At 35.6% G+C, this 72089-nt stretch overlaps 3 protein-coding genes, 1 long non-coding RNA gene and 1 other non-coding gene across 6 annotated transcripts in view; 4 read left to right on the forward strand and 1 right to left on the reverse strand.

Annotated features, from left to right (window-relative positions):
* The first annotated feature begins 7563 nt into the window (after positions 1 to 7563).
* On the forward strand, positions 7564 to 10641 carry LOC136230262 (terpene synthase 10-like). The gene is made up of 7 exons (XM_066019283.1): positions 7564 to 7904; positions 8071 to 8344; positions 8470 to 8851; positions 8944 to 9162; positions 9246 to 9384; positions 9461 to 9709; positions 9794 to 10641. The coding sequence occupies exons 1-7, from the start codon at positions 7704 to 7706 to the stop codon at positions 10085 to 10087; spliced, it is 1758 nt and encodes a 585-aa protein (XP_065875355.1). The 5' UTR covers positions 7564 to 7703; the 3' UTR covers positions 10088 to 10641.
* Positions 10642 to 33264: 22623 nt separating this feature from the next.
* LOC136228569 (1-aminocyclopropane-1-carboxylate oxidase homolog 1-like) lies at positions 33265 to 41553 on the forward strand. Its single transcript, XM_066016994.1, has 3 exons — positions 33265 to 33859; positions 36570 to 36891; positions 40931 to 41553. Exons 1-3 carry the CDS (start codon positions 33333 to 33335, stop codon positions 41186 to 41188), a joined length of 1107 nt encoding a protein of 368 aa, XP_065873066.1. The 5' UTR covers positions 33265 to 33332; the 3' UTR covers positions 41189 to 41553.
* A 19404-nt stretch (positions 41554 to 60957) lies between these two features.
* LOC136228876 (uncharacterized) lies at positions 60958 to 67206 on the forward strand. 2 transcript variants are annotated; one of them, XM_066017367.1, is made up of 3 exons: positions 61428 to 61547; positions 61701 to 61822; positions 66145 to 67206. In XM_066017367.1, the coding sequence occupies exon 3, from the start codon at positions 66379 to 66381 to the stop codon at positions 67204 to 67206; it is 828 nt and encodes a 275-aa protein (XP_065873439.1). In that variant the 5' UTR covers positions 61428 to 61547; positions 61701 to 61822; positions 66145 to 66378. The 2 variants fall into 2 exon arrangements, with proteins under 2 accessions (XP_065873438.1, XP_065873439.1); XM_066017366.1 differs by lacking the exon at positions 66145 to 67206 and having other exon boundaries at positions 60958 to 61547; positions 61701 to 66106.
* On the forward strand, positions 61263 to 61421 carry LOC136231730 (U1 spliceosomal RNA). The gene has a single exon (XR_010690097.1). It is a non-coding gene; the product is annotated as a U1 spliceosomal RNA (small nuclear RNA).
* Positions 67207 to 67321: 115 nt separating the features above from the next.
* Positions 67322 to 72089, reverse strand: part of LOC136228878 (uncharacterized) — a 6090-nt gene continuing 1322 nt past the window's right edge. The window contains exons 2-3 of the long non-coding RNA XR_010688879.1: positions 68169 to 68318; positions 67322 to 67912 (exon numbers count right to left, since the gene is read on the reverse strand). This is a non-coding gene — a long non-coding RNA (uncharacterized lncRNA). The remainder of the gene's footprint in view (positions 67913 to 68168; positions 68319 to 72089) is intronic.

Genomic DNA, 72089 nt, shown 5'->3' on the forward strand with positions numbered 1-72089 from the left:
GTCTGTCTGAGGGTGGGCGGTGGTACTAAACTTCAGAGAAGTATCAAAAAGAGCCCACAAGGTCCGCCAGAAGTGACTCAGGAACTTTGTGTCACGGTCTGAGACAATGCTCTTTGGTACACCATGTAATCTGACAACCTCTTTGAAGAATAGCTTGGCAGTCGCTGAGGCGTCGTTAGTCTTACGGCATGGTATGAAGTGTGCCATTTTCGAAAACCGGTCCACAACCACAAAGATGGAATCCATGCCTCTCTGAGTTCTGGGTAACCCTAGGACAAAATCCATGGACAGATCCTCCCATATGGTTTCTGGTACAGGCAAGGGCAGCTGTAAGCCAGCATTTGTAGCGTGTCCCTTGGCGGTCTGGCAGATATAGCATCGTTCTACCAGGTACGCCACATCTCTTCTCATTTTGGGCCAGAAATAACGGGAACTCACTGCTGCATATGTCTTGTCTCGCCCAAAATGCCCCCCTAGGGATCCGCCATGTAGATCTCGGACCACCTTCTCGCGGATAGAAGTGCAGGGTAAACAAAGTTGGTTGCCCCTCATTAGATACTCATCCATTAAGTGATACGCCCCATCCCTAGGTTGGCGCTGGCACTTCTCCCAGATACTTCCAAAGTCAGGATCCGCCAGGTACTCTCCTCTGATGTGTTCGAAACAATCGGTCTCCAGGTTGACTGTTTTTATTAGTGCAATCCTCCGACTCAAAGCGTCCGCCACTATGTTCTGTTTTCCCGCCTTATGGATAAGCTTATAGGGGAACTTATCTATGAAGGCAGACCACCGGGCGTGCATGGCGCTTCGAAGTTGCTTCTGACTTCCCAGGTATTTGAGAGCTTGATGGTCAGTGTAGAGGATGAACTCTTTTCCCACCAAGTAATGTTCCCATACTTTCAATGCCCTCACTACAGCATAAAACTCTTGATCATACGTTGCCCACCTTTGCCGTGCCTCACAGAGCTTCTCACTGAAGTAGGCAATGGGCCTCTTTTCTTGCATCAAGACACCACCAATCCCAATTCCACTGGCATCACACTCAACTTCAAACAATTTGTCAAAATCGGGATACGCCAGCACTGGTGCTGTACTCAGCTTTTCCTTGATCAAGGCGAAGCTCTCTTCTTGGGCGTCCGCCCACTCGAACCCCTTTCCTTTCTTCAAGCATTCTGTTAACGGGGCCACTATGGAACTGAAGTTCTTAATGAACCGGCGATAGAATGTTGCTAGCCCATGAAAACTCCTGATATCCCCCACGTTCCTCGGGGTAGGCCATTCTCGGATGGCTCTTACCTTCTCCCCATCAACTTGGATTCCATTCCCACTGACCACGAATCCAAGGAAAACTAAGCTCTCCATGACAAAGTCACACTTCTTGGTGTTGGCGTATAATTGGTGTTTCCTTAACAGGTCAAACACGGTCTGCAAGTGCTCTTCATGTTCCGCCAAGGTCTGGCTGTGGATCAAAATGTCATCAAAATACACAACTACGAACTTCCCAATTACTGGGCGAAGCACCTGATTCATCAGTCTCATAAAAGTACTAGGGGCGTTGGTCATCCCAAAGGGCATAACTAACCATTCATACAATCCATCTCTTGTCTTGAAGGCAGTCTTTCACTCATCCCCAGATCGGATTCATATCTGATGATACCCACTCCTGAGATCAATCTTGGAGAAGAATTGAGATCCGCCAAGTTGGTCCAACATGTCATCCAACCTTGGAATCGGGAACTTATACTTGATGGTGATCTTGTTAATAGCCCTACTGTCAACACACATCCGCCAAGACCCATCCTTCTTCGGTGTAAGTAAAGCTGGAACAGCGCAAGGACTTATACTCTCCCTAACGTATCCCATCTCGATGAGTTCCTCCACTTTTTGTCTCATGACATCATTCTCCTTTGGGCTCATTCGATAATGTGGGAGGCTTGGTAAACTAGCCCCGGGCACAAGATCGATATGATGTTGGATGTCCCTTAAAGGTGGTAACCCATTCGGCAGTTCGTCGGGGAACAGATCTTGATACTCGCCAAGTAGGCGGGTCACTTCACTCGGCATTTCCCTTTCGTCCCTTTGGGCGGATTCGTGATTCGCCTTAACCATTACCACGTATACCATTTGGCTTTCTTCACATTCGCTGACAAACGATTTGTGTGTAGGACAGACTACCAAGGTAGACTTCTCGTCCGCCTTTAGCTCTCTCACCATTGGTGTAAGGACAAACTTCACCCCATTATTCACAAATCTGTAAGTGTTCTCTCTTCCGGCGTGGGTGGCGTTGTTATCAAACTGCCAGGGTCGGCCCAACAATAGGTGGCATGCGTCCATATCGACCACATCACAACAGACTTCATCATGATAGTTACCAATCTCAATCGGTACCTTGCATCTCTGGGTCACCCTCAACTCGCCAACGTTCTTGATCCATCCCACCCTGTAGGGATCAGGGTGCGCCTCTACCAACAACCCGAACTTCTGAACGGCGCTGCTACTCACAATGTTCTCTTGGCTCCCACTATCTATTATCACATTACATCGCCCACCCTTCACAAGACATCGGGTTCTGAATAGTCGCTGCCTTTGATCGCCCTCTATCCGGCTGGAGACTAACAAACGCCGTACCACATGGATGGCGTACCTCTCTTCACCCGCCACCTCATCATCTTCTCCCAAGGGTTCACAAAATACTTCATCCTCTTCGTCATAGTCATCTTCGTACCTCTCCACCATGTTGGCGCTCTTCCTTCTAGGACACTCATTGGATCTATGTCCTGGCTCATTGCACCGAAAACATTTGAAAGGTGCTGGCCTTGCATACAGATTGTTGCTCTTGGGTGGTATAGGTGCTTCTTTGTATGGTCTAGTATATCCAACGGATCCCTTTCCCAAACTGTTAACCCTGGCCCCACTGGCACTCGCCACCTGCTTGCCTTTATCGTAAGACTTCACGTTATCTCTTCCTCCAGGCGTATACTCAGTAGTGGCGGATCTCCTGGATCTCTCGGTCAGTTGGGACTCAGCCTTGAGGGCTAAATTCCTAGCATCTTGTACTCTAACCACCATCTGCGTGCCAATACGATCCTGGATATTGTATCTCAACCCTTCTAGATACCTAGAGGTCTTTTGGCTTTCAGTTTCAGACAGGTTGGCTCTCGCCGAAAGCCTTAAGAACTCAGAAGTATACTCATGGACACTTCGGGTCCCTTGAGAGCATCCTCTGTAGGAGCTGTAGATATACTGTTCGTAGTCCGTTGGTAAGAACCGCTCCCTCAACATCGCCTTCATCCGTAGCCAAGATCTAATCAGATCTCTGCCCCCTCTTCTTCTTTCTTCCCTCATCTGATCCCACCAAACTGATGCGCCACCCTTCAGGCGATACGCCACCAGCCTTACTTTCCTCTCATCAGGAATCCCAGCATACTCAAAGAAACGTTCAACTTCCGATAACCAATCTAAGAATCCCTCTATATCCAGCTCGCCACCAAAAGATGGTAAATCTATTTTTAGCTTAAAGGCGTCATCTCTATCAAAGTTTCCTACTAGTTCTGCCCTAGCCATACCCACACGCCTGTTATCAATCGGACCAACATCCCTCATATTTCTAAAGGCACCATTATTCCCAAGATCCTCAAAATCATCACTATCGCTATCAGCGTTATGCACAAGGACAAAGTTGGGTCTTCTTACCTCAGGATCCCTAGGACCCATTTGTGGAAGTTGGACATTTGTCAATGGCAGTCGAGGTGGCGTGGGTTGCCTTTGGGGTCGTGGTTCAAGGACTCCTTCCCTCCTCTGGTCGGACTCCCCGGCGGCTGGTCTGACCACTGCACGGATCTCCAATCTGAGGTTTTCCAGGGAAGCGGTTAGCTCCTGGAATCGTTGGTCGTTTTGTTTCTGCCGCTCAAGGCTGGCCTGGATTTATTCCGCGAGGTGCTCTCTCAGCTCCTCATATCTCCGGTCACTGGTTTCCATGGAATCTTGCGGTTGTCGGGGTTGAACCATTGCCAAAAGAAGTTTCGGGTCAGGAAACGATTGGCTCTGATACCAACTGATATAGATTGAAAGCGATAAATGGAGGTTTTAATCGTAAACCAACAAAGATCTTCTTCTCTAGCTAGACTAGAAGGAGTGAATCCCGATAAACAAAGGTATAAACCTTAATCTCAAAGAGAAATGATAGTTGATTGATAAAAGTTGCCATATCCTTACAAAATGAGGGTTTAAATACAACCTCTAAAAGATAAGCAAAGGACAGGGACTACCCCTACTAGGGTTACAATACAGTTAATAATAAGAGGGTAAGATAGGTAATGCGCCCAGACAACAGGTACAGAGGTGCAGGTACGGAGCGTCAGAGGTTGTTGGTGAATTCCTTCGGCAGAAAGTAAACTTGAGATCCGCCCAGTGTAGTTGTTGGTACGCCTCATGGCGTACGCCTAGATCCGCCCCGCTCGCGTGTTAAGGGGATCCGCCCTCCTAGATACAACCTCGGTGGGAACGCCGAGAGGAGATCCGCCAAGGCGCGTGTGATTGTTGATCCCAGTTAGGATGTCCGCATCAGGTAAGTGAAAGGCCATGTTAGGGGAAGGGTCACGTAATTACTATTGAGTTTAGGGTTGTGTGTAATATTAATGACCTGCTTGGCTTTTGCAGATAGCAAAACCTTTGGGATTATAGGCCTAATTATTACTCCAAGATATGGATTGACTTATGGAAGATATGGATTGACGTTAGACACAAATGTATTGATTATTATTTTGGTGTTTTAATTCAGAAATGTATTGGTTATTCAAGATATATGGATTGACGTTAGGCACAAATGTAAACATATTATGAGTATTGGTCTCCAATAAAATTAAAACCATTGATATACATAATTTAATCTTCATATTTTAGAATGTTTCTGTATTCAGGTATAAAAACCAGAAATTCAAACGAAGAAGAAGGCATAAAGTGACATTTTAATTTTTAAAAATGTCATCTAAACATCAATAAAAAGACATTAAAATTAATGTTTCTGTCACATGAAAAAAAATCCTTTGACATGATTGATTAAGACGTGTGTCATCTAAACAGGCTATAACGGCAGAAATTATTATACGAACTGTCATCTCAAATTGAATATGCCAATTTCCCACACGCTAACCTGACGGTTTTAATTGTAAAAATGTCATTTGATGACATTAAAGGTGACGGCAGTAATAAATAAGCTGCATCGTAACAAGGGTAAAATGACAGTAAGAAAATAAGCTAATGTCATGTGTGATGACGAAACATGACAGAACCTGACTGTCGTCTGAAGGTGCAATAGACGGCAGCGAGCCCCGTGACAGATTTATATCTCGCGGGACGACGGTTTTTAACCGTCGTCTGAAGAGGGTTTTGGCGTAGCGTGAGGACTTGTTGGTCCAACTGTTCTCAGGTCTTGTATTCCGGATTGACAGCTCCGGTGGGCAGCTCCTTGGTCGGTGGATTCTCGGTTGCATCAATATGATGTGCCAACCCCTGAGCCTTAATCAAAGGAAAAATTTGCGTTTTCCATAGAAGAAAGTTTGTAGATATGAGTTTTTCACTAATCTGTGGTGTGATATTAGGAAGGTGAAAGGAGGTTGCAGGTGTGGAGGTGGTGGTTGTGGCAGGAATAATGCCATTAGGAGCCATGGAAAACGCAGAGATCGTAACAAAAAAAGAGAGAAAAGAAGAGTTCCAGGGTTGTTAGACCTCTGATGGCTCTGATACCATGAGATAATTACGATCTAAATGATTTTCATTAATGAGAAAATAACTTAAATAGAGATTTACAGAGTATGAGATTACAACAGATAGAGTTGTTATTTGAATTAACAACTATATCTAAACTAAGTCAAGGTTCAGTAAATTGTCAACTGTATATATCTCTATCAAAAGTTCGAGTCACTTCTAAGAAGGGTACAACATTAATAGATATTCTTTTTTACACAAAGCGGCAAGATCGACAAATCGATAATGCAAAACAGTGGCTTTAAATTGGTAGCTTTGTCATCAGAATATGCTAGTGGAAAGGATAGAACATTAGAAGTTGTAACAAAACTCTACCTTGAAGTAATCGAAAAAATAATTGACCTAGATTATATTGATTTCAATATTGCAATGTTCCAATGTAACTAGGTTGATAGTAGTAGGGGTGTCCAACAAGATGAACATGAATTCTTAAGCCTAGTAAACATTAATCGTTTGGGATATCGTGAAGATACAATCGTATTAGCATCTAAAGCAAACCAAGTTTTCTACATGGTTAACCATGTGGATCTTCAATGGTCTGTTCTGATTAAAGGCAAGAGACAAATACTTGACACTGATGATGTAGTTCACGATAAAAAAATATGATGAATGATTTAATAAGGTTCCAACTTCCCTGTTTTTCTATTCCAAATTTTATACGACAAGATCATGATAAAGTATTTCATGTAATAAAATGAAAACAAGAATAATTGATGTTATAATAGCAGATGTTATTAATTGTGTTTGTAAGTTTTTGTGCTGGTTGGCATAAAGAAAATAGGAAAAAAAATTGAACGGCTATGTGTATAGTAACAGAATATAGAAGTTAATTCTACATTTTGATGAAAAAAGGAGGTTTTGTGTTTGTAAGTTTTTATGGTGGTGGGCACAAAGAAAATAAGAATAAAATTGAATGGGTATATGATTATAGTTTAGTTTAAATAGAATACATATGTCAATTCTTTACTTTGACGTGGAACTAATAAAAGAATGAGAAAAACAAGAAGCAGAATACCAGTGGAGGGGTAGAAAGCGACAAGAGAGTTTGAGACATGTTTGCTTTGCTAATTGATGTGTCGGATGACCTTCTTTTGCGATTTAAATGTGCTAGCTTATGTTAATGTATTGCGTTGTGTCAAATCATTATTACTTTAATTTTGTTGATTTCTACTCTAGTCTTGTCCATGTGCCACACATTTATTACAACAGTGTCTGAAACTGATCTAAATTATTAACGTTAGAAGGTAAAATTGCTTCATTATGGATATTTTCATGCCTTAACCCTATATAAAATAATAAAAGAGGGGTTTTGTGTTTGTAAGTTTTTTTGCTGGTTTACATAAAAGAAAAAAAGAAAAAAATTGAATGGCTATGAGTATAGTTGACTCTTAAATAGAATACAGAATATAGAATATAGTTGACTCTTAAATAGGATGTGTTTGCTTGCTAATTGATGTGTGAGAGCAACACTCATTGGACGATATTATACCAATTCTATGAGTATAGTTGACTCTTAAATAGGATGTGTTTGCTTTGCTAATAGATGTGTGAGAGCAACACTCATCGGATGACCAGAAATTCTATTTATTTTGCGATTTAAATGTGCTAGCTTATGTTATGTCAAATCATTATTACTTTAATTATGTCAAATATCAATTAATTCTGCATTTCTTCTAATCCTTGTACAAGGTGGCATCAATATCAATATCATATCATACCAAACATATAACTTACTATCATCATTATATACAAATTCATTTTCGTTTTATCTTCATAGCCAAAACGCATTTTTAAAACGTTTCCCTCTTACAATTGTTTGGAATTGAATGATGTGAATCCATATCTGGGCTCTTAATCATACCTGAGCTCTATTATATAAACAAATCAACACAATCACTTTAGGCATAAGTGCTTATTTCATTTTCAACTACTATCAAATGGCCTTTCTTCTATCTTCCCCAATTCCTAATTTCTCTTTTTCCAAACTGAAACATAAAACTATTGATACTACTAAATCTAAAACACTATGCTCTCTTAATCCAAATATTTCCACTCAAAGTATTGTCAGACGCTCTGCAAATTACAAACCTACCATTTGGGATTCTGATTTTGTGCTTTCCTTGAGGAGTCAATATATGGTATATCTATTTATATTAATTCTCACTTTCTTCTTTCTTTGATATTGTTTAGAAAATATTATTTAAGGCCAAAATTAGTTTCAAAGATTGGAATACAAAACTATCTTAGTTGCATTTTTCTTTCCTTTCTAAAATATACACTTAATCTTTTATATAAATAATGCAGGAAGAAAAGTATACAAATAGTATTAGAAAGCTCAAGGAAAAAATGAAGATGATGCTCACCAAATCCATAACTCCTTTGGGTCAAATTGAGCTGATTGACATCTTACAAAGACTTGGATTAGCATATCATTTTCAAGATCAAATACATGGAATTCTGACTAGTATTTTCAATAAAAAACATAGTGATAATAATGACAAATCAATGAAGAAAGATTTGCACTCCACAGCTGTTGAATTTAGACTCTTGAGACAGCACGGGTTTAACATATCTCAAGGTAATGGCATATATAAATATATTTGATCTTAATTAACTTCTTATTTTGAGAGATTACATGTAAATTATCCCACTCACCAGTTTATCATGTTTGATTCTAATATTAATTATTCAATTAATGTTCAGAGATATTTGGTGATTTTCAAGACGAGGTTGGGAACTTTAAAACACATCTGTATGAGGATTATAAGGGCATGCTATCATTGTATGAGGCCTCATTCCTTTCGGAAGAAGGTGAGGATATGTTAGAAGCAGCAAGAGAATTTGCATACAATAATCTGAGAAAACTTATTCAGCAAAATCAAGTAATTGAGCCATATTATTCAAAGTTAATAAATCATGCTTTGGAGCTCCCACTTCATTGGAGAATGCTAAGGTTGGAAAGCAGGTGGTTCATAGATATGTATGAGGTTAAACAAGGAATGGATTCTCGTATCCTAGAGCTTGCTAAATTAGATTTCAACAATGTACAAGCAACATACCAGACTGATCTCCAATACGCCTCATGGTTCGTAATTAATTAAATTATTCTCATCTAATTATATATTCTTAATGACTTCATGGTAGTTCTAATTAATTTTTAATTTTTTCTCTGTAAAGCTGGTGGAAGAGTACATGTCTTGCTGAAAAGCTAAGCTTCACAAGGGACAGGTTAGTGGAGAACTTCTTATGGGCAGTAGGAGAGAGCTATGAGCCACGATTCGGATATTGCAGAAGAATGTGCACCAAAATCAATGCATTGATAACTACTATTGATGATATTTATGACGTTTATGGGACATTGGAGGAACTTGAATTGTTTACTGATGCTGTTCAAAGGTTAGTTAGCCATTCATGATCTGCATATATTCTCGACTATACAAATATTGAAAAGTTTACATCGTTCCTATATATGATTTCAGATGGGATGTGAATGAAATTGAACAACTTCCGGACTATATGAAGATATGTTTTGTATCTCTCCATAATACAATCAACGAAATAGGTTATGATGTGCTTAAGGAACATGGATTTCACATTATTCCCTACTTGAAGAAAGCTGTAAGTTTCAATATTAATGTTGTTCCTTAAGATGATTATTGGATTCATTAATTAATAATAACATTATATTGTGCAGTGGGTCGATCTATGTCAATCATTCTTGTTAGAGGCTAAATGGTACCATAGCAGATATACACCAACACTCCAAGAATACACAGAAAATGCATGGATTTCTGTTTCTGGTCCAGTTATACTAGTCCATGCATTTTTTCTTACACAGGATAAAATCACAGTTGACAGCTTGAAATGGCTAAAGGATTATCCGGAGATAGTGCGGTTGTCATCTATGGTTTTTCGACTAGCCAATGATCTAGTAACATCTTCTGTAAGCATTGCATCTTCTACATCTTATTATCTATATATATATCCACATGCATAAAATAATTGTGTATGACACACTAATAATCAGGATGAACTAAAGAGAGGTGATGTTCCAAAATCAATACAATGCTACATGAATGAAAGTGGAGCTTCAGAAGAAGAAGCACGCCAACATATTCGATCATTAATTAGAGAGACATGGAAGAAGATGAACAAACAAGGACGTGAGGATTCTCCATTATTCTCCAAAGCCTTTATTGCCACAACAATGGGCCTAACTCGGATGGCACAATGCATGTACCAATATGGAGATGGGCATGGGATTCAGGAACTTGAGACGAAAGGTCGTGACTCACTACTTGTTCAACCTATTCCTATTTAGAATCCCACATTGATCATGCCGAAAATGGACCAATATAGTGAATCCCACATTGTAAGATAGAGAAAGTGATAAAAGGAGCAGACTAAATAAATAGAAAGGCTTAAGCAATATTACAATATACTTACATGGATTGGGTCAATGGGTGACTAGGAAGTCCTATGGATTAGAGTAGTGGCCTCCATTGCACTTAAAAGGAGTACTACTCTATGAACATGAATAACTTTCTTCTATGACTTAGAAGTGAGTTTATTAGTTATCATGTTAATGTTTTTTTTTACAATGTCTAATGCTTGTTCAAAGGTATCATGTGATGGATAATAATATAAAACTTAAAGTTTCTATGTGTCAGAGATTAATATACGATATATGATTGGACCTTACCTATCAGTTCGAGCTTTTAGTTCAATCGGTTTCATAACATGGTATCAGAGCCTCAAGGGTTCGAAGCCTGGCAACCTCATTAATTTGTGGAATTAAAACACATGACAGTACAGTTCATTTTAGCATTTTCTTAGTTTTGACTTTCGTTTAGTGTTTCTACAAGTTTACTCCACGTACCAATTTAATTGGACTGTACAGAGTCTCCCAACTATTCTATTTTCATTATAGTTGATACTTGTTGGAATAGAAATAATTAGTTGATTGTTTAAGATAAAAACTTTGCACCATATGAATCAAAATTAGATCATTAACTTAAGCAGATCAAAATTGATAGTTTGTACGAGGTTTAGATCTACACCATGTGTTAAATGAGTGGTCTAGGGACGTAAGCAGATTCATTCTGTGTATAATTTGTTGGAAGACTAATTTATGTATGGACCACCATCAAAGAAAGGTTCACTATTTGGTGATGATGAGAAAAAGAGCAATAATTTTAATACAGTAGGACCATGATTCAAGTTAATGCTTTATGTGTCAAGTTACAATTGTACAAGTTCTAGTTACAAGGAAGGCAAAGTATGTGAGTGGTCGGCCAGTTTAAAAATGAAACAAATAGTTGTAATCTTATCCATTTCTATTAAGCCACATAATAATAGGAAAAAAGTGAGTGAAAGTGGTACATTTAGATCCTTTATCTTTTCTGATTGCCTGCACATTTTCTACTTATTTGACTAGTAACTAAGCTTCCTCTCATTTCCTTCTTTAGGAACCGCATTACACATATATTTAGAAACTATTCAAAAGCTTACACTACATAAATTCCAACATTTTAATATTTCAAGTGGCAAAAAATATAGTTGAAAAGGGCAGACCTAAAACTTTGGTTTTTTAACAAATAGGTTTTCAAATGAAAATGATATATATATCTGATGAGTAAATAATACTCACAGAAGAATTTCAGAGAGAAGAGAATAAGGCTCAAAAGTTCCCAACTATAAAGAACAGTGTACATAAGAGCATCCACAATGGTTAGTAATAACCATTGTGACTTGTGTGGAGTTAGTAACAAGTAGAGGTGACAATTTCTGACACGAAAACACGAAAACAGAGCCAACCCGACTGACACGACACGATTGACACGAAAGTCATTTTTCTAACATTTATAACATATAAAACCATATGGAACATAAATATGAGATAACACGATTTTGACACGAAACACGACAATTGCCAGGACTGGTAACAAGATATAGTAACATACCACTAGAGTAGATTAAAATTTTAAAATTTTATAGGGTCAAAAAATATATATTAATTAACAGGAGGTACTAGAACTGTAATAATCCATCACTTTTATATATATATAAAAAGCAGAACAGTGGAAGGCAATGCCTAGGCATCACGCGCCAGAACTGGCGCACCTGTGCCCTGCGTGGCCTTCCAGCTTTTTATTTTGGATTTTGAGGGAGTAAAACCAATTTAAGTAACAAACCATTTTATGCAACACCTAAATAACTAGCTCTCTAATGGTTAGTTGTTACTTTTTTCATTTAGTAACAGCTAAGTTATTACCATTAGAGATGGTCTAAGCAAACAAAATAGGAAAACAACCTCACCTATTCTGCATCCTGCACATGTCTAGCATCTAGCATAAGGGAATAATTAACACTACAAAAAAAAGGATAAAGGGAAAGATGTTACTAGAACCACTAAATTATTAATTTGAGCTAGAATGTCCTTCAATAATATCACACTATGCATTTCCAGAAATAAGAGATGATAGCATAGGAAGGTAGCTTCATTGAGAATTTAAAGTTTTCTTTGCATTACAAAACCCAAGTTGGTTACATTCCATTAAAATTTCAAACATTTTCTCAAGTATGTTTAGAATAAACCATATGTTTTCAAATTTACTCATACATCCACTGATATGATTTTTTTAGTGAATTATTCAATACCGCTCCCAAATTCCTAGTTACCTCTCCCATTTGGACTTTTTTGCCTTTCTCATAATTTTGATAAAAAACTAAAAATTCTTTCTCTAAAATCACAAAGTCGAACAATAATAATTAAAATTATGAAAATAATTGATATGCGACAATCCAAATCCCGAAAATGGATGATTATGAGTCAGAAACAATAAAATTTACATTTTTTTCTCAAAAAAATCATGAACATAATGCATATTTTTTGTGACGATTAGCATTTTTCGTCACAAAAAATTGGAGAATTTTGTATTTTCCATCGTTAAAAAGTCTACGATTGTGCCTAGGCCCAATTTTGGTCTAAGTGGGTGCCAGATCCGCCCAGCCACTGGTCTGGGCAGATCCAGCATCCGCCGAGCCAATGGCTTGGGCGGATATACCACCCGCCCAAGCCATTGGCTGGGCGGATCTGGCACCCACCTAGACCAAAATTGACGGTTTTTTTTTTTCAAAAGACATAATTGTCCAATGGAGGCGGTAAGAGGTACTTTGGAGGCGGTAAGTAGCAACACCTTTTTTTATTTCTCTGAACTTGCTCACCTCACTTCACTCATAAATTCTATTTATATGAGTGTAAGTCGGTGCCACATCAAATGCTAACCAAAATTCATATGGGTAGTTTGGAGTTTTCTTGAATGTTAATGAATAATCTAGAGTAATGATTTTTTTTATAAAAGTATGGAACTTATTTTGGTTCACACATTAAGTGGTGGTGCAAAATATCCAATAGCTAAAATCTCTCTTCCTTGTATATAACCAAACTAGCAGTAGTTTAACTTAAACACCAATATCATTTCTACATCCACATCCACATCCAGCTTCATTAATTAGCTTTAGTTTCACAAAGGCAAAAATGGCTTCCTTCCATCCTAGTTCGATAAGCAAACAAAGGCATGAATGAGATGATAAACATTTTGAAAAGATTAGAAGCATTCGAGATATTGATTGTGTGTACAGGAAATTGGGGAAAACAAGAGTTCCCTTTTCAACATTATTCTAAATCATTAGCCCTATAGCATTTTTCATCAAGCTGTTGATCAGCACAAATTTTGTATGTGGAACCAATTTTGTTCTTAAATTAGTTGTATATATCATACACAAAAGAATAGATACTAAATTTTAAAAAAAAAAATCCCTCAATCTGTGTTATTCCCGAGTTACTTTTTTTCTTTTTAATCATTAATCTCTTTGGCTTAGCTTTGAAATAGTTTTAGGTGCTGCACTGAGAAAATTTGCAACGGACATCTTTTTACGGATCTGGCATCGGTATTGTTACATAATAATTCAATGTAAGCATGCTTAAGTCAACTAAAACATGTTTAGGCTGTTATAGGAATATTATAGGCTGATGTGAGCCTACAATGTCTCATTGATTGAATGAGAGCTTGTATATATATTGCTCTTAAGTAAAATATATCAATGTAGTCTCTTAATTCAACATTGTCTATAACATGGATTTCTCTATATTTATTTCACATGGATTTCTCTATATTTCATTGTCTATAACAAGTACGTTTAGAATTCAACATTGTTTTCATGTTTATCAGAATCATGAAGAAATACTTGCATAATACAACCATACTTTATACTTTTCACAATTGAAAGTATACTAAAATGTTACTAAAATCATTAGATAATGAAGTGACTATGAAGAAAACAAAACTCACTATTATATTTTTTCTTCAATTCGGCTAGGAGGTTGGATTAAATTTCTTTTCCCTGAGTTTTAACACCATAATGAAGGTGCAAAAAATAAAAGAAGTTAATTAGTGAATCCCACATCGGAAGCAAGTGGCAGTGAGAAAGAGGAGTGACTTTCTTCCCCTTTCTCCTTAAGTTTCTTAGGAATTTGCAAATCACTTTGTTCAACTTTGTTGGTTTTTTATGGGTAAAAGATAAAAGAATAATGATAAATAATTATAATACACGGATATTTGAGAAGCGTTTGTAATTTCAATATCGAAGGGAAAAGCTACAAATTATTCGTATGAAGTTATTTATGCTGCTAAAATACAACTAATTGAAAGAAAAATCTATCTATACCATAAAATATCTTTCTAAAAATTAGTAACCTTATAATTCAAATAAGTCAACAAACTTTTTTTTTTTTGCTGCCGAGCCCATGCTAAAGTCATGTGGTATTTCCATCCAAAGTAACTTTGCTCAAGTTGAAGGCTGTGTCTTGGCAGCCCCAAAACTGAAAGTAGGTAATGGAGAGGATTTCTTCCCTCGAAATGGTGGCTGGAATTTCAATAACAAGAAACTTGTGGATCCATGCATGGGTTGTTGTGAACTTTTCTGCATGATGTGATATTAGAGGTCTGCAAAAGTGTGGAAACATGAAAGGAATTTCTATAGAAAAACCTCTTGAAATACTTGAAGAGAATCCACAATTTAAGCAAGCCCTACCTACTATTAGAGTTGAAAAAATGTTTGATAAACTGATGTCTAAACTTCGTGTGGTGCCAAAGTTTCTCCTCTATATACTTTCTGAGAAGAAAAACTCTGACAGATATGGACCGTGGAAGAAAAGTAATTGATCGACTGCAAGATACATATGATTCTTTCTGGGAATTTGCTTATGATGGAGAGAAGAGCATGTTCACTATTGGTGCACTTTCTCAGAAGAAACATGAGTTTACTGTTGTACTAGACGAGGTCACTTCTAACAGAAATAATGGAAATGCAAGCCCTAATGGCCATGGTAGTCCGAATGATGCTGATAGAAAGAGAGTGCAAAGTCCCTATCATTGCAGGTGGAGTTAAGTTTCGCAAGAGAAATTCCCATCCAAGCCATTGCAGGTGCTTTACGTGGACAGGAATCAGACAAATCTCAGGAAGCCATAAGGGTGCTGGATGTTATCTTGCATCAGAATGCTGCTAAACAGGGCTGCCTCCTAGTTCGGCAGAATTTCTTCCACAATGATCCAAAAAATTTCACTGATGTTGGAGGTGGTGTTGTCGGATGTTAGGGGATTCCATTCTAGCTTTCTGACCACTCAGGGTGGTCTGTATCTGAATATTCATGTATCCACAACCATGATTGTTCAGCCTGATCCTGTTGTTGATTTTCTTATTGCCAACCAAAAAGTGTCAGACTCCTTTTCAATTGATTGGAATAAGGCAAAGAGGACTTTGAAAAATCTGAGGATTAGGGTTGATCCCGACAACCAAGAGTATAAGATAACCGGTCTCTCAGACTGTTCATCATTATTTTACCAATACACGCATAGAATTGCGCTATTCTGGTGACCTTCCTTACATTAATATTGCGAAACCGAAGCCTCCTGCTTTCATTCCCATTGAGCTTTGTTCCTTGGTATCCTTGCAACGGTACACGAAAGCACTCAACAACTTTCAAAGGGCTTCTTTAGTGGAGAAATTCAGGCAAAAGTAAAAAAAGAATGGCTACTTTAACAAATGGTCTGATACTAATTGGTGGGTTTTTTGAGATAGAAATAAAGAAAGCATCGCACATCTGTTCAGTCGGTCCGCCTTCGTCAATTCCATGGGAAAACTGCCTCCGCCTTTGATCGCCGATCACCAACAGTTTCAGGTGACCCATGGAGTTCTGAATTCATCCGATCAATAAGCGAAAGGCCCACTCATTTGCTTCGGCTTTAAAAGGTAATCTCATTCCTTCGAAAATTGTTCAATCTGATAAATGTGCTATTACTGAGGAAGGGGGTTTCAAAGCTATCAAAATTCAACAATCTGTTTATAACTAGCCTCTGCAAGTCTGTGAATACTCAGTCATAGGTAGAATCTATCTGTCCAAAGGAGAATTCCCTTGGAAACATTCTGATCTAAAATTGAAGTTTAACTCAGTCTGGTTTAGATCGATGGATTAGAAACTGATTTCATTGGGGCGGGGATTTCATTACATCATCATGCCAAATGGTGAGGCATTACAGGCAGTTTGGGGCCTCGGGCATATTGCTCTTTGGTCTGGAATCAAACGTTTTTCTGCTTGGTCCCCTCGATTTGATTTGGATTCACATAAATCAACCTCAGCATAGGTTTGGGTTTGGGTTTGGTTTTACAATTTACCATAGGAATTCTAGGACAAGTATATCCTCGCCGGTATTGCTAAAGCAATGGAAATTCCCATCAGATTTGATTAGGATACTGTAAACAGGGAGTTTGGGCACTATGCACGTGTTCTAATTGACGTCGACTTGGGTCAGGAACTACATTATAGGTTTCGGGTTGATACTGACTCTCGCATGCAATGGTACACATTGAATATGAGAAACTACCTGAAACTCTCTGCTCTTTTTGTTCATCAATTGGACACTCTGTGGGCAACTGTATTCTGCCTGTGAACCAACAATGGATCAGCAACGAAGAGACTGGGGGAAAAGGATCTCAATCAATCTGTATTCTCTCAGAGGGATGGTAAGAAGCAAACGGTAGAAACACGGTGCATGTCTAATTCTCAAGGCAGGTCTACTTCTCGATTCATATGGGTTAGGAAACAGCCGTCTTCAAGCACGAATAGTCTAGGAAACTGTAGTCAGGCCATAGTTCTTCATAAATTTGCTACTGAGCAACCTCAGATTGATGCAATGCAAGATTTGAATTCATTTGGTAATCAGCCTGAGAGTGTTACAAAAAATGATGTCCAGAAAGTTTCGTTTGGTAATTAGACAGACTCGTCTAATCAGGCATCAAAGGGACTTGGTATTTTTCCTTTCCTATCACCATCAGGAAACCGATGCTTTGGTCCTCGCTACAGCAGTTCAATCAACCTCCGCCCATAATGGATCCGGATTTGGCTATGGTTTCGGTCCAACAACAGCAACCTTCTACGGAAACGGAAAATGCAGAAGGTCATTGGACCTATGTCAGGAAAAAGAAACGGTAAGTGGTGAATCTGCCAGTCTCTGAGGCTCGTGCTAGACGGAAGAGAGCAGGCCACCCACACGTTATCAATGATTGTCCTTTTTTAGAATTACAGGGCCTCAATAACTCATGTACTCAGAGGTCCTTAAAACGACTTTGTCAGCTTCATTGGCCTGATGTTCTCGGTATTGCTGAACCAATGACTGTCTTTTCTAACGTTTCATCCCACTTTTGGTCCTCGGTCGGCCTCACATTAGTCGTTTGTAATAAGAAACAGCTCCCCTCCCTTTGGGTCTCGGTATTGCTGAACCAATGAACAGTTGAATCATACCTGGAAGAGGAAACAAGCCTTGCTAAACTGAAATCACTTACACGAGCAACCATATGTCATCCAGAAGAACATTCCTAGGCTTTAAATCACAATGAATGATTGATTTTCGCTGTGAACATCGGGATGAAACCATGTCTCCAAGATCCCATTTCCCATGTATTCAAAGACTAAGGCCTTGAACTCATTACCTTCTTAATCTTTGGTAGAGAAATACGTTAACATCTTAACTAAATTCCAGTGCTTGATATTATGTAACCCTTTGCATTCAGCTATAAAGCTCTTCAGAGCACCCTCTGCTCAAGCAACAACTGATATAAGAGAGCACATTTAATTTTTTGAAGAGAGCACATGAAAAACTACTGCGGTCTTTTTCTTTTCAAGAATAAATCTTGTGACTGATCTGAATGCAAAGGCAGACTCCGAGACTCTGACTGTAGCATATACTATTTCATAAAAGTTTAGCTCTGTTGGAATTTCTTTAGTGCAGCACCAAAAACTATTTCAAAGCTAAGCTAAAGAAATTAATGATTGACAGGTAAAAAGTGACCCAGGAATAACAGCAAATTGAGGGAAATTTTCTGAATATTAGTATCTATTCTTTTGTGTATGATATGTACAGATAGGAACAAAATTGTTTTTATATACAAAATTTGTGCTGATCAACAGCTTGATGGAAGCTATTGAGCTAATGATTTAGAATGTTGAGAAGGGAAACTCTGGTTTTCAACAGTCGCCTGTACACACAATCTACCTCTTCCTCTACCTCTACAAGGCTCCTCTCCAATTCCTCCAATCCGTTCAAAATTTTTGGAATCTCATGGATGTCTTTGTTCGACTTGAAGACCATCAATTCTGCGTCAATCTTTGTCACTTCATTGGCTTCGATTTCCTCTTCACATGATAAATTCTTTGACTGTAATAATTTAGAGATAATGGAGAAGCCAGAGAGCTTTGATTTGGCATTAGGCTGAGAAATGAAAGTTAAGATGGATTCAAAAATTGAAACACCGATTTCCTCAGCATCCTTTAACATGCTAATCTTGTCGTTCAAGGATGCGGTTCTGCAATCCTTGCCCTGTCTCTTCAATTTCCTTAGGTACTTGACAATGGCTTGATTCAGTTTCTTTCTAGCTACCATGTATGCTTTAACTTCATTTAAACTGGATTGTGCATCTGATCTTCTTCTTCTAAGAGATGATTCTAGGCCCTGCACACATTCTTTCAACTGTGAGAGAAAATCTCTAGTGGTGCTGCACATATCCAATACTCTCACTGATCCATTCAGTGCCTGATCTACAGATTGGTTATGCTTCTCATGGGAGAAAGTTTGGAGATAATCATCAAGACAGTCATACAACTCCTTGAGGCCACCCAAATTGTGGCCAATTGATGAAGATTCTGATTTCTTCAATTTGTCAAGTTGTTCTGTAAGACTTACAGTTAGGGGATGAGATGTAGAGGGAAAGCTTATCGAACGAAGATGGAAAGAAGCCATTTTTGCCTTTGGTTAAATGAAAAAGCTAATAAAGATGGATATGAAATTGTGAATGTAGAAATGATATTGGTGTTGAATTGAAGGTATTGAATAATTGGTTATATACAAGGAAGAGAGATGATAGCTTTCATCTGAATTCCTAGTTTGTAAGAGCTGTAATGTTCCTAGTTTCAGTCACAGATCCACCAATTTCTCATCATTGTCTGTTATATGAAACATACATTTTGCAGAGTTGGTTCCATAGCTGCAGACACAGAAATCAGCATAAAATTGCAGAATATTGAATCTGAATCTGTTAAAATTATGAATCTTATATTATATTATAATGTTGATGAACAATAATTGCATCTGTATTTGACAAATAAGTCATTCATAAAAAAATAGGTATTATGAGATGGGTTGTTAGTGTGTCTGGCATCTCTTTCATATTCTATAAGCAGGTATAGTGCTTTGTCTTTCATCCACCTAATTAAATTTATATGATAATAATAATGCACAGGTTAATGCATAGTAATTTGTAATGGCCTGTAGAAATAATGAATAGAAAACCTTGATTGCAATGTCTCTGTCTGGCATATTGATTTATGATCCATCACAAATTAATTCTTAATTAATCACAAAACAAGCATCAGACAGTGCTGAAACTGTTTATGTTTATTTAATATATTCAGATCTAAATCGTGGAACAAAATTATTTATGTTTGTTTGCTCTTCTACATAAATAAGATGTAAACTGAGATGTAATCGTGGCACCTGCCCGTGCTTGAATGCCATCTGTTTGAACAATAACCAAGCCTCGTTTTCGGACAAACCTCTTAATTCATGTATAGAGATTGGCCGACTCATCTCTGCAACTTTTCTGAGTCGTGTAGTAATTATAATCTTACTTCCTCTTGCACCACCGGCTAGCAAGTCTTTGAAGCTGAACCATTTACTCACATCCTCATTCCACATATCATCCAACACAAGTAGGTACTTTCTACCATTTATCTTTTCATGGAAGAGAGTTTTCAATGGATCCATCTGGGTGTTTTGAGGCGCCCCTCTAGTTGCAGATTCTACAACTTTTCCCACCAGCAACTGCACATCAAATTCATCAGACCCACAAGCCCACATCTTCAAATCAAAATGGTTATTGACCTTATGGTCACTATATACCAGTTGAGAAATTGTAGTCTTTCCCAAACCTCCAATACCAGCAATAGGAACAACAGACATATTCTCTCCATGTTCAGTCAGCCTACCATCCTCTTGCAAGAGTGCGAAATCTGGTTCAGTTTTGCAAATTCAGTTCCAAATAATGTTGTACTAAGTAAGGAGGAGATTTCTTCTATTGAGAACAACTTAGAAATATCACTAGGAAGATTCTTGAGTCTTTTGCAGTCTCACTTAATGCACAATTCAATGCAATTAGTCCAGACTTTTGAGTGGTTCTGTGCAGATGAAGGAATATGTGAAGTAACTTGAATTATCTCTTTGTAAAAGAAGAGGAGACTCAAGCTCATACATAACTATAACTATAGTAGCCATTTGGTATGCTGTAATGCAGCATAAGGTAATCAAAATCCTAATATAATCGAAGTTTTAATGTATTAGAATGGAATAATGCTTCTATTACTATATGTTTGGTTGACAAATAGAAAAACTGATGGAATATAATCCCTATTACAATATTTATGTTTTCTTAATTAAATATAATCATAAAATTTTATTTACATAATTAGTTTTTTGATACTTTTTTTTACATTTTTCTGGTTTTTTTATTTCCATTTTCAAACATTTTTCACAGTTTCTATTTTCTTCTTTTTATGGTTTCCCTTTTTTCTTTTTTCTTTTATCTCTTTTTCAATTTTTCATGTTTTTGTACTTTTTGTGTTTTTTACAAGAATGACAGGTTAGATTGAGATGTGAGATTTGACAAACGAGAAGTTAGATAGAGGTTTGAAAGTAGGAATTAGGTTACATGTTTTGGATGTGATAAGAAATCTAAGTCATTTTTCTATGCAGTGGGATTACAAGATTTGTTGAATAAAATCTAACTCATGGTTTTCTTATTCGGTTGCAATAAAATTGTCACAGGCAACCAAACATAGTAATAGACTTTCTATGTAATGGTCATTCTATTACAGAGTTTATTACATCTTACCAAACAGGATAGTATCAACAAATAAGTTGAACAAAGTTATTGGTGACTTCCTCTGGGATTTAAGGAAAAAAGGGAGGAAATTGACAAACAGCTATTAGTCCTGAAATCAAACAAGACATGAAATTTGATTAAGTTTGTTAGGCAGCTGTTTAGTGTAGGTAGGGCAGGATTAGGAATTTAAATAACTCAGTAACTAATTTCATCTATGTTTATGAGAAAAAAGTTGCATTCTTCTTCTATTCATTATTTTCTTTGCTTCTTCTCTCAATTTCATCGAATACGGTATTAGAGAAACTAGGTTGAGAAAATGGTAATCTTACAGATGCAAAGTAAACAATAATTTATTACTATAATGAATAGGACCGCCCAAGTACAATCCCCCGCAACAACAAAAAATGACGCAGGCTCTTCCACTTGGGAGATCTTAGAGCATCTCCAATAGAGGTTGCTTCGAAGAGTGCTAAAAATTAACAAATCATACTAAAATATAATATTTTATTAATTTAGTAATTCACATCATTCTTAACAACTTTTATTTAAAAATGCTCTCATAGCAAAGCAACTTTAAAAGTTGCTACAATGACCCCATAAAATCGTTACTTAATATATAATTATTTAAAGGTAAAGTTCAAATAAAACCCTTGTGGTTTCACTAATTCTCAGATAAAGGACTGTGGTTTACTTTTTGTCAAAACCAGGACTGAGGTTTTCAAATTTAGCAAAATAAGGACTCTTTCGATTGATACTATTAAAATCACCATTGACGACTTCAAAAATGACATATTTTAAAAACTATTAATATTCTAAGCAACTTTAATTCTTCAACTTTTTTATTTTGAGATTATTTAGATGATATTTGGTAAAGAGAGAAAAAGTTAATGTTTAGAGAGAGAAAGTTCCAAAAAATATGATTTTCTAAAATCGAAAATGTAGTTCCATAGAAAATATGGCACTGAACAACTTTAATTTTTGAAAATTTTCATTTTCAGGTCGTTAAAGATAGTTTTAATAGCATTATTAAAAGTGTGAAACTTCAATCCTCGTTTTGACAAAAAGTAAACCATAGTCCTTTATCTGAAAATTAGTGAAACCACAATAATTTTATTTGAACTTTACCCTTTATTTAATTATAAATATTTTTAACCAATAGTGAAATGAGAGAGAAAATCATCAAAAATATGAACAAAAAATATTCAAGTAAATCAATTTTTTTATATTAAAAAATGTTTGGCAACCTTGAAGCTAGGTTGCCAAAAATTGGCAACATTTTGGCAATTTTTTTAGCACCCACCATCACTCCAACAGTAGACACCTTTTAAAAGTTGCCAAACTAAATGTCATATCAGCTGACACTCTTGGACACCCTCTGTTAGAGAAGTACCCCTCCTTTTCCACTACCCTAGGTCATAAGCTTTTTTTATCATCCATTAACCCCATTCAGATAAGTATGTTATAATGTTGTTTATCCGTTTCTATTTATTTACTCATTCCTCTTTATCTCTTCCACTCACTTACAATGTGGGATTCACATCATGTGGTGCTTTTTGTTTTCTTTAAAGTCACTCGATTATCTAATGATTCTAGTCTAATTTGAATTGAAAAAAATTTGAGCATATAACAAGTGTTACTTCATAGTTCTGAGAAAAGTGAAAGGAAGCTAAACTCGATTGCATGAATATCAGATACATAAGAAGTTCAGTTTTCGTGCAATTAGTGTATACTATTGTTGTTTCCGGCTTTTGAAGAATAAATCTTGGTAATCAACTTGATGTTTCAAATGCATTTCTTCATCATAGACTATTTTTATGGAACAACCATAGGGATTCAAAGATCATAACAAGCCGAAACATGTCTTTCTTCTAGTGTCTATGTATTAAAACAGACACCGAGTGAATAGTTCACACGTCTTTGAACGTTCTTACTCTCGGTTTCTAGATGTCACAGGTTGACAACTCTCCATTCATTCGGTTTCAATATATATAAATGAAATGTACTTTTAATTAATGTTATTATTTTATTGGGTATGGAGATTCTCCGTTATCCGTGGGATCCGCATGCAGAGGGGATGGAGATGAAAAAATCGTAGAATCATTTATAGGAATTCCTCGAAACGTCCCTATAAAAATTTTGGACGGAGTGGGAAATGCATCATCGTCTCCGGCCCGTATAGTTGACTCCCTTAATCAAACCCAAGACCCCAACCAAGCACAAAACCGAATTCGTTAAAATATAACATATATATTAAAGTGTAAATATATTAAAGTTTGGATATCAAAAATATAATTTACTTTTAATAAATAAAGAGCAAAATAGATAAAAGGATAACTATTGAATAGAATAAAAGTTAACGAAGTTGTAATAATGTAGGTATTTATAAATTATTTACCATTTATATATCACATAATTTTTTTTAATCATATATCACATAATTAAAAAGTCAGAATAATGATTTAAAAAAAAAGTCAGAATAATTTTTATTATTATTATTATTATCTATCACAAAGTACGCCTAATAATAATAATTATTATTATTATTATTATTATTATTATTATTGCTCTATATGGTAAAGTGCACCTCGTTAACATGATTGTTTCAAAAAAAATTGCTAAATATAATTGAATTAATGTTTGTGGACCTTGGATATGTACCACTAAATTAAATTGCTTTTGAAAAGGTGTATAAACTTAATGAACCTTTTCTTTAAAGGCTTAGGATTGAAGATCACCTATTCTTCAACTTTTCCCTACTGAGGCACCCTTTATTTACAAGAAAAAATTGTCCAATAAAATATTTTTATTATTTTCTTATATTTTTTTTTCTTATCTATACTATATATAATAGCGGAAGCATAGAGAAATGACGAGAAGTGTTTTAGAGGCATTTTTTATGAATTGTCAATGTAGTAAAAAATCAAAATTAAAAAGATTTAATTAATTAAAAATAACAGATTTATATTTATAATATATTAAACAATTTTACCAAAAAAAAATATATATTAAACAATTACTAGCCCATTAATTAAAATAATAAAAGAAAGTAAGAGTTACAGGAATATGAAAAAACACAAAGCAAAGGAAATCCAAAAGCCACAAATAAACTTCTATATAAAGCTTGATAGATAGTATTCCACTATTATATTCATTGATCATGATTAGGGATGGCAACGGGTAGTGTACCCGCGGGTACCCGGTACTATCCGACCCTAATGGGACAACCCGTACCATGTATAAAAGGGTATGGGACGGGTATGGGATCAAAATCATTACCCGTTAGGGTAATGGGACGGGTATGGGAATACCCCGTAAGGTACCCGGTACCCGTTACCCGTCATAAAAAAAATTTATATTAATAAATATCATTGTTTTTTAGATGTAAGACATGAAATTTAAACCACAACCATTTATTTTTCAATAATTGAGTGATACCACTAAGCGACTTTATTCTTATTAATTAAGATTCAATTTATTCAATTTTTAGATTGATGATTTATTAAATTTATAATATTTTTTTATTTATTGATTCTTAACGGGTAAGGGTACCCGCGGGTACCCACGAATTAAATGGGAAAGGTATGGGATGCAAAAAGTATACCCGTTAGGGTAATGAGACGGGTACGGGTAATTAAAAAATAAAAAGGTAAGGGTTTGGGAATGACATTACCCGCGGGTACCCTACCCGTTGCCATCCCTAATCATGATAGATAATATTACATTTCTGAAGGTAATTATTCGATTTTTTTTATATGTTGTAGTTATTTTGTTCTCAATTGTGTTATTGTTATATCTTTTTATTAAACAATAGTTGTTATAGTTTCATCTTTCAGATCCATTTCTGCCGTTACCCAGGTTATATACATCTCGCTACCTTATCCATGTTTTCTTTTTTATTTGTCTTTTTTTTCCAAACTGATATCTCCAATTGAAGAAATCCGATAGAAATAGAAGATTCATGGACAACTAAAATCGGGAAACACAAATGTGGTAAAAATTACAAAAAATTCTTATGTTTCTTGAGGTAATTATTCGATTTTTTTCATATGTTATAGTTATTTTTGTTCTCAATTGTGCTGTTTTTTTATTTTTATTAAACAATAGTTGTTATAGTTTCATATTTCAGAGATGAAATCCCACTTCTGTCGTTACCCAGGTTCCATATCTCCCGCTACCTTATCCATGTTTTCTTTTTATTTGTCTTTTATTTTTCAAATGAATAAACTAAAGATTTTGTATATTTGCATTCTTTTTTAGTATATGTTGCTAGGTGTTATCGTTTCGATTGTTAAGTCTAACTAAAATTTAGATTTTCGGTTTTGTATGAACTCAATTGTTAGCTTTAATTGAAGTTAAATTAATTTTTCTAATCCGAAACCTGTTGAAATCCACTCATCTTTTTTAGTTTGAGTTTATCTAATCGATATGGATTGTATTTTTTATTTTCATGCATTTTGGTAGAAATAGATATAAAGTTTCACACAATAGTTGTTCATTGAAGTTTGAGACATATTGAAGAAAACATTGAAGAGGTATTGAAATATTATACTTACAATGAAGTTTATTTTAAGGGTTAAGGTGCAAAAATACCCCTAACGTTTTGGGTCAGGAGCAATTTTACCCCTAACGTCTAAAATGGTGCAATTTTGCCCCTAACGTTGGAAGTCAATAGCAATTTTACCCCTAACGTTAATAAATTGAGTCAATTTCAGACACTATTATAAAACACAGATATTTTTGTTCCTTATTCAACTTGCATAACAATTTGTTCTGAAAAAAGGATTTCATGTTTTTTATAATTTAATAATAGAATTTCAGATTAATATTTATAAATTTTGTGAATTTTTTAATTTATTTTGTCTAATTCCTACAAAAAGATAGTATATTTTTTTTATTTTTTTATTTTTATTTTTTTCACATCCCAACGTATGTTTATGATTTGTTACTGATAAAATGACACACGTATGAAGTGTAGATGACAAGATTCATGACCGAGAAGACAGTTTGATGAATTATTTCTCAAATTGACCCAATTTATTAATGTTAGGGGTAAAATTGCTCTTGACTTCCAACGTTAGGGGCAAAATTGCACCATTTTAGACGTTAGGGGTAAAATTGCTCCTGGCCCAAAACGTTAGGGGTATTTTTGCACCTTAACCCTTATTTTAATTATAAATCATGTTATATCATTATTATTATTATTATTATCAATGAGTTATTTTTTCTCAGTTCTCTCGATAAAGAGATTGTAAGCGTCTAATACATTTGATAAGATGTTTATTCTCGAAAAATTTGGATTATGCCAGATACGAATTCAAAATGAAGGTAAATAAATAAATTTTGATGCTCAAAATCCAAAAAATGTACATTAATTATGGGATATTGAGATAATTGTTTTTGCAGCATTAGTTATATAGTTTTTAACTATTATATTGTGGTTTGTACAAAATTGTTAGTATTTTAAGAGTTTTTAACAGATGAAAATGAAACATGAGCATAAGACAAGTTGTTGGAAAATATTAATTAAAAAATATTATTATTTGAATCTCTTCAAATTCTCAAATGTTGAGCATAATGATTCTAGTTAATAGAATCAATTTCACATATTAATTATAAAACGTTTTTTTTTGTACTGAGTGGTTACAATTGCGATTTAATTCTATTTAACTAAAATTAATTTATTGACTTAATACTTCATTAATAAAAAAATAAAAAATTTAATTAATGGGCAAAAAAAAAAAATTTTCTACTCTCCTCTTTATATATGTTTATATCTTACATTCTCTCTTATTTTCGAAAAAAAAATGAGAGGAAGATAGTTATCTCCCAATTATCTTTTGTCCCTTCATTTTTGTTTTCTATTCTTTTGTTTGTTTTTCGTATCCCGTGTATCGCACGGGTTTTCGACTAGTTGAAATAATTAAGTGAACAGACAAAAATTTAAGTTAGTTAACAGAAAATTATATGAGAAAAATGTTTTACTTTTTAAATTTACCTAAACTTGGAACTATACTTTTCTTACCTTTTTTTAAAGGATAAATAATTTATTAGTCCTTAATTTTTACCTAACACACTGTTTAGTCTCTTTATTTTGAAAAACACATTTTAAGGTCCATATCTTTTGCCAATACTAACCTTGCGGTCCTTTTATCTATTTTTTTTAGATTTTTAACCGAACATATCTTAGCTTTTAGGACAACCACAGTACAATACAAGTTGACCATGTTACTCTGTTATTTTATATATATCTGTTTATGCTAAAATAACGATTACAAATCTAAAAAAACTAGACAAAAGAACCAAATAGTTAATATTGGCAAAAGATAGGAACCTTAAAATATGTTTTTCTAAATAGGGAGACTAAACAACATATTAGGTAAAAACTATGGGACTAATAAATTATTTATCCTTTTTAAAACAATAGTGACTCAGCACTTTTTCCCATTTTTCATGTTATAGCTAAATATCTAAAAATATTATATTTTCTAATATAAAAATTTTCTTTACCGAATATTTTTGAAAACATAGTATTTTTCGATAAATAAATATATGTAAAAACACAAGAATGAGCAAATTCTACTTACTCATTAAGGTGCATGTGATCAAGACTGTGCAAAAGCAATAGATTGTCTCTAAAATTAATTTTGTATAATGCGAGACCACTATTATTTATGTCAGAATTAGCCACGAAAAGGGATAACAAGGCAGATTTAGGTCTTGTTTGATAAGTCACTTAATGACTTAAATTAAAATATTAAGCACTTATTTAATTTAAATGCGTTTGATAACAATTATTTCTTCACCACTTAAATTAATATATTAAGTTAAAAAACACTTATTTTGGTAAGTCAAAATATTTAACTTAACATTTTAAGTTAAACATTATCAACTAATATTTTTATAATAATTATATCACTCAATATTTTCAGCACTTATAATATTCAGCACTTAAAATTCAGTACTTATTTTTTCTGCACTTAATTTTCAGTTTTATCAAACAGCACCTTACTTTTGACTTCTGCCAATATTTTGCATAGGGATAATAATGCTGAAGGTCAATTAACAATAACATTTATAATGGATTCTTTTTGTTGAGTTGTAAGATTAATGTTAGAGGATTTTGTGTTAAAATCCGATTCAAACAGCTTTTAAAAAAAATAAGAGTTATTTTTCTCCTCAAGCATCTCTTCTTTATTAATTTCATTTTTTACTAATTAGGAAAATATAAAAATAAAATATATCATTTGACTGTCAAAGACAATCATTTGGTTTAGAAGTTTGAAAATTAGTTATACACTTTTTTGCAAATTCAAGCATTCTATATAAAAAAAAAAAAAAAAAACAGTTGTCCTAGCTATTTACCTCTAAAATGAGTGATTAAAAAGACTGTCTTGCAAATTACCCGTATGATAGAGTTTAATTAATTGGTGGATCTCTGGTTATAAAGTTTTTTTTATATACAGTAAAACCTCTATATAGGAATACACTTGGGACCGGACGATTTGTATAACAATTGGGAGGTTATTACTAAATAGAGTTTGGTATAATAAAATTTCTCAACACATTAAATTTTAAATTTTTTATCATAGGCATGAATGATTTATGTATAATGTATAACAATAGATATTAATGAAACAAATTAAGTATTTAGAATTTCAATTTAGAGTTTAGATTTTCAATATATAGATAGTCGGAAGAGTTTTATGAGAAAAATATAAACATCAATGAGAATACTAAATATTTATAATTTCAAGTTGTAGTTTGTGTTTCCAACTCATAGATAATTTCAATAGTTCTTTTTAATATTTTATAATTTAGTTTGAATTCTTAATATATATATAATTATTACTATATAGAGGCATAATTTCTAAAGGTGGGACTCGAAAAGTGTATAACAAATAACGTTTGAGAGGTTATTCCTATTTATAACTGGCCCAAGTTGGGACCGAGTTTTTTTATAACAAAAGAGAGGTTATTCCTATATAGAGTATTCCTATATAGAGGTTTTACTGTATTTAAGCTAGGACGATACAGTAGCAATGATCCTGGAATCCCAGCTATGTTGACACTCCAAGAAGACTTTGATTATAGAGTTTAACAATTTGGAGTTAATAGTTTCATGAAATAAAGTTTATTAAACCAGTCTTATAATGATAATGTATCGTGAATATTGAGTTGTTGTTAAAATAAACCATTGAAAATACTCTAGTGATCATATAGAAAATAGATCTAAAAAATGAATTGAAAAATAAAGTATTAATTGGCTAAACCGTAAAGGAAATATAATTTTATGTCTCCATTTCTATATCGTCATTTATATCTTTCTTAAAAGAAAAAGTCTCCATTTATTTGGGTGAGTTTTTAGCCAACACAATATATTATTTTAAATCATTTAAGTTTTTAATTATTTTTTTATAGAGAGATGGGATAAAAAAAAATGAGAACAAAATATTATCTTCCACTATAATTGATTCATTTTTTTTACCGAACTTTAAATGATTATTATAATATTTTTAAAAAAAAATTATTTTTGATCCCTATACTATTTTAGGGAAATGTACAATAAAGGCCGGAAATAATATTTTTATTCCTGAAATTTTAAACACGCGAATTATTTGAAAAATGCAAGAAATAAAAATTCATAAATTACTATTTCATAAGGGCTATAGACCTGCAGACCAATTAAGCTCGAGAATCTCACATCCAAATTCATCCAAGGAGTAAGCCCAACTAAGATCAAACCCACTTGGCCTAATGCCTAAGGATAGTATTCTATAGTCATTAAACTCATTGTCCAACCCCTATAAATAGGAGGATTTCATTAATGGTAAAGGGTAGTGAATTCTCTCTCTCTCTCTTAAACTCATTGCTCATTAAATATTTATCTTCATATTATCTTCTCTATACTGACTTGATCATCAGAGTGTACACTCAGGGACCAATCCAGTGCAGGAGGAGAACGATAGGGGAATCGTATCCGGAAATCCCACAACTCTATTACTATTTTTCAAATATTCTTAAATGCACTATATTAAAAAAAAAAGACAAAACAATCTTTAATTCTTTTTTATGAATTCAATCTACGGAACAAATTTTAGAAAAAAATGAATAGCGAAAAAAAAAATTCAATTATGATATATCTCCATTGAATTTCAGATCTCTCATACCACAACAATTTGCAAGAACCGATGTTTCCATTAGAAAAACACATATTCAACACAATTTAAAAACAAAAAAACTAATTCAGAAAGCTCAGACACTGAAAAACATAAACAAATATAATAATTTTATTATATCCTTATCAAGGTTAAAAAATATCTTCTACAAATATAGAGTTGTTTAAAATAATATTAACAAATGCCAAATTCAATTCAAAAAAAGAGAAATGAAATATTTAAATTAATCAATCAAATCAATAAAAAGACTGAAGATCGAATTCAAAATAGAGAGGAAGAAAATGAATTGAAGCAGAAGAGCTGCAGAGGAAGAAGAACCATTGGAGGAGAAATTTTACTATGGTCCCGGTCCATTGGACCTTACCAATAGAAACGTGATAGTTGTGAACTTTTTTTCCTTACACCAATAATTTCACAATGAGGTAGCATGATTCTCTTTTTTCATTAGTTGGGTCCATTACAACCGGTCTATTGTAGAAGTTCTTCCATTGGAGTTGAAGGCTTTAGCCTTTGCCTTTAGGTTGTGTATGTGGTGGAGGAGAACAATGGAAATTAGGGTAGAATAAAAAAAATTTAATTGCAGAAGAGTCTTATATAAAAAAAAATGATTTAAATTATTACAAGTGTCTCGTACATAAAATAAATGCTTTTTTTTTAACCAACACATAAAATAAATGCTAACATATCAAATTTAAATATTTTTAATAATTTATCGTGAAACAACACCCTATTAAAGAAGGAAAATTAACTATATTTTTTTTAACAATTGTTAATTGTTTAAATTAGTAACTGCAACAAGTAAGAAAAAAAAACTGCAACAAGTAAGAATCATTTTCATCTAATTGCAACATTTACAAAGGATGGTGAATTTATTCTAAATACTCTTTAATTTATGTGTAAATTTCTCTAAAAAGAAATATAATCAAGAATGAAAAATGAAAATGTTATTAAAAGAAAAAGAGAAGAAAGAATATGGGCAAAAAGAAAAAAGAGAGGCTATTATTTGAATTTAGTAGATTAGTAGGTACAATACTATAAATATATATATTTTTTAGTTTTTCGTCAATCACTCCATATGATTCTTTTCTAATCATAGTTTTTGCTTATGTTGGAATTTGAATTTGAAATCTAGCTTAAATAACTTAAGGTCTTTAACCACTCAAACTAGTCTTTTTTTTTTTTTTTGAGGGAAAGAATCTCGTATATTAAATCATAATAGAATCCTTACACAGGGCATGTCGGATGTGAATCGGGACAGCACCTAAGGTAATTATTGTAGAAGGGATATTCTGTGCCCATTTAGCTAAACAATGAGCTACATTATTTCCCTCCCGACGAATGAAAATGAAATTGCACACAGAAAAAGAGGAAACTAAATCTAGAATATCCAAATAGAGAAAGTGCAGTGAGGATGCCGGTATCGGTCCTTCTGAGAGGGCAGAGATTACTGCTTTAGCATCAGATTCCACAAGAACACATGAGAATTGTCTGGCCCTTGCTAGCCTCAAGCTTTCAAGAATCGCGATGAGTTCTGCGGCTTCCGCTGATATGCACGGCGGTGTAGGAATCCCAGCCGATACCAGAACCCGGCCCTGCACATCACGAGCAATTACCCCGACACTTGCGGAAAGGCCATTATCTCCCCATGCGGCGTCACAATTAATTTTTATGACCCCTTCGGGAGGAGGACACCAAACCTTGTAAGCATCAAGAGGACAATTGCGGGTATCGAGGGTTGTGGCGCGTCCTTGCTGTTCCAATCATTGAGGAAGCTTCGGGCTTTTGTTATCACAGTATTGGCATTGATAAATTTACCCTGATGTACCATCACATTGCGTCTGAACCATATCCACCACAAAATTAAAATTCCCCATCTGCTGTCGTCGACGCCTAAAAGCTCGCAACAATTGGCCAGCCAAAATCGACAGTCTGAAGCTTGGACATTATCCCATCGAACCGGAAGTGCAGCGGCCTCCCAAATTTCTGTAACAGCAGGGCAGGACACAAAAACATGATTTAAATCCTCGGTTCCACTTCGACAGATCAGGCAGTGCGGATCCGCAGGGATTCCACGCCTTCGTAGTGTTTTAGCACACGGTAAGGCCTCAGCGACAAATTTCCACTCAAACTAGTCTTAATTGGTATAAATAATATATATATGGTGCATTCTATGTTTTATTTAATTTTTATATTCAAAACGGCGTACTTTTGAGTGTTCTCGCATAACAAACTATTCGCACCTAAAAAAAGGTTCTCACTTGATCCCTCCCCTAGGGGAAGCTAGATCTCACTTATTTCTCCTATATTTTTCTTGATAGTCATTGGAAACAAAGACACATGTAAAACAATATAACGTTAAACCTAGATCATGCATCAATTTTAAATCATATTAACAGAATATGATTTTTTCACACTGTAATTTCATATTCTTAATTTTTTTTTTTGGTAAGAAAGGAAAGGAAAAAAACAAAACCAACAAAAAACCTACACCGGGATCAGTCTAGGAAGGCTGACTCCAATCCTATCCTCTAGGAGAGAAGGCAAAAGAAAAGAAGGAGGAACAGATAGGGTAGAAACACCTAACATTCTCTCATGCCCAGCAGCTGCTAAGCGATCCGCCACGCGGTTTTGCTCCCTAATTTCATTAAGAATATGGTTTTACTATCCAATATTTTGACCAATTTTATTAATAAAAAAATCACAATAATGAATTTATCTCTCACTGCAACTAATACTGATATTTACTTTATTTTATCAAAAATAAAAAATAAAAAGTAAACAGAAAAAATAAATATTTTTCTTTATAATGGTACGTGACCAAGGCGTCAAGACATGAAATAGCTCCTCCACACTTAAACATTTTATTTTTCCGCCTGTTTCCGGGAAAAGAAAACAATGACTAGTCAAAATTCAAGCACAGTTGGCTCTAGCCACGATCGGAAAAGCCAACTGAAGGCTTTCGATGATACAAAAGCCGGCGTAAAAGGGCTTGTAGATGCCGGAATCTGCAAGATTCCTGACATATTCATCCATAATCAATCTCAGATAATGAAGGAAATCTCAACTTCATCAAACCAGAAATGCAGCATACCAGTAATAAACTTGGAAGAAGTAGGTACAGAACGAGGTGAGATCGTTGCGAAAATCGGAGATGCTTGCCGGAAATGGGGATTTTTCCAGGTAGTGAATCATGGTATAGCAGTAAGCCTTTTGGAAGAGATGATTAATGGGATTCGAAAATTCCATGAGGAAGATAATGAGGTGAAGAAAAATTTATATTCAAGGGATCGTACGAAAAGGAAGGTGTATTACAATTCAAATTTTGATTTGTATAGTGAATCGGCTTGTAATTGGAGGGATACCCTTAATTGCTTCATGGCTCCTACTGTTCCCCGTCCAGAAGAGTTGCCTTCTGTTTGCAGGTACGCACCTCTGTTTAAAATTTTCATTATGATTTATGACCGGGTATGAGAAATTCTGCTATGGTCCCGTTCCATTGAACCTTACCAATAGAAACGTGATGACAATGGTGCACTTTCTTTCCTTACATCAATAATCTTCCAATAAGGTAGCATGCTTCTCTTTTTTCATTGGTTGGGTCCATTGCATCAGGTCCACTGTAGAATCTCTTTGACCGACATATAGACCTGAAATCACTGTAAATAAAAGTATAACTCGCCTCAAAATATACCTCTAAAGTATTAGAATGACTCACATGGAGTTGTATAGCTTTCTATACCAGATGTTTAACATTTAACATTAGATTTATATTTATTAAAATCTTATAACTAGTGGCGGAGCCAGGAGTCAACATTCGGAGGACTGTACTGTAGGAAGAAAAACAATTTCAATAACGACTACAAACTTTAATCCTTATTGAAATTGTGTTTACATAGTAATAAAAAGTAGGACTAAAAATAGAAAATCCTTAAAAAATCGTGTTTTTATAATTAAGATTAATTAATCTAATATAAACAATTGTAACAAAAAAAAGATATACTAACAATGCATAACAGAAAGAAGTAGAAATAATATTAAAAAAAATAACAATAAAGAGTAAAAGATAAAAAAAAAACAACAGTTTTTAAAGCATTTTTGCCCCTTTTAAAAAAAAAGGGGCATCTGTACCAAAACCATTAAAAAATATTAAAAAAATAATATAATATAAAAAAAATAGTTTGACTGTTTATCTTTTTCTTGGCATTTCTCATCTTCTCCTGCGGCAATTCTTCTTTTCTTCACCTCTCGCTCAATCTTCTTCTTTAACAGTCCCACATCTTCTTCTATACAGCTTCATGTCTGCCATGGCTCGGATAGAGGGGCTCCCAGCCATGGCAGACCAGAGGCGGAATAACGTCGGCAAACCTCTACTTGAGGTTTTGTTAGCGGCTGGAGGGTCGGCCGACCCTCTCCGCCTTCTCTGACTCCACCCCTGTCTATAACAGATATTTAAAGCATTTTAAAACCTAAGTTTAATAAATATAAATATAGCCGTGAATAACTAAATTCATTTCTTCATTCAAAATTTTCGTAATTAATTTAAGTGTAATGCTGAATCAAGTCAAAATTCGCTTAATTTAGAACAATGTTGTGAAAATCGGACCGGACCGGTCATTTCGACTGCGAACCGCTCCGGTTAACCATTCATCCATATTTAGTTAAAAAAAATTAAATGTGTAGAACGAGGGATGCGAACCTAGACCATTAGCTATGACAATAAACACTTTACCACTAAGCTAGCTTTCAACCTATGTTTAATAATAACACTATATAGTTATATAATATAGTAATACTAAAAATTTAAAACTTAAAATATTATTTAGTATTTATTTTTTATATATTTTAATAAATATTGTTAAAAATTTAATTGATCTTTACAATATAAACAAAATTTACTTGGTATTTAAATTTTAAATATACATAAAATAAAATTTAAAACTCTTAATAAATTTAATAATTTAAATTAAATTAAAAAATATATTTATTTATTTATTAAGTCATTCGGTTCGACCAATCCGAGCCATCCAATCCGACCAAGTGACCCGTGACCCAGTTACAAATCTGGTTTGATGTCCGATTCGGTTCTGATAACATTAATTTAGAAGTAAAAAATTTGACTTAAGATTCTAACTTAAGATCCGTTTGTTTTATTTACTGTTTGCTGTTGGAAAAAATTGTTTTCCCAAAAAGCAGAAATTCTCTGCTTTTGTAAGGCTACTTTTTAGATATAAAAGACAAATAATAATAACTAAACAAACATTTAAAACTCTCAATTTTAAAATAAAAAGATAAAAAGTGTCTCCTCCTTTCCATTTATCTCTATGTAACATAATGGTGGTGCTAGAGGCAGGCTACTAAGACATATGCATGGAGTCTCTAAAAATTAAAATTAAGGACTCCAATATTTTTAAGATTCATATTAAATTTGTATCTCTATTAATTATTACATAGTATTAATTTAATTTTAAAATTAAAGATTATATTTCTAAATTAAAAAATAATGGAAACTTAATTTGAATATTTGTAAATTAAATATTAGATATTAAATTAATTTCCTATAAAATACAATTGTGCTATTTAACCTGATAATTATACTTTGTGCCCATTTGTTTCAAATTTTTAAAACTACTTTTTGCCTTGTAACTCTAAACAAGATACAAAAAATGTTAGATAAAAATTTAAAACAACTACGTTTAATATAAAAAAATCAGCTAATATCTACTAGCTATCAGTAACACCGAACAACTAATAATAATAACAACATCAAACATAGTGAACCAAACTGATCCTTATCCTTAAGGACACATCAATAAACCTAAACCTCGTCATTAATTTATAGTTTTTATTCTAGGATTTCATAATTTGTAAGGCTTGCCTTAGTGTAATGTTCTATAAAATCAAATTGCTAACCAATTGTTTTATGCTTATTTTCTTATATGATTTTTAGTTTTATTTTAGAATCTGTAAAGTTTGTTAAATTTGTAATGTGTATATTCAATTTGTTGTATTTTTTCTCTAAATTGATTGAATTAATAAAAGGATAAAATTGTTATATTTATAATTTTATAGTTTTCTATATTGTAGATCTAAACGATTCAGTATAAACTAATTATTTAATTGAAACATTGGCAGAGATGTGATGTTGAGTTACTCGAAAGAGATAAGTAGATTAGCGAAGGAAATATTTGAATTGGTATCAGAAGCTTTGGGGCTGAAACCTGAATACCTAAAAGAAATAGGTTGCCATAATGGATTGTTTATGCTGGGTCATTATTATCCGGCATGTCCTGAACCGGAGCTCACACTGGGCGCTTCAAGTCATTCAGATAGTAGTTTTCTAACTCTACTTCTACAAGACCAAATCGGTGGCCTTCAAGTCCTTTACAAAAATCAATGGGTTGATGTTACTCCCATTCTTGGAGCTCTTGTTATAAATGTTGGAGATTTGCTACAGGTCGCCTCGTCCTTCTTTTAATTAATTCCCTCTATGCATTGCCCTTAAAAAATTAGGGGTGTTTTGTTTAACTACTTTTCTTCTCATGTTTGCTTTTTTGTTTTTTCAGAGCTACATTATACCATGGCCACTAAACTTTACCTTTTTTAACGTTATGGCTCTGAACTTCAATTCTTAAGATTATGACCACTCAACTTTATGCTTTTTTTAACATCGGTGACCATTATTATCGTTGACTCGCATTTTTTACCTTGACTCCATTTTGAACACGTTAATTTTTCTTTTTCTTTCTATTATACACTTATATGCTTTCTTTTTTCACATCTTCTTCCCTTTGTCTATGTATATTTTTTTTCTCTCTCTTCTCCAAAAATTCTCCCTAGAATGAGAAATATGTGAAAACCATCAAAATAGTTTAGAGTTTCTTCTAATTAGGGCCAATATTTAGAGTTTCCTCTAATCAGAATCATTGAGCTTGAACCTGCGAAATTATTTTGATGTTGACAGTCTTGCTGAAAGCCAACAATGAGGAACTGTGGCGACATCTTAAGTTCAATTTGTGGAATTTGTAAGCTGGTTCTGCATTTATACTAGGTTCTCACATCCTCTCATCTTCTATGGCCAATGCTTGGCTAAATCCTCTCTTCCTCTCAGATCCTCTCCTCTTCTACAGGCATCAATCCTCCTGGTTATGCCTTCCAATGATCAAAGATGAATTTTTTTATGCCTTACAATGGAACGTGGATCAACTTTCAAGTATGGGGATGAAAATTGAAAATGATCTCACTGCTTTTTTGACTCTAGCTTCCTTACTGGAGTCGTGAGAGACTCTAAGAATTTCAATTTTAAATGAGGACATGAGGCGCGAGATGCAAGGAGCCTCTACATCACAATCAGATATTCTGGTTGTGAATTCTAGAGGAAGAACCGAAGCTAAAGGATCCAAAGACAGAACCAAAAGCATAGGAAAATCCAATAAGAGCAAAGGCAAAGAGGACATGAGAGATGAGAGTACTGATGATGAATGAGCAAATGTTGCTAACAAGTTCAATATTGTCTACGATGTTGATATTACCAATCTTGTAACCCAAGAGACTAGTTGTGTGATTGCTAATGGTGCTACATGCCACACCTCGAAGCGAATTTTTCTCATCTTACACACTAGGAGATTTTGGTGTTGAAAGTATTGGAAATGACAACTTCTCCAAAGTGGTGGGAAAAGGTGGTCTTCACCTAGAATCTGAGAAGGGCATTAAGTTAGTGCTAAAAGATGTCAGATATGCGTATAAATCTTATCTCCGTACACAAGCTTGATCAAGAAGGTTTCTATAATATGTCCCGCAATGGCCAATGAAAGCTCACCAAAGGTTTAATGGTACTCAAGATTGTATCTGATATAGACAAACCTCTCATAGGAAGCAGTCAATGCAGTAAAGAATGAAAATGCAGTCGAATTATGGCATAGACGCCTCGTGCACATGCTTGAGAAAGGTATGACACAATTGGCGAAGAAAAATATTCTAACTAGATTAGATATTGTTCATTTGAATAAAATTCGCAAACTGTCTTGCTAGAAAACAAAACAGAGTTGCTTTCAAGAGTTCCGCTCCTTCTAGAGTGGAAAATGTATTAGATTTGGTACACTCAAATCTATGTGGCCCATTCCTAAAGTCACTTGGTGGTGCTCATTACTTTGTGACTTTTATAGATGACCATTCTAGAAAAACATGGGTATACACTATGAAAACAAAAGATCAATTGCTAAATGTTTTCAACCATTTTGTAGCCTAAGTTGAGAGGTAAACCGATAAGAAGCTAAAGTGCATTCAGACAGACAATGGTGGAGAGTTCACTAGTCTTTATTCAATGTGTACTGGAAGGAATATGGTATTCGACATCAACAAACTCCTCCAAAAACACTACAGTTGAACGGGTTGGCTGAAAGGATGAACATGACTTTAATGGAGAAGTCAGATGCTTACTCTCACATCCGAAGTTGCCTATGGAGTTATTGGGTGAAGCTCTGGTCACAACAACTTATATTCTAAACCTTTCGCCATGTGTGCCATTAGATTATGATGTTCCAGAAAAGGTATGGTATGGAAAAGACATTTCGTATAAACATCTGCGAATGTTTGGTTGCAAAGCTTTTGTCCACATTCCCAATGATGAAAGATCCAAGCTTCATGTAAAAACATGATAGTTTGTATTTATTGGTTATGGCCAAGATGAATTCGGCTATAAGTTCTTTGATCCAATCCAGAAGAAGTTCCTCCATCGACGATGCCAATAAAAGTTAGAGAAGAAATTCAAATTGATCAGCTAGAGATGGCTGATCAAGATGCTCCCATTCAGAATGAAGCAGCTGATGTTGATGAATAAGTACACCATCAACCACCAGTTCCAAAAGGTTCTCCAGTTTGAACATGATTTGGTGGAGTTGTTCAACATTCTACCAGATATTCTCCAAACGATTATATCCTAATGACTGACGGAGGAGAACTAGAAAGCTTTGAAGAAGCCGTGAATGATGAACATAAGCAGAAGTGGGCTGAGGCCATGCAAGATGAGATGAAATCCTTGTATAAGAATAAAACATTTGAGCTCGTGAAGTTTCCTAAAGGCAAGAAAGCCTTGAAAAAGATATGGGTATTCAAAATCAAGCATGAAGAAGCAAACTCACAACCGAGATTCAAAGCTAGAATGGTTGTGAAGGGATATAATTAAAGAAAAGGCATTGATAGTGATGATATTTTCTCATCAGTGGTAAAGATGACATCCATTCATACTGTACTAGGTTTAGCAACAAGTTAGAACTTGAAGCTTGAACAAATGGATGTGAAGACTGCCTTCCTTCACGATGATTTGGCATAAGATATATACATGGAGAAACCTGATGGTTTTGAGAAGAAAAGCAAAAAGGATTATGTCTGCAAGCTAAATAAGAGTCTTTACGGCTTGAAGGAGGCACCGAGATAGTGGTACAAGAAGTTCCAGTTTGTTATGGAAGAGTAAGGCTATAAAAAGACTACTTCTGATCACTGCATTTTTGTTCAAAAAGTTTATGATAATGATTTCACCATTTTATTACTCTATGTGGATTACATGTTGATTATTGGCAAGAATATTTCTAGAGTTAACAATTTGAAGAAACAATTAAGCAAGTCTTTTGCCATGAAAGACTTGGGGCCAACAAAACTGGCATGAGAATCATTCGAGACAGAAGCGTAAAGAAGATATGGTTGTTGTATGAGAAGTACACTGAGAAAGTACTTCAACATTTCAACATGGATAAAGCTAAAATGGTTAGTTGTTCTCATGCTAACCATTTTAAACTCAGTTCCAAACAAAACCCTTCTACTGATAAAGAGAAGCAATAAATGAGAAAAGTTGATTGAGAAGAACAACTATCCCGATGAGAGTCTCCTTCTGCCATTCATCCAGTTCATTGTGTCTTGTTCATCTTTATTTCTCTACTCCATTGTCTTTTTCTCTCATCTCCACCCCAAACAAAACATTTATTAACAGTAACCTTGTTGCTAGAATGTCCCATCTTTGGCACTTTAAAATGCCAAAGAGGGATGGCTCAAATGAATAGAGTGAAGCAGATTATTAATTCTACAAAGTTTGAGAGAGTTTTCTCTTGTTAAGGGGATTTTTGTTTTAAAGATGGTAGTCCAATTATTTTGGGGAGTGACAAAATACTAAGAAAATTATTTTGGCGTATTTCTTGAAAACACTTGAGTGCTACTATTTTATCTTGTATTTTTGTAACTCTAGAAAACTATATAGAGAACGCTCTCTTTATATGTCTACTATTTTATAGTGAAATAATTTACTCTCGAGTTTGGTCGTGGACAATGTCCAAAATTAAAGGTGAATCATGTTAAATTATCAGTGTCATTTTTATTGATTATTTTGCCCGTCTTTATATTTGCCGCATATCTTCTTTTTCATTCCCAACAGTGTCCAATAAGATTTTTTATTTCAACATATTAAATCGTGATTAAGTTAATTATAAAATTAATTTTGCATGCAGTTGGTCTCTAATGACAAGTTGACAAGCTGTCAACATAGAGTAATATCAAAAAATGAAGGTCCAAGAATTTCAGTGACGTGCTTTTTCCGACCGAACAGTCCTCTAGAGGATACATCAAGAATTTATGGGCCAATTAAGGAGTTGGTATCAGAAGAAAATCCTCCAATTTACAGAGAAACAAACGTCAAGGACTATTTGGTACATTACTATGAGAAAGGACATGATGGAATATCTGCTCTGCAATATCTCAAGATATAAAAAAAAAATTTATAATTTTGTCCACAAATAAAAGGCATTTGGATTGGACACCCTAAATAAAGTAGAATACAAGCTTTAAGGTTTTCTTCTGACTTTTAATCTGAAGATAAACCCTTTTTTTTTTTCTTTATCTTGATTTTTCTTTATTGAATAAATTTTTGGATTGATCTACTATAGTAGATTTGAGAGTTTATTCTTTATTTGTAGTTTTTTTTGTTCTTTATTCCTTTATGGATGGTTATCGTCTGTTTGTCATGTTTTCGTTCTGGGTGAAGTGTATTCTTGCTGTTGTGCCAAAAACAGTTTCAAATACTGTATGCTATTGTTCTATCACGATTTATGATATTTAAGATTATTTAAGCTTATCTGATGTACTTCTGCATTGTAATTTGTTAATTACTTATGTTACGATGTATTATTTTTCATATGAATGAAACAATTACTTTTCTCTCTCAAAATAAACTATAGTATTTCTTTGGAATTTTTTTTCTTTCTTCTATAAATTCGCAATTGTGTGAAGACTATATTTGAGAACTTTTCGATCAATCGATGGGTTCATATGCAATGTACCTTTATTGTGAAAAACAAAATGGTGCAAGCATTCTAGTTGAAGCTATTCAACAACTTGTTGAATTCAATGTGCAAATATTGATTCTTGTAAGTAAAACTATTAAGAATCGAAAAAAATCATTTTCTTATCATGTTATTTCATGTGAGATGCCAAACCTGAGTTCTATAACATACCCTCGGGAAACTGGTAAAAAGAGTTCTGAACATGAGATTGAAATGCTCGAGGTGTTGTATCCCAATCAATACAAAGGAGTAGCAAAACTCAATGTCCCTTACGCCTACATGATCATAGCGGGTGCTAACTTCATGTTGATCCCTAGTATATTTGAGCCCAGTCTCATTCAGCTGTATACTATGCAATATGGAAGACTAATGGCGCTAAAGACCTTTTCAACTCCATTTAGCGGATATAATTGTAACAACTTAGAATTACTTGTGAGTTGTTTTAATGGCAATGTGATAACTAACAATTATACCATCATATTTTTGTTGCATTTGTGCCTCGACATGTGGTCTTTTTATATTATGTAGCCCCTTTAAGAATGATGAGCTGGGCTTAAGAGACACCAGAACGATAGAACACTGCTTTTCTTATGAAGTTGGGTTTCACTTTGTGTCGCAACCTCACCTACTCTGGTCCATATTGTTGCCGGTAAATACAACGTTCACTCCCCGTTTTAGTACTTGGTCAACCCTCAGTGCCTCTTCTCCCCTCTTTGGAAAGCCCTTTTGAAGATTAGGGAGGATCTCATCCTCAGTGTCAAGTGGTCGGTTGAGGATGGCAGACGTGTTAGCTTCTGGTCTAACCATGGAGTGGGAGACGTCGGGTCTCTCAAGCTCCTAGCAATGAGCCCCATCAGTGAGCACCTTATCCGGATGAAAGTGTACGACATGGTTGATGAAAATGGTCAATGGAGGTGTGATCTGATTCAGCATCTTCTGCCTCATGATTGCATTAATTTGTTGGTCGCAGCTCTGCCTTGTACCTCTTCGTTGTGCACTGACCATAACGTTGTCAAATTGAGTCAATTTCAGATATTATTATAAAACACGGATATTTTGTTCCTTATTATGAACCAATTGCATATCGGTTTGTTTAAAAATAATTCATATTTTCTGTGATTTAATAATAAAATTGGAGATCAAGATTTATAAATTCGGTGAAATATTTTGAATTCTCTTTTGTCCAACTCGTACAATAGACAATATATTTTTTTAATTTTTTTCACGTCTAATCATATGTTTATAATATGTTACTAATAAATGATAAAATGATACACATATGAAGTATATGACAAAATAATGATCTAAAAGACAGTTTGATGAATTATTTCTTAAATTGGCCCAATTTGATAATGTTAGGGCTAAAATTGCGTTTGTCTACCAATATCTATATATAATATAAAATAGTAACGATGGAGCTGAGGTGTCAATTCATTGTTTTTTTACTGATAAAAAATATAATATATTAATTTTAATTAAATTATTATATTTATCTATAAAAAGATTATTTAAATTAAATTTGAAAATAAAATAATAATATTTAATTTATATAGCACCTTTATATCATTAATTGTAATTATTAAATTATATTTTTGTTAATATTTATATATTAAGATGAATCTGTGCATCGCACGGGTCAAAAACTAGTTAGGAGATAAAATGATACCATTTTATATATTAGAGATAAAATTAAAGGTTCAGTGGTATTTTTTCTCCTTATCTTTTCTAATTATAAGATAAAATATATATGCTGAGCTCAATAGTTTTGACTACTCACTGACTGACTAAGTGAATTTCTTTAGTCAGCTTGTTAAAATCATAAGGTCATGATTAAAACTTGATCAGTCAATAACGAGATGAAAATCACCGATGCTGAGGATCGTTTTCTCTATTGATATTTGAGATGCTATAGAAGGAAAGAGATCGTGGATGATAGATCGTGGGTGCCTATGCATATGATTATGCTTAAATGATGATGAAGTGGAAGGAATAATATTGGGCGAAGAACTTATCCGGAAGAATGAAGTACAACAGAACTTAGTCTTTGTGGTCAACGATGGACATTTAATAAAAAATCTTCACAGCGTTTTCTTTTATGATTATTAGTTATAATCATGGCTTCATTGGTGATCAGCTTCGACTTATACGCGACTTTTGGTTGCACAGAACAGGCAGTGCAGAGAACGTGTTCGACGAATTGCTTAACAAGGACTTGCTCTCCTGGAATTCTCTGATTTCTGGATTTTCACGCACAGGGGTTTTGGGGAAACGCCTGGATACTTTTTCCAGGATGAAATTTGAACAACATATATGCTACTGCATCAAGTCGCACTTTTATCCAAAGAGAAAATGAGACTTCATAGCTGTTTTCATTGATTTTGTGTTTCCAACTTCAACTTCATTTACAATATCGGCGAGCATAAACATTAAGACGCTGTGAGTTTCCTCCCTTTTCTCCTTAAATTTCTTAAGAATTTGCATTCACTCAAAGAATGAGATAGAGACTGATGTGAAATTGGAAATTGAAGATAATCAGTTTAACAATTGGGCTATTGATAAGTAGTAACATATTCTTTTCCATCTGAATATATTATTAGCTGACATGTTTCAGGTTTTGCAACAGTTTCTGATGCTTGTTTTGTGATTAATTAAGGCTCATAATATATGTGGCAGACAGCGACATTGCAATCAAAGTTTTATATTTATTGATTGCATCCATGCATATCATCAAGTTCCTATGCATTAACCTCTGTTTTATTATATTATTATCATATGAATGAATATGAGCAATAATTTATTAGGTGGCTGAAAGACTTGTTTCCTGTTTTAATCACACGAATCGCTATACTTGCCAGACACACAAACAACCACCTCATAATCATTGCTATTTGTTTAATAGCTTCTCTTTACCAAAATGACTCTTATTTGTCAGATACACATGCAGCTCTTGTGGATCAACATTATAATATGAGAATGATAATTTCCACAGATTCAAAAACTCATTATTCTGTTATTTGATGCTGATTTCTCTGTCTGTTACCTATGGAACAGACAGTGATGCGACATTGGTGGATCTATGATTAAAACTAGGAACATTACAGCTATTGCATACAATGAATTGACATGTAAGCTATCATCTCTCTTCCTTGTATATAAGAAACCATTGAATAGCTTAAACACCAATATCATTTCTACATTCACATCAAGCTTTATTAGCTTTATTTTCACCAACATAAAAATGGCTTCTTTCCATCTCCGTTCGATAAGTTTGCCCTCTAAATCTCATCCTCTAACTGCAAATCTTGGGGAGCAACTTCACAAATTGAAGATAGCAGAATCATTATCAATTGGTCAGAGGTTGGGTGGCCTAAAAGAGTTGTATGAATGTGTTGATGATTATGTTCAAACTTTCTCCCACGAGAGGCATAACCAATCTGCAGAAAAGGCACTGAATGGATCAGTGAGGGTATTGGATATGTGCAGCACTGCTAGAGATTTTCTCTCACAGTTGAAAGAATGCGTGCAGGGTCTACAATCATCTCTTAGAAGAAGAAGATCAGATTTAAAGTCAAGTTTAAATGAAGTTGATGCATACATGGTAGCTAGAAAGAAACTTAATCAAGCCACTATCAAGTACCTGAGGAAATTGAAGAAACATGAGAAGAATTGCAAAACTACATGCTCGAACGATAACACTGACTTGAACAACATGATTAGCATGTTGAAGGACGCTGAGGAAATCGGTGTTTCAGTTTTTGAGTCCATCTTATCTTTCATTTCTCAGCCTAATGTCAAATCAAAGCTCTCTAGCTTCTCTATTATCTCAAAACTATTACAGTCAATGAACTTATCATGTGAAGAGGAAATCGAAGCCAATGAAGTGAAGAATATTGATGCAGAATTGATGGTCTTCAAGTCGAGCAAAGACATCAATCAGATGCCAACAATTTTGAACGGATTGGAGGCATTAGAGCAAAGCCTTGTAGAAATAGAAGAAGAGGTAGATTGTGTGTATAGACGACTGGTGAAAACCAGAGTTTCTCTTCTCAACATTCTAAATCATTAGCTCCATAGGTTTGACGAAGCTGTTGATCAGCACAAATTTTGTATAAAACAAGTTTTGTTTCAAGTTGTATATATCAAACACAAAAGATAGATACTAATATGCAGAATATTTCCCTCAATTTGGTGTCTTATTCCTGAGTTACTTTTATTTAGTTTAGCTTTGAAGTAGTTTTTTTTGCTGCACTAAAGAGATCCCAACAAGAGCTAAATTTTTATGAAATATTATATGCTAGTACTAAAGACCACAGTAGTTTTTCATGTCCGATCAGCCGTTTACATTCCACATCTCATCCTTTTAGAGATTATCATATTAACCACATTTCATTATAACTCTTTTCAGAAAAACCAAAGGTGCTGTCAAAGAGACATTCTTGGCTCTTCCTTTACCCTCCTCACAGTCTCATCAAAAACAGTGAGCTCTTATATCAGCTGAGTGAGATTAAGCATAGTTATTAGATTCTATATCACATTTGTCATATTAGTTTCTTTAGCAATGTCTCGTTTTATTGCTGTCTTACTTTTAACTCATCCAAAAACCCTCATTTAATGACTTTTAACAAGAGATTAAGCATAGATATTAAATTAAATATCGAATTTGTCTCAAGCTGTCTGCGACATCCTTTTCGAGTTACAGATCAGTTCTCTTCTGCTAATCTGATTTGATCTGGCAATTTTGGCTCGGTGTACAAGGGATTTCTGGATCATCAAGAAAAATCAGTTGCTGTTAAAGTCCTTAATGGCTAGTTTTTTATGTATCATAAAGAAACTAGCAATTATTAATACTGAAAACCTTTCCTTCATTTTGCTATCATTACAGATTTAGAAACGACTGAACAGTTTGATGCTAATAGACTACAAATGAAAAGAATAAAAAGATCAAATTCAATATATATCAGTACTTAAATTAATTGCATAATGGAATTCGTTTTCTCATTGTCTTTTTGATAGTTTTAAGAGGGACTATATGGATCAAGATTCTTATTTGGTCAATGGGATCTCTCTCATGTAAAAGGTTCTGCAACATTATTAAGTTTATCTCTCATTGTAGCTATGAAGCACAGACTCTTTCCCGGGATCGCCGTGGCTGTGTCGGACTCTGATAACTCCCTAATTTATAGTGTTTTTAGTAGTAATTTAGTCTGTTTTAATTTAGTTTTTGGTTAACTTTGATGTTAATTTGATAGTTTCGAGTAATTCTGTTATTTTACCACTCTCATGGCGTGATTAGTGTTTTCAGGGACCAATGGAGTATTTTCGGACTATCCAGGGTCCTTACAGGCAAAATTCGGACCAATTGGACGTTTTTGGATATGTGTCTCGGCGTGACTCGTCTTGTCTCGCCGAGACAACACCACGTCTCGCCGAGACAAGCATTTGTCTCGGCGAGACGAGACGGCCCTGAAGGGATTTTCCTCAAATCAAAGCAAGCTCAGCCCCACTCACGCGGCGTCTCGGCGAGACACGCCTTGACTCGCCGAGACAAACATCATCTTGCCGAGACAAACATCATCTCGTCGAGACATACCCTGTCTCGACGAGACGAGGCGTTGGGTAATAATTGCCCAGAGCTTCCTTGCGCTCAGAAACGCGAAAATAAGCTCCTGGGACCCGCTGAAGACATACGAAAGGTCAAATTTGCCCTTGATACATTGGGGACTTCCCCATAAACACTATAAATAGGGAGCTAACTCTTCTAAAAAGCGGGCTGCTCTTTTAAATTATTTTTCTCATTTCTTTTCAGATACAATTTATCTTAGCTTTTCCAGTTTCTTTTAGCTTTAGCTTTCAATTCTGTGACTTCATTTTTCCTTTGGAAGAACTACCAACGGATGGAGGCCACCTTCATATTTGTAATCGGATCTGATAAACCAGGTTCTAGATTCTCTTTCCCTATTTATCTTTTGCTGTTATATTTAATTGAAGATGTTTATCATTAATCGTATCTGCCTTGCTTATTTGATTGATTTGTCTATGAACTAATCCCCATCCAATCTGGGATGGGGATGAGATTGATTGTATGATTATGCATGTTTAGGTACCTAGGGTTTGTGTGACTGTTATCAATTGATTAATTTATGCATACTTAATGCCTTGAGAACGACATGAGATAGGATTATAGATAGATATGAGACCGACAGGAGATTATCTAGTCTGAATTTGCATGAATTGACCTCGCTAGGACACTAGGAGTGCGGCTTCGTGGCTGTGCTACGACTTTAGTTTTAATCACTAGAGAACTCAATGCTTTGCATGACCTAGGTTATATTGCCTAACCAAGCTATTAACTGAATGCATGTAAATGGGTTATATGATCTTGACCACGTTCATATTGCTTGTTAGGGTGATTACCGTCAATAAATAGCGAAATATAATCCTGAACCCCCTAAATCATACATAGGAATTAATCAAAGGATCCTTCATCCTAGGTTGGGCTATCCATTAATTCACACTCTATCCTATTAACTGTTTACTTTATTACTTTTATTTCATTTAGTTAATCAACTACTCAATCCAATTTTATTCAACCCTCTAAGCTTCTAGATTGGCCTAATAGATTTACTAGTTATAACAAATAGTCATTGTGTTCAATCTCGTGCTTATCACATTTATTACTTGTTGCGATAGGATACACTTGTCCTGTTAATTGCTATATATTTTACGAGCATCAGACTCGCCAGACTCGGGGACATGGCGGGGACACGGCGGTGACATGTGACACTGTCACGTACTAGAAAAGTTCAGGGACTAAATAAGTAATTAGCCTTATTAGTTAAGTTAGTTACTCATTTTTATGTGTTTTTGTTATTTCTGCATTGTTGGCACTGTGTGGCCATTTTAATTCCCTAAAGCATATCTTAGAGAATAGATTCTCTAGGTTGTTAGCTATTTTGTTTGGTAGTGAGTTTGTTAGTACAGCTGTACCTGATGCTAACAGATATTTGTTTTTACTCACCTATTTAGAGGCTGAGTGTGGTACTGTTTCAGCATCAAGAATTTTAATGAAATATATTCATTTCTTTCTCTAATTTCTCTCTTCTTCCTCCTAAATCTCTCTTCTGTCTCCCTAATTTATGAACAATAACCCACACCCAAAAACTAGAGCAGCAACCAAAGCCAAGAAAGTAGCAATGCCTTCCTTAGAACAGCAATTCCAGGAGCTCTCTGGTCATCTCATGGAAAGATCTGAAGCAACTGTTAACCAAATCCAGATGCTGCAAGCTCAGATGCTGGATACTCAAGCTGCTCAGCAGCAGAGGATGGATTCCATCTGTTTAGATCATGCCCAGTTTCGTAAGGATCAACTCCATACCCAACAAACACTTGATGAACTTAACCAATCCATGGCAGCTATTGCTAAGATAGTTCAACCCCAACCTGAACCAGGTTATATTTCTCGACCTTCTTATTCCCTAAACCCAAACAGAGATAAGGGAATACTAACCACCCCAAATTCCAATTCCAACTCTGCTGAATCTTCAACCAGAGTTCCTTTCTTCAACAAAATGTTACCCAAATGTGATTTACCCCATTTTGATGGCACTGAAGTCGATTGCTGGGTTAGCAAGTGCCAGAAATACTTCCAACTTTTCGAAGTTGCAAATGAGAAGAAGATGGATTTGGTTGGGTTATACTTACAGGGCAAGGTAGACAGATGGTATAAGAATTGGATTCAGGAGAAACAAGGTGCTAGCTGGGACGAATTTGTGGAAGAAATCACCAAGCGTTTCCAGGAAACTGATACTCAGGATGTGGTGGAGGAGATGTCGAACCTTAAGCAAACTGCAACTGTATTGCAATATCAGGAGCTTTTCGAAGGCCTGAAACTGAAGATGGAGAAGGTATTTCCTACTATCAACTCGGAATACTATGTTAGAAGCTTTATTTCTGGCTTGAAACCTGAGATACGATCTGCAGTAAGGTCTAACTATCCTTCTGAAATCTATACTGCCATTAAGTTAGCAAAACTGCATGAAACTAATGTTAAGGAGCTGATTGAGGCAGTTACACCCAAAACCAAGCCCCTATACAATCCCAAACCCTGGAATCCTACCCCAATGACTACTATTATACCTTAAACCATTCCCAGTACCTCAACTGCCCTAATTCCAAAACCACCAGACCCTAAACCAAACATAAACCCCACCAATTTTAAAAGAACCCCTGGAGTCTGTTGGAAGTGTGGAGATAGGTTTTACCCTGGCCATCAATGCACAACCAAGAAGTTGAATGCTATGAACTTAGAAGGAGAGATAGAAGAAGAGGTTCCTATAGAAGAAATTGGGAATGAACCCTTGACTGAAGTAGCACAGGAGTGTCAGGAGCCAATAAATCTCTCTATTAATGCCTTAGATGGAGGAATGGCTTTTGGAACCTTCAAATTAAGAGGCACCCTGCAGAAGAAGGGCATTACTATCTTGATTGATAGTGGAAGTACACATAGCTTTGTTAACCACAAGCTAGCTCTACAAGTTAAGTTACCCTTGATCAGGGTCAAACCAGCTGCTGTATCAGTTGCTGATGGCAGACAACTCCTAGTCAAGTCCAAGTGTGAGGAATTAACCTGGTTGCAGTAAGGACTCTGGATTTGGGAGAATTTGATCTTATTTTAGGCACTGATTGGATGCGGTACCATACCCCAGTCACCTTTGACTTCGAAGGTAACAAGGTACTAATTCACAAGGATCAACATCCCGTGGAGCTTAAAGGCATCCAAGACACTGATGGACCTAAACTCATGTCTCTTAAATCCTTAAATTAGTTAATTTCAAAAGGATGGAATGGGGTCACCTCTAGGTTATTCCTACTGTCCTTATCTGAAGTATCACAACCAACTGAAAGTTCTTCCATTCTTGGGGACAAGAATGCATTCAAGAGGGGGGTATTGTCACGTACTAGAAAAGTTCAAGGACTAAATAAGTAATTAGCCTTATTAGTTAAGTTAGTTACTCATTTTTATGTGTTTTTGTTATTTCTGCATTGTTGGCACTGTGTGTCAATTTTAATGCCCTAAAGCCTATCTTAGAGAATAGATTCTCTAGGTTGTTACCTATTTTGTTTGGTAGTGAGTTTGTTAGTACAGCTCTACCTGCTGCTAACAGATATTTGTTTTTACTAGCCTATTTAGAGGCTGAGTGTGGTACTGTTTCAGCATCAAGAATTTTAATAAAATATATTCCTTTCTTTCTCTAATTTCTCTCTTCTTCCTCCTAAATCTCTCTTCTGTCTCCCTAATTTTCTTCCTCAGAACCCTAGTTCTGACAGACACGGATGGGACTCAGCAGTGACACGGTAGGGACTCGGCTAATGGTGAAAATATGTAAAAGTTTAGGTTTTTTTTTAAAGTCTTTTAAAGCCTATGGTTCAATTACAAAATTTGACAAAAAAAAAAAACCTAAACTACATCTAATTCTCACATGCTTAGGGCTTCTTTCTCTTCCTTCTTCGATTTGTTTTGCGATTTACGATTCTTAGCGATTCTCCTGTGATTTCACCTCCTGCGATTCTCCTGCGATCTCATCTTCTTTCTTGTCGTTGTCTTGTCTGATTTCATCTGCACCAAAATCCTTGCCATTTCATCCTTGCTATTAAAGAATGACTTATTTGTGATTTAGCAAGTTTTTTTTATATATTTTATATCTAATATATATATAAAATTAATTATATAGAATTTGCCATGTCCCTCCGCATCTAGGTCTCATATCTTCTAAAAATGCCGTTTGCCGTGTCCGAATCCGTGTCCGCACCCGAGTCGGTGCTTCATAGCATTGTAGAGAAGACAATGAATGGATCATTGAGCGTGTTGGATATCTCCGCAGCACTACTAGAGAAATGAATGCGTGCAGGGTCTAGAATAATCTCTGACAATACGAAGATCAGATGCAAAATCAAGTTTAAATGAAGTTGGTGCATACATGGTAGCTACAAAAAAAAAAAAAAAAAAAAGAAAAATCCTTATGATAGGAATCTGAAAATCACGCGGAGGAAATTTGTGCCTCAACATGTGGTGTTTTTGATACTATGTATAGCCCATTTAAGAATGGCAGGATGGGCTTAAGAGCCACTACAACGATGAACAATGCCTTTCTTGTAAAGTTGGGTTTCACCTTTGCCTCTCCTCCCCTCTTTGGAGAGCCCTCTTATAGATTAGGGAGGACCGCATCCTCAGAGTCAAGTGGTCGGTTGAGGATGGTAGACGTGTTAGCTTCTGGTCTGTCTGACCATTGGGTGGCATACGTTGGGAACATATTTGGAAATGGTATGGGCTCCAAACTCTAGCTGGTTATGAAAGGTAAACTACTTACAAAACTGGAGATAAAGATAAGAAATCTTGATGCGGTAAGCTTCTGCACCATATGCTCCCTTCATGAGAAGTCCATTATCCACTTTTTGAGGGACTGCCCTTTGGCCCGTTCAACTTGGCTTGAAATTTTTTCCCAGAATGATTTTTGGATTTTTATCGCATTGACCGAATCTAATTGGTTCTATGACAACCTGAGTCCGGGCAATCGGTTCTACTACAACGATTGACATCTTGTTTTTGTGGTTGCTTATTGGCACTTATGGAAAAATAGGAACCTCATTGTGTCCCACTAAAGAAAGGTTTTGGTTGGGTGGAGTCCTTCGGGGACCACTTGGTTCAAACTTAATACATATGGTGCTGTTAAAGGGAGCTCTTTGTTAGTTGTGGCTGGCGGCTTTATCCACAATAGCATAGGTGAGTGAGTTCAAGGTTTTGCTTGAGAAGGAATGTGCTAAGTGGTTAAGGCAGAGTTATGGGAGGGTTGAGATTTGCTTGATGGTTGGGTTACAAAAACGTCCTTTTAGAAGTTGATGACATGGATCAACTTTATTTCTCGGCTATCGAGCTCGTCTCTCTAGTAGGGGCCATTTTGAAGTTTATTGATAAGGATAGAGAGATTTTTCTTCAGCATGGCTTAACAACTATGCATACGATTATGCTTAAATGATGATGAAGAAGAAGGAACAATATTGGGCGAAGAACGCATCCAGAAGAATGAAGTACAACAGAACTCAATCTCTGTGGTCAACGTTGGACATTTAATCAAAATCTTCACAGCGTTTTCTTTTATGATTATTAGTTATAATCATGGCTTCATTGGTGATCAGCTCCGCTTATACGTGACTTTTGGTTGTACAGAACACGAAGTGCAGAGAACATGTTCGACGAATTGCCTAACAAGGATATCTGGATTTCTGGATTTTCACGCACAAGGGTTTTGGGAAAATGCCTGAATACTTTTTCCAGGATGAAATTTGAACCACATATATGATAGATTCCAACACTGCTGCTATGTTTGACAAGTCCGAGTTGTTTTCCTCCTCCATGGAAGCAGCTGTGAGTTTCCTCCCTTTTCTCCTTGAATTTCTTAGGAATTTGCATTCATTCAAAGAATGAGATAGAGACTGATGTGAAATTGGACATCAAAGATAATCAGTCCAACAATTGGGCTATTCATAAGTAACATAATTTCTTCCATCTGAATATATTGGCTGTCATGTTTCAGTTTTTGCAACATTTTTTGATGCTTGTTTTGTGATTAATTAAGACTAATAATATATGTCGCAGACAGAGACATTGCAATCGAAGTTTTATATTCATTGATTGCATCCATGCATATCATCAAGTTCCTATGCATTAACCTCTGTTTATTATTATTATTATCATATGAATGAGTACGAACAATAATTTATTAGGTGGCTGAAAGACTTGTTTCCTGTTTTAATCACACGAACCACTGTACTTGCCAATGCAATATATAAAAAAGATGCCAGACACACAAACAACCATCTCATAATCGTTGCTATTTTTTTAATAGCTTCTCTTTACCAAAATGACTCTTATTTGTCAGATACACATGCAGCTCTTGTGGATCAACATTATAATATGAGAATGATAATTTCCACAGATTCAAAAACTCATTATTCTGTTATTTGATGCTGATTTCTCTGTCTGTTACCTATGGAACAGACAGTGATGCGACATTGGTGGATCTATGATTAAAACTAGGAACATTACAGCTATTGCATACAATGAATTGAGATGTAAGCTATCATTGTATATAAGAAACCATTGAATAGCTTAAACACCAATATCATTTCTACATTCACATCAAGCTTTATTAGCTTTATTTTCACCAACATAAAAATGGCTTCTTTCCATCTCCGTTCGATAAGTTTGCCCTCTAAATCTCATCCTCTAACTGCAAGTCTTGGGGAGCAACTTCACAAATTGAAGAAAGCAGAATCATTATCAATTGGTCAGAGGTTGGGTGGCCTAAAAGAGTTGTATGAATGTGTTGATGATTATGTTCAAACTTTCTCCCACGAGAGGCATAACCAATCAGCAGAAAAGGCACTGAATGGATCAGTGAGGGTATTGGATATGTGCAGCACTGCTAGAGATTTTCTCTCACAGTTGAAAGAATGCGTGCAGGGTCTACAATCATCTCGTAGAAGAAGATCAGATTTAAAGTCAAGTTTAAATGAAGTTGATGCATACATGGTAGCTAGAAAGAAACTTAATCAAGCCACTATCAAGTACCTGAGGAAATTGAAGAAACATGAGAAGAATTGCAAAACTACATCCTCGAACGATAACACTGACTTGAACAACATGATTAGCATGTTAAAGGACGCTGAGGAAATCGGTGTTTCAGTTTTTGAGTCCATCTTATCTTTCATTTCTCAGCCTAATGCCAAATCAAAGCTCTCTAGCTTCTCCATTATCTCAAAACTATTACAGTCAAAGAATTTATCATCTGAAGAGGAAATCGAAGCCAATGAAGTGAAGAATATTGATGCAGAATTGATGGTCTTCAAGTCGAACAAAGACATCAATCAGATGCCAAATATTTTGAACGGATTAGAGGCATTGGAGCAAAGCCTTGTAGAAATAGAGGAAGAGGTAGATTGTGTGTATAGACAACTGGTGAAAACCAGAGTTTCTCTTCTCAACATTCTAAATCATTAGCTCCATAGCTTTGACGAAGCTGTTGATTAGCACAAATTTTGTATAAAACAAGTTTGGTTTCAAGTTGTATATATCAAACACAAAAGAATAGATACTAATATTCAGAATATTTCCCTCAATTTCGTGTCTTATTGCTGAGTTACTTTTTACTTGTCAATCATTAATTTATTTAGCTTAGCTTTGAAGTAGTGTTTTTTTTTTTTTTTTTTTTTTTTGCTGCACTAAAGAAATTCCAACAAGAGCTAAATTTTTATGAACTAGGCATCCCTATTGAGATTTGGAGATGTTTGGGAGAAAGAGGAATCGAATGGTTGACGACGTTCTTCAACAAAATTTGGAGAACCAATAAGATGCCATCAGAATGGAGGAAAAGTACCTTAATCCCTTTGTATAAGAACAAAGGCGATGTCCAAGATTGTGCCAACTATCGGGGAATCAAATTAATGAGTCACACTATGAAACTTTGGGAGAGAGTGATTGAACAAAGGCTAAGGAGGACGGTGAAGATCTCGGAAAACCAGTTTGGCTTTATGCCGGGAAGATCAACTATGGAAGCCATCCATCTAATGAGACAATTAATGGAGCACTATCGAAATAAGAAGAAAGACTTGCATATGGTTTTCATTGACTTGGAGAAAGCATATGATAAGGTACCAATGGAAGTACTTTGGTGGGCCTTGATAAGGAAAGGCATTTCGCGGAAATATATTGACATCATAAAGGACATGTATGAGGGAGTATGCACGAGTGTACGTACTAGTGTTGGGAAGACTGAAGAGTTTCCTATTACGATTGGAGTGCATCAAGGTTCCGCACTAAGCCCATTTCTTTTTGCCATCGTTATGGATGAACTAACAAGGTCACTTCAAGATGGTATACCATGGTGCATGCTGTTTGCAGATGATATTGTGTTGGTTGATGAGACGAAAGGAGTGGAGATGAAGTTGGAACTATGGAGGCAAACTCTAGAATCTAGAGGCTTTAAGTTGAGTCGAAGTAAGACAGAATATTTGGAGTGTAAGTTTAGCGGCCGTAGGAGTAGGGAGGCAGGGACAATCACCCTAGATGGAAGAGTTGTTCAGGCCTCGGATTGCTTCCGGTATTTAGGATCTATTATCCAAACGGATGGAGAAGTAGATGGAGATGTTGCTCATAGGATTAAAGCTGGTTGGTCGAAGTGGAAGAGTGCTACGGGTTTCCTTTGTGATCCCGGCATGCCTAATAGATTGAAGGGAAAATTCTACCGGACGGCAATTAGACCAGCATTGTTATATGGTACGGAGTGTTGGGCAGTGAAACACTGCCACATCCATAAGATGTCGGTGGCGGAGATGCGTATGTTGAGATGGATGTGTGGTCACACGAGAAAGGACCGGGTGCGTAATGAAATAATTAGGACAAAAGTAGGGGTCACATCTATTGAGAATAAAATGAGAGAAAACCGACTAAGGTGGTTTGGCCATGTGAGACGTAGAGCGCTTGATGCGCCGGTTAGGAGAACCGAAGAGTGGCAAAGGGATGTAGTGGTGAGGGGTAGGGGAAGACCTAAGCAAACTTGGAGGAGGGTGATCGAGAGTGATATGAGTTTATTGGGAATTGAGGAAAATATGGTAGTGGATAGGACGGAGTGGAGGGAGCGAATCTGTGTCGCTGACACGACTTGATTTTCACGGTTTTATATGATGGTTCATGTTAGCCGACCCCGAATCATTTCGGGACTAAGGCTTTGTTGTTGTTGTTGTAGTATATGCTAGTACTAAAGACCACAGTAGTTTTTCATGTCTGATCAGCCGTTTACCATCCACATCTCATCCTTTTAGTGATTATAGGAATCCTTTGTGATGATAGGAATCTGAAAATCATGCTAAGACACGCCGAGGAAATTTGTGCCTCAACATGTGGTCTTTTTGATGCTATGTAGCCCATTTAAGAATGGCGGGATGGACTAAGAGCCACTAGAATGATGAACAATGCCTTTCTTATAAAGTTGGGTTTCACCTTTGGTGGTAAATACATTGTTCACTCCTTGTTTTAGTACTCGGTCAACCCTCAGTGCCTCTCGTCCCCTCTTTGGAGAGCCCTTTTATAGATTAGAGAGGACCTCATCCTCAGAGTCAAGTGGTCGGTTGAGGATGGTAGACGTGTTAGATTGTAGTCTGACCATTGGGTGGGAGACGTCGGGCCTCTCAAGCTCCTAGCAATGAGCCCCATCAGCGAGCACCTTATCCGGATGAAGGTGTGCGACATGGTCGATGAAAGTGGTCAGTGCAGGTGGGATCTTCTTCAACATCTTCTGTCTCATGATTGCATTAATTTGTTGGTCGCAGCTCTGCCTTGTAACTCTGCGCAGCGCACTGACCAATCTTATTGGATTGGAACTAGTTCTAGCTGCTTTTGAGTCGTCTGTTTATGGTCTTATTCGCGAGGATGGTCTTGCTTGTGTGCTTAGAGGTTGGGAGCGTATTTGGAAATGGCATGGGCTCCAAAGAACGTAGTTTCCTCTAGCTGGTTATGAAAGGTAAACTACTTACAAACCTGGAGATAAAGAGAAGAAATTGTGATGCGGTAAGCCTCTGCAACATATGCTCCTTTCATGAGGAGTCATTTATCCACGTTTTGTGGGACTGCCCTTTGCCGCGTTCAATTTGGCTTCAAATTCTTTCCCAGAATGATTTTTGGGTTTTTATGGCATCAACCGAAGTTAATTGGTTCTGTGACAACCTGAGTCCGGGGAATCGGTTCTCCTACAACGACTGACATCTTATTTTTGTGATTGCTTATCGGCATGTGTGGAAAAATAGAAACCTCATTATGTTCCAACAGTCTAAGATATCTATTATGGAGATTGTCCAGGGCATTAAGGTGACTCTTAATGGCATCATTGATAGTACTAAGACTTTTTCCAAGGATCTGGTTGTGCATAAACCCACTAAAGACGATGTTTTGGTTGGGTGGAGTCCTTGGGGGATCACTTGGGTCAAACTCAATACAGATGGTGCTGTTAAAGGGAGCTCTTTGTTAGCTGCGACTAGCGGCTTTGTCCGCGATAGCATAGTGACTGAGTTCAAGTTTTTGCTTCAGAAGGAATTTGCTCAACGGTTAAGGCAGAGTTATGGGAGGGTTGAGATTTGCTTCAGAAGGAATCTTGTCCTTTTAGAAGTTGATGACAAGATTTGCTCAGCTTATTCCCCTAAGGAGCTCGTCTCTCTAGTGCGGGCTATCGTGAAGCTTATTGATAAGGAGTGAAAGATTTTTCTTAGCTATGGCTTACCAACAATGCACTTCTCTACCGCCGTTGGAGTACACATCTAAAGAGCCTCCTCCAGTACTTAAAGGAAGATTTTCGGAGCAAGAGCTCCTATGCTTCTCCATGCAGTTTTCTATCGTGTAGCCTTGTGCTGCATCTTTGCTTGTTTAAAAAAAAAAAAATGTTAAGGTTCGTCTTCTCTATTGAGATTTGAGATGCTATAAAAGGAAAGGGATCCTGGATGCCTATGCATACGAATTATGCTTAATTGATGATGAAGAGAAAGGAATAATATTGGGAAAAGAACGCATCCAGAAGAGTGAAGTACAACAGAACTCAATCTTTGTGGTCAACGATGGACATTTAATAAAAAATCTTCACAGCGTTTTCTTTTATGATTATTAGTTACAATCATGGCCTCATTGGTGATCAGCTCCGCAGATAACTTGTTCGACGAATTGCCTAACTAGAACTTGGTCTCCTGGAATTCTCTGATTTCTGGTTTTGGGAAAACGCCTGAATACGTTTTCCAGTTCCCAGGATGAAATTTGAACCATATATATGATACTAAATCAAGTTGCACAAAGGAGGGTACTTCTCTAAGTTTTCCTGATGATAAGTAACGTAATTTCTTCCATCTGAATATATTAGCTGCCATGTTTCAGTTTTTGCAACAGTTTCTGATGCTTGTTTTGTGATTAATTAAGACTCATAATATATATGGCAGACAGAGAAATTGCAATAAAAGTTTTATATTCATTGATTGCATCCATGCATATCATCGAGTTCCTAGGCATTAACATCTGTTTTATTATTATTATTATTATAATAATTATTATTATTATATGAATGAATATGGGCAATAATTTATTAGGTGGCTGAAAGTCTTGTTTCCTGTTTTAATCACACGAACCACTATACTTGCTAATACAATATATAGACCCATTAAAATGATGCCAGACACTCATAATCATTGCTATTTGTTTAATAGCTTCTCTTTACCCAAATGACTCTTATTTGTCAGATACACATGCAGCTCTTGTGCATCAACATTATAATATGAGAACGATAATTTCCGCAGATTCAAAGTCATTATTTTGTTATTTGATGCTGATTTCTCTGTCTGATACCTATGGAACAGACAGTGATGCGACATTGGTGGATCTGTGACTCAAACTAGGAACATTACAGCTATTGCATACAATGAATTGGGATGGAAGCTATCATCTCTCTTCCTTGTATATAAGAAACCATTGAATAGCTTAAACACCAATATCATTTCTACATTCACATCAAGCTTTATTAGCTTTATTTTCACCAACATAAAAATGGCTTCTTTCCATCTCCGTTCCATAAGTTTGCCCTCTAAATCTCATCCTCTGACCACAAGTCTGAGGGAGCAACTTAACATATTGAAGAAATCAGAATCATCATCAATTGGCCAGAAGTTGGGTGGCCTAAAAGAGTTGTATGAATGTGTTGATGATTATGTCCAAACTTTCTCCCACGAGAGGCATAACCAATCAGCAGAAAAGGCACTGAATGGATCAGTGAGAGTATTGGATATGTGCAGCACTGCTAGAGATTTTCTCTCACAGTCGAAAGAAAGCGTGAAAGGTCTACAATCATCTCTTAGAAGAAGAAGATCAGATTTAAAATCATGTTTAAATAAAGTTGATGCATACATGGTAGCTAGAAAGAATCTGAATCAAGCCACTATCAAGTACCTGAGGAAATTGAAGAAACATGAGAAGAATTGCAGAACTACATCCTCAAACGATAATACTGACTTGAACGACATGATTAGCATGTTAAAGGACGCTGAGGATATCGGTGTTTCAGTTTTTGAGTCCATCTTATCTTTCATTTCTCAGCCTAATGCCAAATCAAAGCTCTCTAGCTTCTCCATTATCTCTAAATTATTACAGTCAAAGAACTTATCATGTGAAGAGGAGATCGAAGCCAATGAAGTGAAGAATATTGATGCAGAATTGATGGTCTTCAAGTCGAACAAAGACATCAATCAGATGCCAAATATTTTGAATGGATTGGAGGCATTGGAGCAGAGCCTTGTAGAAATAGAGGAAGAGGTAGATTGTGTGTATAGACGACTGGTGAAAACCAGAGTTTCCCTTCTCAACATTCTAAATCATTAGCTCAATAGCTTTGATGAAGCTGTTAATCAGCACAAATTTTGTATAAAACAAGTTTTGCTCCTAAATTAATTGTATATATCAAACACAAAAGCATAGATACTAATATTCAGAATATTTCCCTCAATTTGCTGTCTATTCCTGAGTTACTTTTTACTTGTCAATCATTAATTTCTTTAGCTTAGTTTTGAAATAGATTTTGGTGCTGCACTAAAGAAATACCAACAGAGCTAAATTTTTATGAAATAGTATTTGCTAGTACTACAGACCACAGTAGTTTCTTTACCAGTGTCTCGTTTGATTGCGGTCTTACTTTAACTCATACAAAAACCCTCATATTAATGACTTTTAACAAGAGATTAAGCATAGTTATTAAATTCATTATCGAATTTTTCACAAGCTCTCTGCGACATCCTTCTCGAGTAACAGATCGGTTCTCTTCTGGCAATCTGATTGGATCTAGCAATTTTGGCTCTGTGTACAGGGGAGTTTTGGATCACAAGAAAGACCAGTTGCTTTTAAAGTCCTTAATCAATAGTTTTTTTTATGTATCATAAAGAAACTAGCCATTATTAATACTGAAAACCTTTCCCTCATTTTGCTATCATTACAGATTTAGAAACCATTTAACAATTTGATGCTAATAGACTATAAATTAAAAGATTCCAGTTAAAAAGATCAAGTTCAATATTTATCGGAACTGCTAGGTTAATTTTTTATGGAAGAGTTAAAACTGATAGTACTCAAATTAATTGCATAATGGAATTTGTTTCTCTTTGTCTCTTTAATAGTTTTAAAAGAGATTATGAGGATCAAGATTCTCATTAGGTCAACAGGATTCCCCTCGCCAACCGTGTATTGTTATTGAACATTATTAAGTTTTTCTCTCATTGTAGAGAAGACAATGGATGGATCATTGAGCGTGTTGGATATGTGCAGCACTACTAGAGTCTTTCTAGCACATGTGAATTCCACATCGTAAGTGAGTGGAAGCCAGAAAGAAGAGTGAGTAAATAAATTGAAAGGGTTGAGAAACATTACAACATACTTTACCCGGATGGGGTCAATGGATGATCAGAAAGACCTATAGCCTAGGGTAGTGGCCTCCATTGCATAAAGGAGTACTTCTCTCAGGTCTCGCCAAGTGGGAGAACCTACTACATAATTTGTTGCAGTGGGGGCCTACATTCGCGTGGCCCCTATCTATTATAGTAATAGATTATTGTTTGCTTGTCATCTGTCTAATCTTTCTACTTGAATAGTTGGTGATACAGGCGATAAATCATCATCTACAGTTTGTAATGACTGTGTCATCAGAGAAGAAGTAAGGTAAAGAATGAATGGAAGAAGAATGCAACTTTTTTCTGATTAACCATAGATGAAATTAGTTACTGACTTATTTAAATTCCTAATCCTGCCATATGTACACTGAACAGCTGCTTAACAAACTTAATCAAATTTCATGTCTCTGTTTGATTTCAGGAAGAAATACACTAATAGTTGTTTGACAAGTCCGACTTGTTTTGCTCCAAGGAAGCTTCTCTAAATTTCCTCCCTATAGATCGTGTAAAGGTTAACAGAAGGCGAGTACCTGCAAGAATATGGTAACAACCAATTGTACAATCTTAATTGAATGTCTAATTCTTCTTGAACCTTTCTTAGACTTGGATGGTTGAATAGAAGTGCTAGCCCCCATGTTACACTTACTGTTACTGTATCAGTTCCTCCTGCAATTAGAGTCTACAAAATACAACTTAAAGACAAGCGTAGAATAATTTCATAAAATTTTAGGACAGTTGACCTACTAGAAAAATACCAGTTTATAGTAGTTGGACAAACCTTTTATCATTTTAGGGTAGTATGTAAACCATTTACGGGTTTGGGGTATTCAAAATTTCAAAGAATGTGTCGATAAGTCAAACTAGCGGATAGAATCTCCACCAATGAAGGATTCTCTTATATATATATTTGTCCGCGATTATTAATTATGGACACAATAGTTCCAATAATTTATCTGCTGTTTTTCAATCAAAACAGGAGGCATGCCAATTCTGTTCTTTCCTCCCTTTTCTCCTTAAATCTTGAAGGAATTTGCAAATCACTTTGTTCAACTTATTTCTTGATACTATGTATAAGGTGTTAGTAATTTTCAGATTTAACTCTGATTGCATTGAATTTGAAGGACTGTGAACATCTCAGTAATTTTCCAGAAAGTGTGCATTTTGTTAATATCTCTTTCGATAATTGGCCGTGAAGTAAGATAGTTGTACTTAACTGAGACTGCAATCTTGTTCAATTGTTCTTCTCTTAAGGCCGTTATGTTTGGATCTGTAGAATTGCAAAAACTCAAGAATCTTTCCTAGTTGTTCTCTCTAGAACCTTTGGTTCTCTCTTGCCACCCTCATCACTTAGTTTGCAGAGGTTCCAATAAAAATTCATCTCAGTTTACATCTTATTTATGTAGAAGAGCAAATAAACATAAATAATTTTCTTCCACGATTTAGATCTGAATATATTAAATAAACATAAACAGTTTCAGCACTGTCTGATGCTTGTTTTGTGATTAAAGAATTAATTTTGTGATGGACCATAAATCAATAGTCTAGAATTAATTATTTCTACAAGCCATTACAAGTTCCTATGCATTATTCTTATCATATAAATTTAATTAGGTGGATGAAAGACAAAGCACTATACCTGCTTATAGAACATGTAGACCCATGAAAGAGATGCCAGACACAATAACAACCCATCTCATAAAACCTATTTTTTTATGAATGACTTATTTGTCAGATACACATGCAATTATTGTGCATCAACATTATAATATTAGAATCATAATTTTAACAGATTCAGATTCAATATTCTGCAATTTTATGCTGATATCTGTGTCTGCAGCTATGGAACCAACTCTGCGAAATGTATATTATAACAGACAATGATGAGAAATGGTGGAACTGTGACTCAAATTAGGAACATTACAGCTCTTACATACTATGAATTCAGATGGTAGCTATCATCTCTCTTCCTTGTATATAACCAATTATTCAATACCTTCAATTCAACACCAATATCATTTCTACATTCACAATTTCATATCCATCTTTATTAGCTTTTTCATTTAACCAAAGTCAAAAAATGGCTTCTTTCCATCTTCGTTCGATAAGCTTTCCCTCTAAATCTCATCCCCTAACTGTAAGTCTTACTGAACAACTTGACAAATTGAAGAAATCAGAATCAACATCAATTGGCCACAAGTTGGGTGGCCTCAAGGAGTTGTATGAATGTGTTGATGATTATCTCCAAACTTTCTCCCATCAGAAGCATAACCAATCTGCAGAAAAAGCACTGAATGGATCAGTGAGGTTATTGGATATGTGCAGCACCACTAGAGATTTTCTCTCACAGATGAAAGAATGCGTGCAGGGCCTCGAATCATCTCTTAGAAGAAGAAGATCAGATGCACAATCCAGTTTAAATGAAGTTGACGCATACATGGTAGCTAGAAAGAAACTGAATCAAGCCATTGTCAAGTATCTAAGGAAATTGAATAGACAGGACAAGAATTGCAGAACTACATCCTCGAATGATAACACTGACTTGAACAACATGATTAGCATGTTAAAGGATGCTGAGCAAATCAGCTTTTCTGTATTTGAGTCCATCTTATCTTTCATTTTTCAGCCTAATACAAAATCAAATTTCTCTGGCTTCTCGATTATCTCTAAATTATTACAGTCAAAGAATTTATCATGTGAAGAGGAAATCGAAGCCAATGAAGTGTCGAAGATTGAAGCAGAATTGATTGTCTTCAAGTCGAACAAAGACATCAATCAGATGCCAAAAATTTTGAACGTATTGGAGGCATTGGAGCAGAGCCTTATAGAAATAGAGGAAGAGGTAGATTGTGTGTATAGACGACTGGTGAAAACCAGAGTTTCCCTTCTCAACATTCTGACTCCATAGCTTTGATGAAGTTGTTGATCAGCACAAATTTTGTATGAAACAGTTTTGTTCCTAAATTAGTTGTATATATCTGTAAACCAAAGGATTATAGAAAAACAAAAATGGAGAGCAGGCTGAATAAACTGAAGAGCTTAACATTCATTACAAGGAACAAAAAATATATAAAGCTTACAAAATATTGCTGTCACAGCAATAGCCAAAAAAGACAAAAAAAAAACAGGTCACAGCTACAATTAAGGTCCCCATACCTCAAGTCCCTATAAAACTGATTAACTACAGAAAATAAGAAATCACATGAAGAATAAAGACAAAAACTCACATGCTAAACATTAAAAGTAATAACTTAAATATTAGACACAACCAGAGTGTCAACTCTTAACAATATCAAACACAAAAGAATAAATACTAATATTCAGAATATTTCCCTCAATTTGCTGTCTTATTCCCGAGTTACTTTTTACTTGTCAATCATTAATTTATTTAGCTTAGCTTTGAAATAGATTTTGGTGAGCTTTGAAATAGATTTTGGTGCTGCACTAAAGAAATTCCAACAGAGCTGAATTTATGAAATAGATGGTCCGATCAGCCGTTTACCATCCACATATCATCCTCTTAGTGATTATCATATTAACTACATTCATTATAACTCTCTTCAGAAAAACCAAAGGTGCTGTCAAAGAGACATTCTTGGGAATACTCTTCCTTTACCCTCTGAAACTCAGTCTCTTCAAAAACAGTGAGCTCTTATATCAGCTGAGCGAGATTATTATCTCGTTTTATTGCGGTGTTACTTTTAACTCATCCAAAAACACTCATATTAATGACTTTTAACGAGAAATTAAGCATAGTTATTACATTAAATATCGAATTTGTCACAAGCTGTCTGCGACATCCTTTTCGAGTAACAGATGGGTTCTCTTCTGCCAATCTGATTTGATCTGGCAATTTTGGCTCTGTGTACAAGGGATTTCTGGATCATCAAGAAAGACCAGTTGCTTTTAAAGTCCTTAATGGCCAGTTTTTTTATGTATCAAGGGGTGATCAGAAAGGCCTACGGCCTAAGGTAGTGGCCTCAATTGCACTGCACATAGGAGGGGTACTGCTTTAAGGTCTCCCCAAGTGGGAGAGCTTGCATAGTAATTTGTTGCCAATTTTCATGTCTTCGTTTGATTTCAGGACTAGTAGTTGTTTGCCAATTTTCTCCATTTTTTTCAGTCCTGATTGACAAGTCCTTGTTGTTTTGATCCATGGAAGCTGTTCTGAATATGGTTAACCAGGAGAGTGCCTGCAGGAAATTGGTAACCACCAATTGTGCATCCTCTTTTGATTATTCTAGATAATTGGCCGTGAAATAAGATAGTTGTACTTAACTGAGACTGCAATTGAAGATATTCCACGATTGGTCTTCTCTTAAGGCTAATATTTCTAAGTTGTTCCATCTAGAGCATTTGGTTCTTTCTTGCTGCTCTAGCATTCATCTCAGTTTACATCTTATTTATGTAGAAGAGCAAATAAACATAAATAATTTTCTTCCACGATTTAGATCTTAATATATTAAATTTTACATTTGTGTCATGTTTCAGGTCTTGCAACAGTTTCAGCAGGGTCTCATGCTTGTTTTGTGATTAAGACTTATGAATTTAAATTTTCCATTTGTCCTGTGTATTATTATTATTATCATGTAAACTTAATTAGGTGGATGTAAGACTTGTTTCCTGTTTGAACCACACAAAGCACTATACTTGCTTATAGAATATATAAACCCATGAAAGAGATGCCAGACACACTAACAATCCATTTCATAATAGCTATTTTTTAATTGCTTCTCTTTACAAATTAATTATGTTTATGAATGAGTTATTTGTCAGATACACATGCAATTATTGTGCATCAACATTATAATATTATACAGATTCAAACTCAATATTCTACAGTTTTATGCTGATTTCTGTGTCTGCAGCTATGGAACCAACTCTGCAAAATGTATATTATAACAGACAATGATGAGAAATTGGTGGATCTGTGACTCAAACTAGGAACATTACAGCTCTTGCATACTGTGAATACAGATGGAAGCACTTATCTCTCTTCCTTGTATATAACCGATTATTCAATAGCTTCAACACCAATATCATTTCTAGATTCACAATTTCATATCCAGCTCTATTAGCTTTTTCATTTAACCAAGAGAAAAATGGCTTCTTTCCATCTTCGTTCAATAAGTTTTCCCTCTAAATCTCATCCCCTAACTGTAAGTCTTACTGAACAACTTGACAAATTGAAGAAATTAGAATCATCATCAATTGGCCACAAGTTGGGTGGCCTCAAGGAGTTGTATGAATGTGTTGATGATTATCTCCAAACTTTCTCCCATCAGAAGCATAACCAATCTGCAGAAAAAGCACTTGATGGATCAGTGAGGTTATTGGATATGTGCAGCACCACTAGAGATTTTCTCTCACAGATGAAAGAATGCGTGCAGGGCCTCGAATCATCTCTTAGAAGAAGAAGATCAGATGCACAATCCAGTTTAAATGAAGTTGACGCATACATGGTAGCTAGAAAGAAACTGAATCAAGCCATTGTCAAGTATCTAAGGAAATTGAAGAGACAGGACAAGAATTGCAGAACTACATCCTCGAACGATAACACAGACTTGAACAACATGATTAGCATGTTAAAGGATGCCGAGCAAATCAGCGTTTCAGTATTTGAGTCCATCTTATCTTTCATTTCTCAGCCAAATGCCAAATCAAAGCTCTCTGGGTTCTCTATTATCTCTAAATTATTACAGTCAAAGAATTTATCATGTGAAGAGGAAATTGAAGCCAATGAAGTGACAAAGATTGACGCAGAATTGATGGTCTTCAAGTCGAACAAAGACATCCATCAGATGCCAAACATTTTGAACGGATTGGAGGAATTGGAGAAGAGCATTGTAGAGGTAGAGGAAGAGGTAGATTGTGTGTATAGGGGACTGTTGAAAACCAGAGTTTCCCTTCTCAACATTCTAAATCATTAGCACCATAGCTTCCATCAAGCTGTTGATCAGCACAAGTTTTGTATATAAAAACAATTTTGTATATATCATACACAAAAGAATAGATACTAATATTCAGAATATTTCTCTGAATTTGCTGTCTTATTACTGGGTTATACTTTTTACTTGTCAATCATTAATTTCTTTAGCTTAGCTTCGAAATAGTGTTTGGTGCTGCACTAAAGAAATTCCAGCAGAGCTAAACTTTTATGAAATAGTATATGCTAGAGTCAGAGTCTAGGAGACTGCCCTTGCATTCAGATCAGTCACAAGATTTATTCTTCAAAAGAAAAAGACCACAGTAGTTTTTCATGTGCACTCTTCAAAAAACTAAATGTGCTCTCTTATATCAGTTGTTGCCTGAGCAGAAGGTTGCTCTGAAGAGCTTTATAGCTGAATGCAAAGGGTTACAGAATATCAAGCACTGGAATCTAATTAGGATGTTAACATATTGCTCAACCAAAGATTACGAAGGTACTGAGTTCAAGGCTTTAGTCTTTGAATACATGGGAAATGGGATCTTTGAGACATGGTTTCATCCCTTCACAGACAAAATCAATCATTCATTGTGATTTAAAGCCTAGCAATGTTCTTCTGGAGGACGATATGGTTGCTCGTATAAGTGATTTCAGTTTAGCAAGGCTTGTTTCCTCTTCCAATGCTATGTCTCAAAGTCAATTCAGCACAACTGGAATCAACTGAACGATTAGTTATGCTGCATTTTGTAACTTTAATGATGAAAATTATGTAACTTTAAAATGCTGATGCAGATGGATTAAATATGCATGAGTTTGTAGTGGTGGGCTCGAGCCCCGGCAGGCCGCTGGAGAATTGAGAATTTTTTTTAGTAATGGTGTCTAAAAATATTTTGGAAAAAATTATATTGACTCTATGTGGTATTATTTCAATGTTTAAAGGTAAATGAGATGGTTAAGAATATTTACTTCTATTTGACAATTCCCTTTTGATACCACTTTTAATAGGCTTAATACATCATTTGCCCCCTGAACTTGTCCAAAAAGCTTGATTGGCCCCTAAACTTTCAAAGTATTCCGATAGCCCTCTGAACTTGCATAAGATGTTCAGTTAGCCACCTGAACTTGCATAAAATGTTCAGTTAGCCCCCTGAACTTGCATAAAATGTAATTGATTGATCACTCGGTCGTAAAAAAGTAAGTTAAATGCGGAAGATGTATTCCACGAGTCTTAAAAAAAAGTAAAACGACCAAAATCGAAGTATACGATTTTAATATTAGAGAAAGCAATAACTTCAGTTTTAATCTATTTTTTAATTATGTAATAACATTCTAAGATACGTGGAATACATCTTCTTCATTTAACTTACTTTTTTAATATGCCTTTACCATTAAAAAACAAGTAAACATATTTAATATTCATTTTTATTATGTCTTTACCATTAAAAAAAAAAGTAAACTTGTTTAATTTTCTACAAGTTCAATGCTAGTTTTTAAAAAATGATAAATTTTTTACAATTTTAACGCGTTGGAGGCTAAAAAAACTTTGTCCAGCCCTAACGGGCTGGACTTTGAAAATTTACTGTCAACCGCACGGTTAAAATTAGCCCCCCAAATCATTGTGTTAAAAATTATTGAATTTTACGTGATATAATATTTTTAACGTTATAAAAATTTATTATTAAATATTTAAGCCCCGGCTTAGTTTGGGTTCTGGTTCCGCCACTTACCCTTAACGAGGATAGCAAATGAGGACTCAAATTAATTGCATTGTAACCTCTTTTGTTAAGACACAAATACAATATCAACCAAACAAACAATAGTAATAAAAGAGATTCTTATGTGGTCAACATGATTCTTCTCCCCAACCATGTAAATGGTTCTTCAACTCAGAATATTGTACAAGTTGCATAAATTAATCATGCTCTGTCTGCAAAATGAGTGTGCATCATCCACTCGTGGCATGTATTTTACTTATTTTATCAATTATTTGGTACATTCAAAATGAACACGACAGATTCTCTCTCTCTAAAACTGTATTCAATTAGATTATCCTAACATAAGAATAGGATGCATGAACTAAAATTCATATTTAAACAAAAAAATGTACAATATTGTGATGCTGATTTCTGTCAAATTTAGAGAGAGAATCTGGATACAGTTCTTAGAGAGAAGAAATCTATCATCTCATTGAAAGGTTTAACCTATTTATACAAAATGATTGCTAGCAAATTTGAATTGGATTGCTACTTTCTAGGAACTAATTAAGAGGGCTAAATAAGGAGACCCCAACTACCACCAAATTAAAGAGATAATTAATTTACAGCAGTAATTACAATTGTCTATCATTAATATACGGTTGTATCATTAATATTCAACTGTACACACTGATATCCCCCTCAAATTGATGTTGGCTGGTCCAAAAGCATCAATTTGTGAAGAAGAAACAGATGTCGTCCACTAGAAAGAGCCTTAGTAAATATATTTGCAGTTTGGTGCTCACTAGAGATGTGCGGAAGAGAAATAACATGCCTCACGAATAGAATGACAATGGACTTCAATATGCTTTTATGCGCTCATGAAAGGCTGGGTTAGCTGTAATGGGAATAACACTTGTGTTATCGGCATGGAGAGGTGTAGAATCAGTTTGACAGAAGCCAATCTCAACCAATAGTCCGCGGAGCCATAGAATTTCCGAACAAGCAGATGACACAGCTCTATACTCGGACTCAGTGGAGGACTTAGATACACTGATCTTTCTTTTTTCTCTTCCAAGAAATTAATGAAGGACCAAGAAACATGCACCAACCAGTAATGGATCGGCGAGTATCAGGATACCCGGCCCAATCAGCATCACTATAAGCAACAAGACGAATTGGAGAGTTGGTTGGAAAGAACAAGCCTCGTGCAGAACTGTCAAGAAAATAACGAATGATTCGACAGACTGCAGCCAAATGAAGATGTCTTGGAGCTTGCATGAATTGGCTAACCTGTTGAACAACAAATGAAATATCTGGACGAGTAATAGTTAGATAGTTAAGGCTTCCTACAAGTCATTGATACAAAGAAGGATCAGAAAGATAATCATTCTCATCACGACCATATTTAACATTCACTTCCATAGGTGTATTAGAAGAACGACCATCCTGAAGACCAACCAAAGAAATAAGCTCTTGAATGTACTTATGTTGATATAAAAAAAATACCAGCACACGTAGAACACACTTTAAGTCCTAAACAATAGTGTAAAGTGCCCAAGTCTTTGATATGAAATGCATCGTGAAGCCGTTCTTGAAGTTGAGAAATCAATTTGGAATCGCTCCCAGTAATAACAATGTCATCAACATAAACAAGAAGCAAGACGATTCCCTGAGAAGTTTGGCACAAAAACAATGAGGAATCATATTAACTTTGAACCAAAGTGAAACTAAGAAGTATTAGAATATAGTATTTATTCCGTATCTGTATCTATCTATAAAGATATCACTTAACTTTGTTCCCTATTCTTTAGCCTAGAATATAGGTTCAGTCATTGACTGTTATGTGAACTGTACTGTATATATATTGGTTTTACACATTAATAACAATCAAGCAACAATTCTAATTGTTACATGGTATCAGAGACCAAACCCTAAACCTACCTTCCTCCATCTTTCTCCTCCAAAAACCCTAATCCTAGTTCGGCCGCCGCCGCCGACCCTCTCTACCCCTCCGACCACCGCTGTTTCTCCTTCCACTCATATTCACAACCGCAACCATGACAAACACCTCAGCTAGCTCCAACGCCGAAACACCCTAGTCCGAAAAATCCCGCACCAACAACACAAACCCGGAAAAACAGAATTTTACTCATCCCTCCCTTACCGTTTCAAATATCTCAACTTTTATCAAAATCACACTCGACAATGAAAAAGGACCCTATCCCACCTGGGCTGCCCTGTTTAAGCTTCACGCCACGGCCTTTGAAGTCCTTGATCACATAATCCCCTCCACTTCCGCTGAATCCATGATCAATACAAACCCTGCACTATGGTCTCGCATCGATGCCGTTGTACTCCAATGGATATACAGTACAATTTCCCTTGATCTCCTTCAAACTATAATTGTACCAGACACCACCGCCGCCAAAGCCTGGACTCGCTTACAAGAAATATTCTCTGACAACAAGCACTCTCGTGCTCTGTGTCTTCAACAGGAATTCTCCAAAATCAAATTGGATGATTTCTCAGACATCTCCTCCTACTGCCAGCACCTCAAGTCTATTTCAGATCAGCTATCTAATGTCGACTGCCCTGTTACTAATGATCAGATGGTTCTACAGCTCATTTCTGGATTAACCGATGCATATGATACTGTCGGAACTCAAATTCGGCACGGAGATCCTCTCCCCACCTTTCCCAAAGCTCGCTCCATGCTAATACTCGAAGAAACAGCTCGAGCTAAGAAATCTGCCCCAACCACGGACACCATCGCCCTTACGGCCGCGACATCAAATTCCCAGAATCAACCACCTCCGTACCAGTCCACGAGGCCGCCTCACTACCGTCCCGCCCAGCCCTATCGCGGGGGCCGATATCATGGCCGATCAGGCCGCGGCAGACACGGGGGGCGTTACTCATCGCGCCACTCTGGCTCAGGGTACCGCCACCCGCAGAGTCCCGCCTGGACTCCCTACTCACCATGGCCGCCGTAACAGCCCTGGGCTACACCGCCATGTCCATATCCGACAGGGTCTTGGGCTCCTCAACCGACCTCCGGACATCCCTCTCAACAAGGAATCCTTGGACCACGACCTCCTATGCCTCAAGCACATCTCACTGTTGCCAATCCACCGTATGTTCCAACTGATATAGCAGCCGCTATGCACGCTGTCGCTACCGGATTTTTCAG

The sequence above is a fragment of the Euphorbia lathyris genome, chromosome 5 (assembly GCF_963576675.1).
Source record: "Euphorbia lathyris chromosome 5, ddEupLath1.1, whole genome shotgun sequence".
NCBI classification, from domain to species: Eukaryota; Viridiplantae; Streptophyta; class Magnoliopsida; order Malpighiales; family Euphorbiaceae; genus Euphorbia; species Euphorbia lathyris.

Coding starts and splice junctions, on each gene's coding strand:
- LOC136230262 (XM_066019283.1), top strand. CDS start 7,704: ATGGCCTTTCTTCTATCTTCCCCAATTCCTAATTTCTCTTTTTCCAAA. Junction 7,905..8,070: donor CCTTGAGGAGTCAATATATG/GTATATCTATTT, acceptor TAAATAATGCAG/GAAGAAAAGTATACAAATAG. Junction 8,852..8,943: donor GATCTCCAATACGCCTCATG/GTTCGTAATTAA, acceptor TTCTCTGTAAAG/CTGGTGGAAGAGTACATGTC.
- LOC136228876 (XM_066017366.1), top strand. CDS start 63,357: ATGGCTTCTTTCCATCTTCGTTCGATAAGCTTTCCCTCTAAATCTCAT.
- LOC136228569 (XM_066016994.1), top strand. CDS start 33,333: ATGACTAGTCAAAATTCAAGCACAGTTGGCTCTAGCCACGATCGGAAA. Junction 33,860..36,569: donor GAGTTGCCTTCTGTTTGCAG/GTACGCACCTCT, acceptor AAACATTGGCAG/AGATGTGATGTTGAGTTACT. Junction 36,892..40,930: donor ATGTTGGAGATTTGCTACAG/GTCGCCTCGTCC, acceptor TTTTGCATGCAG/TTGGTCTCTAATGACAAGTT.